This window comes from Zingiber officinale, chromosome 8B (genome assembly GCF_018446385.1).
Source record: "Zingiber officinale cultivar Zhangliang chromosome 8B, Zo_v1.1, whole genome shotgun sequence".
NCBI lineage: Eukaryota > Viridiplantae > Streptophyta > Magnoliopsida > Zingiberales > Zingiberaceae > Zingiber > Zingiber officinale.
In genome coordinates, this window is record NC_056001.1 from 111,706,251 (window position 1) to 111,778,339 (window position 72,089).

General features: G+C 37.5%; 3 protein-coding genes across 4 annotated transcripts in view; 2 read left to right on the forward strand and 1 right to left on the reverse strand.

Moving 5' to 3' along the window:
- Positions 1-2,555: 2,555 nt before the first annotated feature.
- On the forward strand, positions 2,556-17,160 carry LOC122016910. The gene is made up of 5 exons (XM_042574346.1): positions 2,556-3,072; positions 4,313-4,363; positions 10,946-11,079; positions 16,573-16,673; positions 16,765-17,160. Exons 1-5 carry the CDS (start codon positions 2,698-2,700, stop codon positions 16,944-16,946), a joined length of 843 nt encoding a protein of 280 aa, XP_042430280.1. The 5' UTR covers positions 2,556-2,697; the 3' UTR covers positions 16,947-17,160.
- Positions 17,161-23,846: 6,686 nt separating this feature from the next.
- LOC122016911 (exocyst complex component EXO70B1-like) lies at positions 23,847-27,554 on the forward strand. 2 transcript variants are annotated; one of them, XM_042574348.1, is made up of 2 exons: positions 23,847-26,021; positions 26,785-27,554. In XM_042574348.1, exon 1 carries the CDS (start codon positions 24,032-24,034, stop codon positions 26,003-26,005), a length of 1,974 nt encoding a protein of 657 aa, XP_042430282.1. In that variant the 5' UTR covers positions 23,847-24,031; the 3' UTR covers positions 26,006-26,021; positions 26,785-27,554. The 2 variants fall into 2 exon arrangements, with proteins under 2 accessions (XP_042430282.1, XP_042430281.1); XM_042574347.1 differs by lacking the exon at positions 26,785-27,554 and adding an exon at positions 26,121-26,152.
- Positions 27,555-55,915: 28,361 nt separating this feature from the next.
- Positions 55,916-72,089, reverse strand: part of LOC122016916 (uridine kinase-like protein 3) — a 22,978-nt gene continuing 6,804 nt past the window's right edge. Inside the window, exons 4-9 of the mRNA XM_042574351.1 lie at positions 62,604-62,664; positions 57,338-57,431; positions 57,192-57,264; positions 56,803-56,885; positions 56,457-56,640; positions 55,916-56,076 (exon numbers count right to left, since the gene is read on the reverse strand). Coding sequence (XP_042430285.1) covers positions 56,479-56,640; positions 56,803-56,885; positions 57,192-57,264; positions 57,338-57,431; positions 62,604-62,664 — 473 coding nt within the window. The 3' untranslated portion in view covers positions 55,916-56,076; positions 56,457-56,478. The remainder of the gene's footprint in view (positions 56,077-56,456; positions 56,641-56,802; positions 56,886-57,191; positions 57,265-57,337; positions 57,432-62,603; positions 62,665-72,089) is intronic.

The window sequence follows — 72,089 nt, forward strand, 5'->3', positions numbered from 1 at the left end:
GGGAAGTTGAATGTTGCTCGAGTGGATTGTTGAGTGTTGAATTGGGATGCCAAATGCTCCCGAGTGGAATGTCGAGTGCTCCCGCCAAGTGTCGAGTTGGGAAATAGCGTGTCAAGTTGGAACGCCAAGTTCCGAGTTGGGAGGTCAAGAGTCGAGTCAGCCAAGTTGTCGATTTCGAATACTGAGCTCGTCGAGTGTTGGACCGAAAGCGCTAGAGGGGGGGGGGGGTTGGATAGTGCTTGTGACTTTCATATTTTTGGAAAATACTCGCGTAAAAAGTAAGTGTAGCAGAATAAAGAAAGAGACGAAAAGATAATGCTAACATGACCAAGATTTATTTTGTTCGGAGTTTGTGGCGACTCTTACTCTAAGGCTCGCATGTGAGAGTATTTACCGGAGCAGCACACAGAAGCGGAAGATACTTTGAATGATATGTTCAAGCTGTTGATCGAAGCCTGCTTTTATAGCCCCATCCGGGTGCCTGGACTGTGCTGATGTGGCAAGTTCTCGTCGAAACTTCATCCTTAAAGTTTATCCATGTCCGCCTGTGGACCGATGTGGGTTGGCTAGTCGTCGCGCTCCAGCTCAGCATGTCAATGAAATTTTGGCCGTCCGGGCGCTTGGCTAGAGACCTGTCTGGGTGCTTCATATAAAAAGCATAATAAGTTTTGACAACCTTCGAACTGTTCGATCTCGATTTTGAATTTCGCTAAAACTCTAGATCGGATTAACACAACTTTTACTCAGTGTTTGAGACATCAGGACTTCATGCCAAGACTTTGCCCAGTCACCTGGATCAAGACTTCATTGCCTAATCGAAACTAGGTGAACTGAGTCAGCTAAGTTCAATGCAATCCTGGCGTTGAATTTACATTCCTCTTAAGGGCTCATATGTGAAAGAGAATCTCTCCTATACATGTTCACAACTTAAATGGTTGCGATTCAATATAAACCATCTTTCAAACAATTCATTCCTCAATGTGGGACTAAATTTTCATACACATGGGAGACCCTTCTTCCATCCACCTTTTTTTTTCATTCAAATTTCCAACACATGTTTACCACAAATAAAATATTATGTCTACTTGAGTAGACTCCTTGACACTCCTTATAGAACTTAGGGTTTGCTTCTTTGCCCTCTTAAGTCATGATCTATTCTTACTACTAGTAGTCATTGAAGTTGACAACTCCTAAGCGTTATTCATCCTAAACTTCTTAATGATTTCTTTTGTGTATTTGGTTAAAAAAAACAAAAAAATCTATTTGTCATCTTCTAAAATCTTTGGAAGTGAGAAAGGTTGAGTCTTTTATACCAAACCTGAAGATCTTATTTCAAATTTTACAATATTTCTTCAGCTTGTATACATGATTTAGAAAGCTGATATTTTTACACTCGGTGATTACTTTATATTAGAGGTGTCAATTTAGGTGGATCAGATGAGTTCAAGTTTGATTAAAGCAAGAAATTATAAAAAGATTTCAACCCGAACTTGATCCGAATTCAAACTCAATCCGAAAATCCTAAATTGAACTCGGATAATCCGACCAATTTGAATAACCCATCCAACCTAAAATTTTTATCTCAATATTTTATTATTGTTATATTAACATTCTGCTATTGATGTACACAAAATATTTTAATTTTTAAAATAAAATTTGAGTTAATCTCTAAAAGTCCCTAAATCCTAAATTCAAGTCAATTCGGGTAACCCGAATCCAACTTGAATTCAATCTGAACCTAAATCAACCCAAAACCTCCCAACCTGAATCTGAAAACCCTGAATCCGAACCTGATATTCTTCGGGTCGACTCAGGCCGGATTGATGGGTCAGGTCCATTTTTGACATCCCTATTTTACATAAAACTCTTCCTTAATAAACTCATTTAAAAAAATATTAATTTTACATCCACTTAAAATAATTAGAATCTTGGGTGAGCAATATTAGTAGCATACAAATGGATTCAAACGAGCTAGACGTGCATAAGTCTTATGATAATTCAATCTCACAACTTGGTTAAATTCTTAGTTATAAGTTTATCCTTCTATATTAATTTATAATTGAATATATTACATCTGGAGAGTTTGAAAATTTTATGATGCTAGGTCGTTCGTTAATGTTCATCTGTACTTTCTGATTTATCTTGATGGTTAATGAGAAATTTTTATGGGACTGGACTGGTAACTTCTAAGATTAATCGGATGGTAATAACTGAATACTTGAATTATAAAAAAAAAATAGATCTGAGTTCTATCGAATTAAGTCAACTCACTTATTGTTGCCTAAGCGTCCAAGTATTTTTACCTGATTTTCCATCAGCCACCGCTCCGAAAAGCACATATGAGCTATGAGGAACGACTCTATACTACAAGTGGTTCTAATGTCGCAAACATTTATTTATGTTCATTGTTTTCATCCATCCGTTTACCATTGCACCACGCTTGGGGCAACTCAACTCGCTCATAGACCAAGAAGCCGAGTCAAGCAGCCCTAAATGATTTATGCTGTGGGCCAACTCGAAAAACTTTCAAATATTATTTTACGGCTGAATAGTCTTTCTTCCCTAGTTAGGATAACGGACGGCCATTGCATTTTGAGTAGCGTATGGTCCCGGCCTCCTGTCCATTTATAGTTTCTTCGGAGACGGTGGGGAAAACACGACGCCGTGGCGACGCCTGCTTCTCGGCAGCAATTCCAGATGCCCCTCCGGCAATCGCCTCTTATTTCTCCCGCTGCCCTCGCCCAAAACCCTCGAAGCCCTAATCTTCTTCCCCTTATCCTTCTCTCCAGAGGACATGCTCCCCGCCGTTTGTCTCTCAGCGCCCGCCTCCCTCGCCTCCTGACTTCTCGCTGCTCGCTCAAGCGGACCGATGCAGTGGATGCGGAGGCGGAGTCGTTTGTGGCGGAGCTCAATGTGGCGGGAGGGGGAGCGGACAACCGCCAGAAAGAGGGATCGGAACCGGCTGGACTCAGTGTCGGGATCGGCGTGCCTGCTATTCTTGGAAAACTGAGATCGCATCGGATGAGCTTAGGGGATCAGGCCTTCTTCCTCTTGGCCTTCATTGCTTGCACGGTAATTCTTTATTTGCCTCAAGCACCACCAGGGTTCAACCGCTTTCTGATAGAGCTGTTACGATGAATTCATTTTTATTTATTTCTGCAGTCTGCTACTGTGTGATCGTCTTTGGGGTTGGAAACACTAGTAACATTAGAAGATAGAGTGTAATTATGTTTGGTGAGCATCCGTTGATATGTTATTATCAATCAAATAATCAAATGCCCATTTGGATTGGTACTTGGAATTATTAAATGTTTGCATCATGCATGTGAACTTAGATTGTTCATTTCTGGTAATGGGATTTATTTGGTTTATTTTTATGCTGAAAATTCTATTGGGGATGATGGCAAGATGTGGTATTGCAATAGTTTAGATTATTATTTTTGTTATGATAACTATCATGCAAATATCACTGTTTACTTCTGTTTGTTGTCATGCTTTTGCAAGATTTGTATATCACCATACCCAATTGTATGCTCATGTCAATGATAGTCATAACAATAGATTAGCATGGTTTCTTATGTCCTTCATGTGTTTCATCATCATCAATTGTGCTTGTTCTAACTATTTTTGGTGGGTTATTTGAATCTGATGCCCTTGTTGAGTTCTATGCAAGACTATATCACTAGTAATATTTAAATTATCAATTTTTTTAATTACATTTATTAGTGTATTCTTTGGTACTCCTTCTGCTTTAATAGATTCATATGTGCTCCATATGCTTGCTAAATTTCAATTTGATGGTATATGGTGATACTCCCTTGCTTATAGCAGATGGATAGTTATTGTCTCAAACTAGAATTCAGGAAACATGAAATAAAACTGATGTTATAATTTCTATTATAAATATGATAATATAATTTTTAAAGTTGACCTTCTATTCTACAAGTGCTTCTAGTTTACTTCTTTTAATGTGGGTTTCTGGGTGAGATGAACATTCTTATTGTGCTCATGTACAGCTATTCAACGAACTTTTTTTTTTTGGAAAGCTATATAACAAACCTATCTGCAGAGGTGTATGATACATAAACAAAGCCACAATTTCTGTCAGTTTACATTTCTTACTGCTTTTGTGTTTCATTTGCATGCTCAAATTTACTGATTGTGTCTCCTTTTGAATCCAGTATTGAATGACCTAATGAATTGTTAAATAGGCTAACTTAAAAACTGATATTATGCTGCTTTACTGATCATTGTATAATTCAGTTTTGTACTGAAGATTTTATTTAATTTTATTCTTTATCTTTTGGTGCAGACCTCGGTAGCATTTGCTAGCTTTGTAATTGCAGCCATCCCAACTCTTATTGTAAGTGTTTAAGTTACCCTGTCCAAGGTTGTTTAATATGAAACATAATGCATATTGTATGATATCTGGAGCCATGTTATTATGTCTTAGTAAACTTTTATCATGCCATTTCTTGTACGACCTTTCATCTTCAACTTGTGCTATTAGTGGGATTTAATAAGGGTTATCAAAGTTGCATTGGTGGCCCAACCAAGTATTAAAGAACTAGGCAGGTGGTATGCAAATTGTTAGAGTACAATCATCAAATGCGACTTACCATAGGAACTCATTTGATATTTACTAGTGACTATGGGGTCTATATAGAATGGGTGCAAGTGGTCCTTAGAGTTACAATCATCTCATTTGGAGATTACATATCTTGATATGTGTGGGTTGGAACTAAGGGTGACAAAAGTTGACATGACCCATTTACATGACACAACTTAGCCGGCAATTTTGCATGTTATAAACTAATTAAGCTACATTTGGCTGTGACATAAATATATAGATATTTAATTAATTATTTAGTAGTAATTTATATGCTATCAATTTACAATCTAATAAATAAATTATGAATATATAATATAATAACATATATGTTATAATATAGTATATTTTTAGTTTTTTGTATAATTAAAAATAATCGCTATGATGTTTATATTTAAAGTTAATTTGAGTTGTGAAACAACTTGTGTTATTCAACTCATTTATTACTTGTTTAATTATACGGGGCGTGTCACATGACCTATTTAACCTGTTTAATTAAATGAGTCATACACACTTTATAAACAAGTCATACTATTTATAAATGAGTTGTTTTGAGGTTATAGATTTTAATTAATATATTAAACAGGTTTGGTTTAAGTTGGGACTAAACGGTCACAAGTCAATGACACTCAACCAGTCTATAACCAAGCTAACGTGAATGACCACCTCTAGTTACACCCTTAGAAGATTTATATATACACTTGCTATTGCTATGTTGCTAGCCTTTTGGAGGTAGGCTCCTAGTAAGAGAAAAGTGAAGATTTTGAAAGATTCTTTTAGGCAGTAGGTGATCAACCAATTATACAACGATTAGGCAATAAAAATTAAAATAATATTAAAATAAAAATTGTTGTTAATATCAAAAAGGATTAAATCATATATTTAAGAAAGTGCATTAATCAATCAAAATAAATTTATAATCAGAAGTCATAATTAACAACGTTAAAAGACTTTGTTTAGATTGTATTGAAGAAAACATATAACACAACAAAATGTATGACATAATGATGTATATCCTATCAAACAATTTGTAATTATAATTCAAATTGGCACATTATAAGAAAACACTTCACATTAGTGTGGTGCAATAATATCAAAATATGAATAAGTTGTGGTATGTTACAATCATGGTTTTCAATTTCCTGCCATGCCCATCGGCATGGGCGGAATGTACTCTTTCGCTCATTGTACCGGCACCGCGAGGCCATCATGACCTTGCGAGATCGTGGAGGGTGTTGAACCCCTGCGGCCGCCTTCGCACGGGTGCATAGGGTGTTGTGAACACCGTGGGGGTGCGGAGGGTGCTATGACCCTGCGGCGGCCTCTGCACACCACCTCCACGGTGGCGGGGCACTCGTCACAGCAATAAAGATTTTTTATTTTGTATTTTTTTTAAATTTAATTAATTATTTTTAATTTTTAATTTTAAAGGTTTTAATTTTTATTTTTTAACAAGTATTTCCTGGACCCTATTAAATTTTACCTTCTTATTTTTTTCTCTTTTATCCATTAATTTTTTTCTTCCTTTTAATTTTTTCCTCTTTCATTCATTATTTTTTTCTCCATCAAAATAAATAAAGAGAAAAAAATACCTCTTAAGGTAAATAGAGGAAAAAATAAAATCTCTTAATCTCTTTAAAAATGACCATCCTTTTCCTTTCTTAGATAAAAAAAATTAAATATAATATAATTTCTAACTTTACTACTAATAAACTAAATTTTTCTATATATAAATTGAATTTAATTTTAAATTGATCAAAATATATCTAAATTAAATATAGTTTAAACATTGTTAATGAACTTCAATTAACCTATATCAATTTTTACTCAATAAGAATCAAATATTTCACAAGATAATATCAAAACTTAAACTCAACATTCAACATCTCAAATATAACTTAATAATGGCATCTATAATGATCAAATATTAATTAAAAATATTTTTAATTAATATATTTTATATTAAAAAAAGTATTGAAATTGTATCGGCATGATACGGTACCAAAATCATATAGTTCTAGTCATATACCGCAACTCCGGCACGGGTTGAAATTTTAAACCTAGGTTACAATCATATTTATAACCATGAAGTCTTTTCCTCTCTAAGAGGAGAAAAAAAAGAAGTTAAGTAAATGGTCGAAGCCACCTTACCCCCTAATGAAGCAAAAAGGTAATTTCGCTCATCGACAACGCCTCTTATCACCGACCCCACAGTGGGATGAAGGGACGTAAATCACGGTACTGAGCGGCCTCCTAGGTGGGAGAGCCCGTGGAATCCTTGTGGAAATCAATCCTTACCCAATGAAGCAACTCTGCTACCCGAGTACCAACTCGGCTATGCCCGTGGGAGCAGCTACCTTACCCCTTAAGCAGCATGCTTAGATTGCTTTTTAAAATAGCCACCTAAAGGGGGGCCTCTTATTCACTAAGCGAAGGAGCCCCCTTTTATTTCCACCTAAGTAACTACCTAGTTTGCATTTTAGAACCATCATTAATAAGTTTATTTAGGATACTGGATTTAGTCTCACATTAATATTTTAGGTTTAGGATTTATATATTGAGTCCTATATATAGATGCAATTATCTATTCAAGAGGAATACCATATTTTCCTTAAACATAAAACGATAAAGTTGGTCCCTTAACTATAGTGATGTTAGGCCTGAGCAGGCATATTAAAGTACATAGTAAAAAGGAGTGAGAAGTGAGAAGAGGATGAGGTCCTTATCACAAATCCCTCTAACCCCATATTACTAAGTGAGACATATTAAAGCATGCTTAAATATTAAGAGGTTTCACTTAAGTGTCTTGTCATTTTAGATTAGAATGAACTCCCTCTTGGGCTTTTAACAACCACGATCAATTTTCCAATTCTATGAAGAGCATGAGATAGTTCATTAGATAGACATTCCCTATTCCCCACAACCTAATGGAGGTGTTGAGATTAAAATAAATAAATAAACCACACATAGATATGGAACTCTTTTAGGAGGGAGAGAGAACAACTAAACAAAACTCACAACTTGAGATTTTTTGAGCAAGGGGAGAAGGGATTAATACATAGGGTTAAGAAGCGTTTCTTCTAAGGGATGAAAAAGCATAAAATTAAAGGAAGTCTCTTTCTAAAAATTTTAATTAATTAATTAATTAATGGACGTATGCACAATATTTATTGTTTCAACTGTTACAGGAAAATGTTGTTCAGTGTTTTTCCACGCCAATTCTGCTTTTCCAGTGTTTCCATTTGCTAGAAATGTTGTCTGGTGTTTTGGGTGCACACAACATCAAGTGCAAACACTGTGCATCACAGAAACTGAGACGCATTTTGAGTTGCTCTACATTCTGACATTTCCTGTTCTGATATGCTGTCATTCAACACCTCCATTGGCTGAACGAGATGTCTCATGTTATGAGTATTGGAGCAATCTAGGTGCCCTAGGTTTTGATGTTTGGGCAAAGGTTTAAGTTAGGTTTATTGTTGTATTTGATATGTATTGTGAGTGTACAGGATACAGGTATAATAAGGAAAGTCTAAGTGTGATCTTGGCAAAGGAGGAAAATCCAAGTGTGAATCTTGGCGGTGTAAGTCCAAGCATGTAGTATTGACAACGTAAGTCCAAGTGTGACTTGACAATGGATGAAGTCCTGGAGGTGCGACCTCTTGGCGGTGAAGACCTGACAACGATGACAAGGCTGATGGAAGCTGCAGAAGGCAAGAAGTGAAGGATGGGGAGGCATCCGAGAGGCATGAGGCTGGTGGAGGAGGCTAGAAGGCTAGGTCTAGGTTGTGCGAGCAAGGACGAGTGCATGAGAGATTATACTCAAGATAAAATCCTAGGTTTAGGGTTTACTGTAGCAGTTGACTAGTTACTGTAGCACTATAGCAGTTGACTGGTAGTCGACCGTTGGGGTGCAACGGTCGACTTCACTTAAAGGACTAGTCGACTGGTGTACACCAGTCGACTGATGGCGGGAAACACAACTTGTGTTTTCTCCCGAGCTCTATTTAAGAGAGTTCGGGGTGCTTGGCCATGGTTGACGAAATAAACTTGGTTAAAGTCTATTAGAAGTCTCCTAAGTGCTCCAAGCTTCTCTAGTTATCTAAGGGTGTTTGGATCAAGCTTGTGGTGAAGTTTCTCGACCGAGAAGGAGGTTTAAGCTAGCCGGAGTTTTCCGAGGAGTCATCCACCGACGGATCATGATTGTCCACCTTACGGACAGACTTGGAGTAGGAGCTTTATCTCCGAACTATGTAAACAAATGTGTCAGTGGGTTTGTCTTTCTATTTGTTAGTTGTTTTGTATTCCACTGTGTACTAACAATTGCAGGAAGTGAACGATTTGAGTGAGACGCTATTTACCCCTCTCTAGTGGACGTCAAGATCCCAACAATGAGCACAACAAGAATCACGTCCTTCAATGCAGCCGCTATCTCCTTGCAAAACGAGGCGATACATTTTCTACATAACTGTAGAAAATACATCTTAGCACATGTGAAATGCGGGAAATGGATGCAATGATTTACTATCTCGGTGCACTTTCAATGCATCATTTTGACTCCGTCAAAGATTAATTAATTAAGTTAGTTCTTTCAATGGTAACCTAATCTTAGGAAGTTTTCCTATATTCTCAAGCAATTTTTATCCTTTATAATCCCACAAGAATCAACATTTACGCATACTTGAGTTAGTATTCATGTGTTTGTGTCGATGAACCTCACTTGTGGATGGGCCATTGTTTTTGCCCGATTTAATTAACCCAAGACTTCATAACTCGAATAGTCTTGGATATTAATTTTTTATTCACTCAAGAAATTGATTTACGATGCTCTACTTATGAAATAGTCGCCCATGCCCCTATTGGATCAATTGGTTATGAAAAACCGATTTCAAATGTGCATAATAGAAATACTAGAACAATATAAAAATAAAATAATACGCTAACTCATATATTTAACGTGGTTTATACCCTAGATCCTACTCCACCCTTAGTAATCCATTCGGTGGATCATGTTTGGATTTCTTACTATGTAAAATAAGTCCTTTGAAAGAGGTAGATAAACCCTGTATTTTTGTACAAATATGAATATTTAAGCACAAAGAAGATATGACCACTTGTGAGTACTAGAATCCTTTAGAGTGAGTACAAAAGGTTGAATACTTGTTGTGAATAAGTTTTTATTTGAGGTCCCCTTGCCCCTTATTTATAGTAATAGGGGTGCATTTAAAGAGCGGATAAGACTACTCATTCGGTTAGCTTTAGGCCAATTGACTCAACTATCAAGCTGTTGATTGAAATCTTAATAAGAAAATCTTATTAGCCAACCACTAGTATTCAGGTGACTAAGTCTAGATTTAGTTGACTCAAATCATTTCCAATCAACTCAATTGCATTAGTCTATTGAGTTGGATAAGATCACAAGCTTATCCGTAACGATTTTTTCAATTTTAGTTTTTAGTTGACTCCATGAGGATCTAGTTGATTTGAACCATCTTTAGTTGATTGAGACCTATTCTAATCGACTTGACTAGTCGATATAGCGACTTTATCTTTCTAATGGTCTCATAAGTCAATGCAATTGACATTCCAATCGACTCAATTAAAACAGAGAGCAACTATTTGTTTGAGCACGAGATTCTAGTGTTGACTAGATAGTTGACTAAGTTGACCTGATCATCAATTTTGCTCGTCTTACACTTTGTATGCCCTCACATACCTCTGAGATCAAGCTCTTGCTTAGACTATGACCAAGAACTCGGGGATTAAGTCACACAATCTCTCTTTGCTTACCGTCTTCCGGTTGTCACAACAACTTTACATTGTCCAAGAATCCACCTTCCATCAGGTTTTCAACCCCTCGGATGCACCAAATCCACAACACACACACACACACACACACATGTCAATCCTTCAATATCACCTATGAAATCCATCGATTGCACTGCTGTCAAAGTTGTCAATCAGTTCTCTTCTCATTCTATTGTCCCTCGGATGTCTCATACCATTTTTCTCTAAACTCAATCAACCTCTTAGTCGAACTAATTTGGTTGACCAACACAACTTAACCATGTTGAGTCACAAGTTCCGCAAGCTCAAAATAACAGAACATCTTGGTTGAATATGACCACTTAGGGCATAATTGTACCAACCACCTAGACATGCTGCAGTCGAAATGCCACTCTTACTTGACTATTAGTTTGTGGAGTTTTGATTATACCCAAATAAGGTTATTAGAGGACCAATGTTTTAAATTATAGTAATTGGTTCTTTAGAACATAGTGAATTTACCATTGATGTTGCATGTTATGAAGTGATGCATATCTGTTCCTTCTTCTGTAGGCAATGAAGCGAGTTGCAATATCTCTTACAAGACTAGCAGATACTGCACAAGAGGAGCTTCCTAGTACCATGGCTGCAATAAGACTGTCAGGCATGGAGATCAGTGATCTTACTTTGGAATTGAGTGATTTAAGGTACATACTTGTACTTACGGTTCCAAGCATGAGACATGTTGATATCAATATTTCTTGTTTTCAACAAATGGCTTCCATGCATTGTCTCATGACTTTTGATTTTAGTTCCAAGTATTCCTAGAAACACAACCAACTAAAAGTGCATCTATTGCTGATAATAGAACCAAGGCACATCTTTTCCAGACACATTTGCTAGAAATGTTTAGTGGATTTCTGCTTTTGGCACATATATTGTAAGGATTGATTAAAATTGAATGTGTAAGAGATAGAGAGAAATATAGCTTTGGTCTTCCATCAACGGAGGGATAAAATTCACGTAGTTGAGTCCAAACAGTTGGGCACAAACGCTACTTGATGCTGAAGACGATGTGGTCTTACTTGTATACTGGGTTGTTACCTAAATTTCAGGTGCAAATAAAAAAAATTCAAAGAGGTTTTTCTGGCCATGGCACTCTTAAGCAATGCAACACATTGTCATATTTTTCTGAGTACTGCAAATACATTTTGTTTCTTTTCTAAGCCAGTTCATCTAAATGCATTACCAGACACTGCAATAACCAAATGTACTTTGCAGGTTTAGAGATTGATACAGTTAGAAATAATTGATAGGAATCAAATGAATGAATGATGATCAGTACTCTTATGCATGGTTTGAGGTTCTGATCTGACTAGGATTGGCTTGTTATCCTACCAAATGGTATGTACTGGTTGGTGTATCATCCTATTTCTTTCGACCAATACTGGGTAGTACTTTCATCACATTTACCTGTTGTGATTGGTACTAAAATCCTTCCCTTTATACGTTAGCCTCACATTAGAGTTCATAAATATTAGTGACCTTGCCCCAAGATAATTGCTAATCGAGAAACCTTTGGATAAATGTATTACAACTTGAACTTGTTTTTTCATAATTTTTCTAGATATGTTTGGATAATTTTGGTAAAATCTTTGGTCCTATTGCACAAGGTCTTTGGACGAATTCCAACCTATGCATGATTAGGGTTTATCCCTTTCTACTAAAAAGTGTTCATGTTTGTTCTTTGTATTCCAACTGTCAACCTTGATTTTAGAGCTGTCAACCTATGACGGGGTGGGTCTTTCCATGGCGGGCCAACCATTTGGTGGGGTTGGAAAATCTCCAACCCAATCCAAGGTAGGTTGTGGGTTAGGTGGGTCAACCCGCGGGCCCATCAAAATTTAAAAAAAAAATCAAAAAAGTTTTATATCTTCAACGTTTTACTTCGGAAAGGTTTCATCAATCAAATGTATCTAGAAACAGATATTTTAAATGTAAATACACAAATAAATACACATGTTTGATGAAAAGTACTGTTTTTATTTTAAAATTATAACAAAGAAAGATAACACATTGACATAAAATTTGGCTTATATTTATTTCTCAACCTGCGGGTCAACCCAAGGCCATTGCGAGCCTTTACAAGTTGGCCCGCCACGGGCTTGGATTGATAAAATTCTAACTCAACCCGCTTAAATTGTTTGGCGGGGCAACCCAACCCGACAAATCCAACCTAAATTGATGGCTCTACTTGATTTAGCAGAAAATCACATAATCTAGTGTCTAAAGAGGAAATCTTTCAGTTATCTTTTGTTATCAATATAAACCATAAAATGACAGACCATATAAAAATTTAAATTTTTGTTGGAGAATATAAATTTTTAAAAATTGAACAAACGTTAAATGGTATAGAAAACGGAAAAGTGATTGAACCAGATGATATTCTAATAAAAGTATGAAAGTGCCTAGGGAAGCATATTGAATGAATTATCAAGTTATTTAATCTGATATCGAAAACAAGGAAAAAACTTGATCAATGAAGGATAAATACTTTAATCCCTTGTGTAAACATTAAGAAAACGTATAAAATTGTGTGACTTAAGAGACATTAGGCTAATCATCTATATCACGAAGTTTTAAAAAAAAGTGATAGAAAAAAGATTAAGGAAAGAGATACCAAGATGACTGAAAATCAATTTACATTTATATCTTAAAGGTTGACGATAGAAACTATACATGTTTTTAGACAATTAATTAAAAAGTATCGAGAAAAGAAACAAGACTTGTTGGAGATTGGTGGTCGACTAGAAGGGGGTTGAATAGCTTGGTTATCCCAAATCGATCTTCTTTCTACAATGTTAGTTGCACAAGCGGAAATGAAACTAAACTAATAAGAAAACAAAGAATGAACACAAACTCTAACACGCTTAACGTGGTTCGGAGATTATTTTCTCTTACTCCATGGCTTGTCTTTGAGATGGACGATCCCTCAATCCGTCGATGGATTAGTCCCCGGCAATCTCCGGCTAAAGGTTACTCCTTTTCGATGGAGTGAAACTTCTCACAAATCTCTCTTCCTCTTTACAAGATGGAAACTTAGATTAGGAGGAAGAGAATTGGCTTAGAGCTTGAGGGAATGACTTAGGAGTATTCTAGCAAGAATCAGTAACCTCCTTCATCCCTCAAAGCTCCTTTAAATAGAGTGGAAAGAGTTTAATCACAAGAAAACTCATTTCTTGCACCAGTCTACTAACCCATGCACCTGTCGATTGGTGTAGCCGCTGGACACAACCAACGATACTTTGCAGAATCCGGGATTTTGCCAACGGTTGTCAACTACTTTCTACCAGTTGAGTGGTGTCACTAAGTCGACTGGTCTTCACAACCGTCGGGCACAGAACCATTCTGTGCTCTCGTGAATTTGGACCACTCGACTGGCCTTAGTACCAGTTGATTGATCCCTTACATTTACTCACACTCATCCTTTCCGGAGTCGCTCTTGAAGCCCTCTTCCTCGGTCTTCGTCCCTCAAATGCAATTGAGCCCGTGACTCCTCTCCGTGTCATCTTTCACGTTGCCTTGAAGTTTGCTTCCCTTGGCCCACTCCTTTGCTCCTTATCCGGTGGTCTCTCAGATGCACCATCCTTCACCGATCTCAAGGATCTGAGTTTTTGATGAGATTTTGCTCATGTGTTTCACTAAGTCCTGCTTGACTCAAACTCATATTAAAACAATATGAAAGACTAACTTAAACTCTTTGACATACACATTAAAACCATATCGTACCTGATCAAACTTAGGTTGATTGCACTCACAAGACTTACACATGATATTGATTGACCTAGAAAAATCTATAATAGTTCTAAGGAAAATTATGTGGAGAATTCTAAAAAAGAAAAGTGTGCAGCATATGTTGAGACAGTTAAGGATATGTATAAAGATGTAATGATAAGAGTGAAAACTCTAGGCGTTGTAAGCTTTAAGTTCATATCTTTTTACACTAGTTGTGGATGAACTCATTTGACATATGGTGCATGTTGTTTGTAGACTACAGTATTTTAGTCGATGAGACTCATGAAAAAGTAAATGTTAAGCTTAAATCTTGGCTGGAGATATTGGAAGTTAAAAGTTGTAGGCTTAGTAGAGTTAAGACAGAATATACAAAATTTAAGTTTAGTAGTAGTAATAGTAGATGTAGCAAGACAATTGTTAAGATAGAAGACAACGAGTTATCTATTACTAAAAGTTTTAATTTAGAATCTTTTTTTTTCAAAAGGATGGAGGAGTTAATAGAGATGTTAAATATAGGATACAAGTAGGATGGAGGACATGAGGTGTTCTTTGTCATTTTGTAAGGTATTTCTAAAAACTTGAGGAGAAGTTCTACAAAATAACGATACACGTTATGTTATATGAAGTTGAATGTTGGACTATAAAGCGAGCATGAGAGTCACAGAGATGAGAATGTTAAGATGGATATACGGAGATACGGAGATACGAGAATAAACATAAGAGACACATTTAAAATAATATGGATATGTACTTAAACGACCAATAAATGTCCTAGTTAGGTGATACTAGACTGTAACAAATATACAAATTAATCGAGGAAGAGAAAGACCAAAATTTTTTTTGTTAGCACAAAATAAAATTCATTTAATTATAGATGATGATATAATAGAGGATCGAGCCCAATTGTATAGGAGAAGGATAAAAGTTTTATTGTTGTTATTGGTTTACAGTCATATTATATTATTCATTTATTATGTACATGAATAATCATAATAATATTATGCAAATTGTGAAATGATCATAATAATATTATTTATTAGAAGTTAATATGCATGAGAAATTCTAAATTTATTTACAATTCATCATAAAAAATATTAAATTTTTTGGAATCTTACAATTCTTGTTCCTATGGTACCATTTGATCCCATGAACCTTTCATTGTTTCTGAAACAAAAGCAAACAAAAGACATGACCTATATATTGTTTGGGAAATTAACTGACAATACTTGTACGGAGATAGTTTTTATATGCATGGTCAAACTTACATTACATCACTGCGATTTGTCACTGACCTTACAAGATAGTTTACTCCTGTTATCAAGTATGGAGTCTAGTGTATAAATGTGGGCTGGATCCTTAATGATCAGATCATTTAACTACCAGGTCATTTGAACAGTAGATCAGTTTGACTGTCTACCAAATCATATCCGTGTAAGCACTAGGTTTGATGAAAATTGGGTCTCTTTGAGAGAGACATATAGACTAGCTCAGCTTTGTATGTTCAAAACCAGGCAAAAATTAAAAGAGCGTTCCTTTTATTAGAATTGTCAAAAGGACATTTCTTTTTCATTTATTATCAAAACAGTATCTCACCTTAGCCCATTTTTATTTTCTAAAACACCTTTGTTTTAGACATTGTTGTAGCAATTACAGGATCATAACTATTACATAGTTGTAGCAACTAGGATCTCGTGGTTGCTACATAATTAAAGCAACTACGATTTCGTAACTGTTATAATATGATATTGACCGGTGATGAAATGTCTATATTATAACAGCTATGAAAAAAGGCGCCCTTTTGATGATTCCAATAAAAAAGGGTGCCCTTTTGATTTTTGCCCTTCAAACTCCACTCCAACATTGAGAAAGACCATTTTCCCTTTTCACATCCTTATTGTGTCAGAAAATAATATTGATCATCTGTTCACGTCATTGTGCCAGTCCCAATATTTCTGATGCAATTGTATATGAACTTCTCTGGTTGTGTGGTAGCTCCTGTTGGTTAAAAGAATTTTGATTATGCCATTTGCATTCAATTGTTAATTTTCCAAGTCCAATAAATGGACAGATACAAATTCTACTGTTGCTGTTCTCTTAACATGTATGTTAGCCACTTATTATACTGCCAAGTTTTCTAGACATACACTTTATGACTAATCGCTTTCTTTGTGATCCATGTTACATCAGTATACGACAAACACCTAGAATAAAACAATTAAATTAAATTATCACCGGCGTGGGGGAATGATAGAGGAAGATTCTAATCGACTCCATTATACAATTCAAATTTTAAGAGTTGGGGTTTCTTCATCTTGATGGCAACGATCATGATATTTCTTTAGGACAAAGACTAAAGTTGGTGCTTTTACGGTCATTGACCACCTTACATGTTTCTAATTGACTAGCCAAGAAATAGCCGATGGCATCAACAAATCTTCACAAGCTGTCCAAGCTGCAGAAGCTGGAATCCGACAGATTGGTTCTATAGCTAAGCAACAGACAGTTTGTAAGTTTCTTCCAAATTGCTGATTCATATACTCGGTTGAGCTTGTCTTATCATCGCTGACAGTTGGAATTTCATTCCTATTTGGAAACAGCCTTGATACAAGAAAGAGCAAATTTACCAGACATTTCTTTGAAACCCATGGTAGCAGGTGCTGCAAAGAAAACTTCTCATGTCGTCGGCCAGGCAAAGAAAACTTTGATGAGCATTATATCTGGAGGGGAGAATAACTCAGAGGGTGAAAATGAAGATTTGTCTGATAAGGCGGAAATGTGACCTATTTTTGGAGGATGGAGAGGATACAATCTATTGGACGCTAGTAATAACACGGTATGATCGAAAATGGAAAATTTTGAATTTGCTACATTGGCTGAAAGTTTTGTACCAAGTTGTGTACTTGATAAACAAGATTTCAAATTAAGCAATGTAAACAAGTTAGGTTTGTTAGTATATAAATGCAAGATGTATGCATATAAGGCTTGCTGGCTTAGATTCCCTTGTATGGTCATGATTTCCTTTAGGGATGTAAACGAGTTAAGCCGAATCAAACTTTATAGTGTTTAAGTTTATTTGATAAGGTAATCGAGCTAAGTCAAGTCGATCTTAAAAAGAATCAAGCTATTGAAATGATTGTTCAAGTTTTGTTTGAGCTTGATTTGGTTAGTTGTTATTGAACTTTCAGTTCAAGTTTGTTTGATTGCGTAAAAATTTTATAATTTTAAGCTTGTTTGATTAATTATTAAACTTGATAATTTTGTTTGTTCATTTAAATTTTTTTTTTAATTGTTCATCGTTTTATCGATGAACATTGTTCACAAATTTTATTTGTGAACATTATTCATAAATATTAACGAGCTGAACACATGTGTTCAAACTTGTTTATTTAGTTTAATAAGCTGTTTAAATTTATTTATTTAATTATTTTTATGTGAATTAAGTGAATATAACAAACTCTTATTAAGTTGAATATCAAGTTTATTTATGAATGTTTAGTTTATTTACTATCTTAATTTCCTTTTATTATTATTATTATTATTATTATTATTGAAAGAAAAATAAGGTGGTAGAAAAGTAAGGTAGCGTTTGATTTAGGAGTTTGGGAATGAGGGAATGGATTCATTATCAAACCTTGTGTTTGGTTGATGGGAATGGAATCAAGATTTTAAAATGAAATCCAAAAACTTGGGTATGGATGAAACTCACCCCCTCCTTTGGGTTTTGATGAAATAGGAATGTGAATTAAATTTTGGACAAAAATATCTTTAATCTATTTGTTAAATTTTTTTTTCATTTCACACACTCTCTCCTTGTTCTCTCTCATAGTATTTTTTCTCTCCTTATTCTATCATTATACTTTCTCTCTCAACGTATTTTCTCTCTCTTCATTCTTTCTCATCACACATTCTCTACCATTTTCTCTCTATATTCTCTCCCATCACACACTCTCTCTCCTTATTTTCTCTCTCTTCACTCTCTTCCATCATACTTTCTCTCCCATTATGCATTCTTTTCTCATTTTTTCATCATATTTTCTCTCTCTGGCGGGGGCGAGCGTATTCGTCTTTTGCTACCATTCTCTTCTCATTTTCTCTCATCACACTTTCTCTCTCTTCATTCTCTCCCATCACATTCTCTCTCCTCATTTTTTCTAATCACACTTTCTCTCTCAGCATAGTTTCTCTCTCATCATGCTTTCTCTCTCCTCAATCTCTCATTTTCTCTCATCACATTTTCTCTCTCATCATACTTTCTCTCTCCTCATACTTTCTTTCTCTTCATTTTTTTCCATCACTCTTTCTCTCTCAACACATTTTCTCTATCATCATACTTTTTCTCTTCTCAATCTCTCCTATCATGCACTTTCTTCTCATTTTCTCTCATCATACTTTCCCTCTCTTCATTTTTTTCTATCACACTTTCTCTCTCATCATTCTCTCTCATCATATATTTTTCTTACATTCAACTTTCCCTCCCATCTAATTTTTCTCTCTTATTTTTCTTTAAGGGTAAAAAAGAAAATTAGGTTCATTCCGATTAAAAATATTCAACTAACCAAATATTATTTTTAAAAATGATACCCAAGTTTATATCTATTTTCGTTTCATAATATTATGATATTCATTTTCATTCCGATTCCTATGAGAGAATCAAACTTAGGTATCACCTACCGCATGACAACACAAGCAAGATAGACTCTAGTTGAGAAGATCATGAGCCAAAATAGCTACATCTGGGGTAGGTGCTTTTCATTGATGGAAAAACAATTCTTTTGTTATTGTTTTAATAATACAATTTAAGTAGGGTGTTATTCAACGTTTCTAGCACAAGGTGTGCTAGATGGACTTGGAGCTCAAGGATAGAGTAGCTCGGATCAAGCATGTCCTGTAAGTCCGATCAAAGAAATACTCGGATGATTGGAGGATACGTAAGCCATGGATCAAGGAGAGGCCCAAAGGCGTTGATGGCACTAGCCCATATCGAGAAGATGCTTAGGCAATTGAAGGGTAAATAGTTCCGATCGAATAGGAAGACTCAAGGATTATGAACTTGCAATGTTTTAGTCCTATGACTATTTAGATAAAGAAAGGTTATCTAGGATTTGGTTGTTGAAATACTAGAATTATGGGAGGTGTTGACTAATTTAAGCCCCAAACCTTACAAAGTGCTTATGATAGGTTGTAAGTAAAGGCATAAGAGTTTAATTGAATGGAGTGTTGTACTATCATGCCGGTGGTCATGTTTAACTAGCATGTTTTGATTTATTTGGCAAAGAGTTTTAAGTTGAATTTTGCCTATGTAATTAATTAATACGTGCTTGAAGTTCTCAAGGATCCATAATATGCATATGGAAAAAAGTAGATTCACTGTCTTAGCGGTCTCCTAGTGCCGACTCCATGGAATAGAGGGAGGTAAATACATATATATAGACGTTAGATGCATGTAGGATAAATTTTAGATCATCAGTTCCTAAGAATCAACCCCTGACTATTACGTTAGAAATGTCATGTGCCCACTATCTGTACTATACCTTGAGGGTTAATATTCACATGAAGCTTGTATAACTTGTGACTTGATATGCACATGAAGCTAAGGGTCAAAAGGTTCACTTGGGTATGGAGAAGGAGAGTGTGCGATAATATAAGGATCTTAGAATGAGAAGATTGAGGGTGGTTTGACAATTTTAATGGCAATCACAAAACGTGACCTTCGTAGGTATAGTGAAGGACAACATGTACATGTACAGTAGACCATGAGCTTGGTGCATTGTAGGTATTGAGTATTAGTGCAATCATGATAGTATATATGTAGTTTTGATATTTGTCGGTTTCAGTTAGATTATATTGTGATTATTAATATGGTACCTATTAAGTGTGCAAGTGCAAGTACTAGACAATATTATACGTGCAATCATATCCTAAGCATACAATAGACTTATGGGTTTCAATGTTTAAACAATATTAAGTTAGGGCGATATAACTGATCTCATGTGTGCATGTTAAGTGTGAGGTGCAAAAATATTGACATGTGTTGTATGTGCAATCGCAGTTGTTCAAGTCGATCAATAAATTTTGTATACATGTGAAAAGTCTAAATAGATCAAAGATCAAACTTGGTGATATGAAGTCCTAGTAGATCAGAAAGACTGGATGTTAGACAAGATATGAAATTCAGATTCAAAATGTTAAGCAAAGCATGAAGTCTTAATAGGTCAAGAAAATTGAGTGCTTAGCATAGTGATGTTCGGGAGGAAAGGAGTTTCTAAAAATTATGGAAATCTTGAGGCAAAGAGCTTCTACTAAGAAAGTCCGGGAGGTAAGGAGCTTCATTGGTACAGTGAAGTCTCCAAGGTTTGGAAGGTCTTTTGTGCCTCTGTGAAGAAAAGTTTAAGGATGAAGGGATTAAACTTAGGTACGGAGATCAGCTTTAGAAGTTGTTAAAGTATCAATCAACCAATTTAGATATTTAGTCGTCAAGTGTTTAGTTAATCTTAATCATCCAACTTCTCCATTGTCACATTGCTTGATAGTCAAACATTGATTAACATCTAAACTCAATCCATACCATGATACCTTGACTTGGGTTAGATTGTACCAATATGGATGAACCTTAAGACCATCTTAGAACAATTTAACATCAACTTGTTTGTGAAGACATATAGAAACAAGTGAAATCTTAAGATGATGAACTAAGTTGAAAAAAACGTGATACCACCATGTTAGCGGCCCTCTCATGAGAGCTCCTGAGATGATGAAATCCTCTACCGAGTTTCGACCCCCTGATTATTACAGTCATTATCTCATGCACTTACCAATTGAATCAATCATGGGAGCCATGATGAACTAAGTTGAAGATGCTTGATATGGTGCATCTAGATGAACTAAGTATTATTAACACACATATATCATGCTTTAGCTAATCACGGGAACTTATATACAAATGATGTGCATATAGACAAACGATCATGGCTAAAAATTAGTTTGAAAATACCATTTAAAATTTTTTTTTTTTTGAAAATTTTAGTATTACGTATCTATTAATAGATGTAACAAATGATGACATTGATACAAAGTTTAAGTGAAAATATTAAAGATTTTAATGGTCTCCAATTTTATGTCATTTGTAAAAAATAAAGTGTATTTTCATTAAAAAAAAACTAATTCTCTATATTAGATGTCGCCATGAATAATGTTTATACAAAATTTTATATTTTTTTTCTTAAACATAAAACTATTTATTGATTTCTAAAGAATTTAATTAAGTATTCAAAGTGTGGTTATTGATATAAATCAATATTATTTTTGGGAGATTTATTAGAAAATATTCCAAATGAAGGAAATGAAGGGAAGAGTTAGAATTTTCACCAAAGATTTGTGAAATTGATTTCTTAAGAGAAATGTGTAATTCTCTTGTTCATAGAAAATCACTTTCAAGATGAAACCTAAAATTAGGAAGGAAATCTTAATCAAAAGATAAAAGTATCAAGGCTGATACATATGGGCGTCGAGGGGGAGACAAAGTTCAAGGTTGAACTTTTAGCTTAGAAAAACTTGATAAGTGATAAACAAATTCAAAGTTAAGTTGTGTCTACATAAGTGGTACAAGTATTAGCATATGATTTCAGAGAAAAAAAAATCAAGGATGAAATTTTGATACATATGAGTGATTCTTGTCCCGAAATGGTTATTCCTAGTGTTAGGAATTTTGGGAATGATTGTTGATGCAGTATTCATTAACTAAGAGGAAACTCTAAGTTTTGGATAAGTGTTTTTAAGGGTGAGGTCTAGCTTGAAAGAACACAAATCACCCAAAGTTGGGGGAGATGTTTCCTAAAAGGGGAGAGGGACTTCCCTAAGAAGGAAAATGAAAGACACAAAGGATGAACATTGAGATGACCTTTGGAAAGAAGGAAATAGATACTTTCTATATTAAAAGATGGAGAAATTGAATTCATAAAGATTACATAAAAAGAGAATGTTAAAGGGACAGAAGTGAGAAAAATGCAAGTAAAGGATCTCTACTTAAACTTGTCACTAACATAAATATGCTGGACAAAATAATCTATCGTCATAAATATTAGGAAATTAGTTAAATTTAAATACATAGAATTAAATTCACTTATCTATTAAGATGATCTGAATAGATAATCTCAGACTACCAATAGATGTTGATTTTTCTACCTAGTACTGAAGGCAGACTGCACAATATCGAGTGGGCAGAGTGAGTGATCGACCAAGCAGACATGCCGAGCAGACTGAGCGAGCGGCCGGGTGAGTGACTGACCGGGCGAGTGAGCGGCCGAGCAAGCAAAGACGCCGAGTGAGTGATCGGCCGGGCAAGTGAGTCTTAGACCAAGTGACGGAGCGACTGAGCGAGCAAGCGAACGAGCGGCCGAGAGAACTGACCGAGCGAGCTGAGGCCGAACGGGCATGCAGCCGAGCGAAGAAGAGGCCGGGCGAACACAGAATTAGAGCAGGCAAATGGACCGAGGTATGCGAGAATCGTAATTTCCTTGAAACATATTCACTCCATCTCTGGCTGTGCTTCGAAGTTTCCTCGGGTCGTCTGTTTTCTAAGATACAATGGTGAACCGTGATTCCACGAAGCACCGGTGGTCACTGCCAACTGAGAGGTACCCGACTGCTATCATGGGTACTTCGTTGAATAAGAGATGCACGAAGAAGAGAAGAAGAACGTAGTTGGAGAGCTTCAAATTTTTAAGCGTGCAACCTTTTGCTATGATCGCAACCTCTTTATATAAGAGCTCAGACTAATGTGCAGCGTTAATGATCATTATTTGCTAGCTGTGAAACGTCAATGTTTCAATCCGTTACACCCTTAAATAAGCAACAAAAAGTTATGTGACAAAATATTAGTTGTTCCACTCGAACAAATTTTGCCCCGACCGGTTAGACATTCGGCATACACAGGTCGTGCTCGCACACGAGTCAACTTAGTTCAGTGCAATCCAAGACTTGGATTTGCACCCCTTGTACACACACATATGAAAAGAAACTTCTCCCAATGCATTTATTCACATAATTAATACATTTGAATTAATATAAACTAACTAATATGATTTGGAACTCTCAATATGAGACTAAAATCTTATTCACAATGGAGCTTCATGCCTTTTTTACTTTTTCTCCATTTACATGTATCCAACAAAATCTTCGAGTGATCTTTTCAATGTAGATCAAAGGGAAGGAAGTGAAGTGCTTAAATTAGAAAACTTTTCATTTAGTTTTTACGTAATAGATAACATTGGATTGATGGATAACTCTAATTTAAATATATTACCAAATATAAAAAAAATATTGATGATTCTAATCATCAAAGTTTATATTTTTGATATTTGAGCAATGGAATAGGCCAATCTAAAAGAATTTTAAAAAATAACAAATGGAGTGTCTTTTGATGTAAATTAAAAAGGAGTTTTTTTTTTAATTGTTGCATATAAAGAACACTACAAACTGGGTGAAAGAAACATGGTTTGTAATTTAAGAGTTAAGTCCATAAAACATTCAACAACTTTACTTAGGAACATTGTAATGATTGTTGTATTTTTTAGGACCAAATTGTTAATTTGTGGAAAGAAATTTATGAAGTCAAAAACACTGAAATTCAATGGAAGCATCGAGGAAATAATTAGAACAATTAATAAAATATAATTATTTAATAATAATAGCCGAGAGAGAGAGAGAAGAAGGGGAAAATTGGGGAAGAGGAAGACGAAACGGTAGCGCAGCGAAGGTTCGATCCATCGCCGTAGACGCATCGGCACCGCCGCCGCCGCATTTGTTTTTCTTCACCGCCCTGACCTAATCCTCCGTCCGCCGCCGCAGCAGCTCCGGCGAGCCTCGATGGCGTCGACTCCGAAGGCCGACGGATCGGACAATGTCATCGCCGCGGCGCGCCACATCGTGAGGAGCCTCGCCACCACCTCCGAGGCTGCCGACGACATGATGCGCATCCTCTCTGCCTTCGACCACCGCCTCTCCACCGTGCCTGGCCTCTTCTCGTCCTTCCCCTCCGGGGACGAGGAGGACGCATCTGGATCGCCCGTCAACGAGGTGGAGCCGCCCTCTTCCTGCGCTGAGCCTTCCGAGAAGGAGGCCCGACTTAAGGCCGCTGAGAGGGTTATTCTCCATTGGGACCCCTCGAGGCCGGACTCCCTTCTCTGGGACTCACCTGAAACCGCCGCCGATTACCTCGCCGCCGTTGACGAGGTCATCGCCCTCGCGGAGGGTGATTCTTTGGATGGCGCCGAGGAGACTCTCCAGATCGCAGTTGCCCGCCTGGGCGACGAGTTCCGTAACCTGATGATCCAGAACGCGGATGTCCTCGACTCAGAGAACCTCCAGGAGTCCATCAAAAGGCTCTCCATTTCCTTCAGATCCGCTTCCGCTAACTCTGCTCCAGAGGACGTAGGAGAGTCTCCTCCGCCGGATCAGCCCTTGGCGACGCGGGTCAACACGATGTACCTCTCGGACGAGCAGATCTCCAACTTGATCTGCCCTGAAGGCATCTCCGACCTTAAAGATATCGCGGACCGGATGATCAAGGCTGGGTACCGGAATGACCTTTGCCGGGTTTATACCAGCATCCGCTGTAATATCCTGGGTGATTGCCTTTCCCTTCTTGGAGCTGGCGCAGTCACCAACAAAGAGGTGTGGAGCATGGAGTGGACGGCTCTCGATCACAAGATGAAGATGTGGATCCAAGCCGTGAAACTATCAATTGGGGTCATGTCAGCTGAGAGGCAGCTATGCCAGCAGATCATTGCTGCCTCAGATGACCTGAGGGAAGAGTGCTTTGATGAGGTTGCAAAGTTCTGTGTCATGCAGTTGCTCAAATTTGGGGATGCAATAGCTGAAGGGCAGAGGTCCACGGAGAGGCTTTTCCGTATGCTCGACATGTATGAGGCTCTAGCTGGAGTGTTGCCGGATATCCAGGCCCTTTTCTTGGGTGATTCTAAGGATTATATCTGGGAGGAGATTCAAAGCGTTCTTAGTCGATTAGGGGAAACAATTAAGAACACCCTGGCAGAGTTTGGCAATATGATTCAGGGAGATATGTCAAAGAAAGCATTACCAGGTGGTGAGATCCATCCACTCAACAGGTATGTTATGAATTACGTCAGATTGCTTGCGGAATATAGCACCTTGCTCAATCAACTTCTTGAGGATGGTAGTTTCAATGGACAAGATAGCTCAGAAGGGGGTGAGAGCATGACTCCATTGGCTCACCGAGTGCTCTTGCTTATATCTTACCTGGAAGCAAATCTGGAGGAGAAATCCAAACTTTATGAGGATGCTGGAATGCAAAATGTGTTTCTGATGAACAATGTGCTTTACATTGTTAATAAGGTTAAGGAATCTGATCTGATGTCCCTTTTAGGTGATAATTGGGTCCGTAGGCGGAGGGGGCAGATCCGACGATACTCTACACAATACTTAAGAGCTTCTTGGACTAAAGTCTTGTCTTGTTTGAAGGAAGAGGGGTTGTCTGGGAGCTCCCATGGGTTCTCCAAGACAGTTCTCAGAGACAAATTTAAGAGCTTTAATCTGGCTTTTGAAGAAGTATATAAGATTCAATCAGAATGGAAAGTTTCAGATCCTCAGCTACGACAGGAATTGAGAATCTCAATATCGGAACAGGTCCTTCCAGCTTACCGTGCATTTCTTGGGAGGTTTGGCCCGCATTTACAAGGTGGATGGCATTCAGGAAAGTACATCAAATACACAGTGGAGGATCTGGAGAGGTGCTTGGAGGATTTCTTTGAAGGGCTGCCTCTGCCATCAAGTTATTTTAGGAGAAAGCTTAGCCTGCCTTAGTGGATTCTGTACAGTGGTGAGCTTTAACTTCATATTCAATGTGCCCCTTACTCCATTGTAATATTTCATTCAAGTTCCTTTCCCTTTGACAATTATTTTGTTGATTGTGCTACAGTGTTATCAGAAAGTTCAGCCTTGCATATTCAATGAACTTGTATGTGTACAAAATCTCTCAGTTTTGTTCTGTTACTAGATATGGGGTGTTAAATGTTTTTAAGGATAAATTACAGAAAAAAAATAATTCTTAGCTGTAGGTTTTAGCAAATTTAATAGTAACCTATTTAATTTTAGAAGAAATCTATACAAAATTCTTTTCCTATCCAGTTGCTGTTAAATAAATCACTTAGCTCCCCAAATATTCATTTCAAATCCAACAATTAGTCTGTCATCACAAAATTTAACATGTTCAAAGCAAATTAAACCCTAATGATAAAGAGTATAACATTAACCAGAGTGTACTACTAGTTGATAAAAGGTACAATGATGAGATGACATTTTAGTGGCGTTCTTTGGGATGCCATTTCATCCGTCTATCCATAGTTTGTTAAGAAAAATGATGGTTGATTTGTTATAAACTCAAATAGGTTTTGGTTATGATAGATATATATCAAATCAAACAAGCTGATATTAATTATACATTGTAATTCAAAGACTGGAATAAATTTGTTATAATTTGTACTGTACAGGGTATCTTTTGTAACTTACCGATAGTTTTATACTTGGTCTTCAAAACTCATCTCATATTGGACAGAACATTTAACTTTTTATCTTGTTTGAAGGTTTTGATGAGCATTGTTGAACTAGAATAGTGAGTGAATAGAGAGTTGCAATGGAAAGGTAACTCTCTATCCCCTTTTATTTCATTTGTTTGCCATTCATCCTTCCTTGGTCTACCTGCCTCCTCTTTCAGCTGGAAAATTGTCAAGTAATTCTTTCTTTCTTATGGTTTATGCTTATCTCTGTTTCCTTATTGGACTTTTGTGACTGAATCTGCTATTACATAAATGAACAACATACCTTTATTTATGATGTATGCTACAGGTTGCAAAAATTAAATGACTTAACAAAATTTTGATGAACATAATATTTGCTTCTTAATTGTATGTTAATTACATTTTTCAGCAATGATGACTGGCTTTTTAGTTGCACATAATTGCATCATTTGATTAACATTTAGGTTGTGTCTAAAATGTGCTTATCAATTCAATGATAAGTAACCTGTTTTAAAATGTGCTAATGGAAACGTAAGGGTCTTTCAGAGTTTGTTGCATGCTGTTGGCAAAAGAACTGACACTAGCAGTCTTAAATGACCCACTTATTGTGATCCAATGAATTATTCATGGTCGTTTCTGCAAGCATTTCTATACTATCTTTCAGTCTTATCTTGGTGTTGGCTAGTGCAAATATATACCTAGTTATGCTGACCTGTTATTCTTTTTATGAATTGGTGCTCCGTGCACATATTGTTGGTTGCTACTCGGAAAACCTATAGGTTCCACTGTACACAAATTTTGTACAAAGGTCTGAACCTTTTCCTAGCTACCATGTGTTCTTTTTAAATTAAATTTTGGATCGCCTGCGGAACTTAACACGTTTGATCCAAAACTTAATCTATTTGTTCTTTTAGGTTTTGACTTGGATCTCCTGCGGAATTTAACACGTTCGACCCAAGTCTCCTTAAGTTATTAATTCCATTAAATATTAATTTCCATAAAAGGTTCCCAGTACTGACGTGGCGAGGCACATGACCTTCTTGGATATGGGAGCAACCACCACCGACTAGACAAAACCTTTAATAGAAAGCTAATATTTAATTTCCTAAAATAACTTTAGGTTAACCAAAGAGAACAATCAAATCACAAGGAAAAGAAAGAAACAAAAGAACACAACTTCGAAAAAACATATTCGAAATTCTAGAACGTAAGCCTCTTGTATTTGGTATTATTTCCATAAATAACTAGCATGATGCGGAAATAGAAATTACTAGTTATACCTTGTAGAAAAACCTCTTGATCTTCTACCGTATTCCTCTTCTAACCTCGGACGTTGTGTGGGCAACGATCTTCCGAGACGAGAAACCACCAATCACCTTCTTCTCCTCCTAGCTAGGTTCGGCCAACAAAGAGGAAGCTTCACCAAGGAGGAAAAACAAAATACTAACCAAGCTCCAAGAGATGCTAGCTTTCTCTCCTTCTTCTTCTTCTTCTCCGAGTAGTATCCGGCCACCACAAGAGCTCCAATAGAAGGGTAGGGTTCGGCCACCACAAGAGGAAGAGAGGGAGAGGTTGGCCGGCCACACCAAGGAACAAAAGAGGGAGAGGAATAATAGATGTTGTGTCTTGTGAAGGCACCCTCACCCCTTCTTTTATATTCCTTGGTCTAGGTAAATTAGGAAATTTAATTACAATAAATTTTCCTTAATTTCCTTGACATGATTTAATTAAGAGAAATAAAATAAAATTTCCCCAATTAATTTCAAGTGGCCGACCATCATTGGATAACAAAAGAGGACAAGTTTTAATCAACAATTAAAACTTCCTAATTTGTTTCCGGAAATTTTAAAAAATAAAATTTCTCTTTAAAATCTCTTCATGGTTGATAAAAGGAAATTTCTATAATTTTAACTTTATCAACATGTGAATAATTTTTAAAGAAAAAATAAAACATCTCTCCAATCTACAAATAAGGAAAGAGATCTAATCTCTTTCTTTAATCTTTTGTAGATCTTTTACAAGAGAGATATTTTAATTTTAATTCTCTTTAAAATATATCTTCCACATAATAATAAAATTTAAAATTAAATTTCTTTTTTAATTTATTTTGGCCGGCCCTACTAGCTTGGGTTCAAGCTAGGGCCGGCCACCCAATCTCATACCTAGGCCGGCCCTAGCTTGATCCCAAGCTAGCTTGGCCGGCCCCTATTAGGTGGGTATAGGTGGGTATAACTCATAAATAAGAGGCTACGATAGGGACCGAGAGGAGGAATTGGTTTTGGTCTCCGATAAAATTAAGCATCCCGTGTTCGCCCAACACACAACTTAATTTTATCAATGATAATTCATTCCACTAGAGAACTATCATTGAACTACCGCACCAATCCCAAATTACATTTTTGGGCTCCTTCTTATTATGAGTGTGTTAGTCTCCTGTGTTTAAGATATCGAATGTCCACTAATTAAGTGAGTTATCGACAACTCATTTAATTAATGTCTAAGTCCAAGAGTAGTACCACTCATCGTCATGTCGAACTAAGTCCACCCGCAGGGTTTAACATGACAATCCTTATGAGCTCCTCTTGGGGACATTATCAACCTAGTATCTCTAGGACACGCTTCCTTCTATAATCAACAACACACACTATAAGTGATATCATTTCCCAATTTATCGGGCTTATTGATTCATCGAACTAAATCTCACCCATTGATAAATTAAAGAAATAAATATCAAATATATGTGCTTGTTATTATATTAGGATTAAGAGCACACACTTCCATAATAACCGAGGTCTTTGTTCCTTTATAAAGTCAGCATAAAGAAACGACCTCAAATGGTCCTACTCAATACACTCTGAGTGTACTAGTGTAATTATATAGTCAAGATAAACTAATACCTAATTACACTACGACCTTCTAATGGTTTGTTCCTTTCCATTCTGGTCGTGAGCTACTGTTTATAATTTATAAGGTACTGATAACATCATCTTCTGTATGTGACACCACATACTATGTTATCTACAATATAAATTAAATGAACAACTACAAACAAATGTAGATAATTAGACCAAATGTGATTCTTTATTCATAATGAATGTTTACAAAGCTTAGGCTTTCAGTATACACTCCAACACATATTTCTAGCAAGAATACCACATGCTGAGTATATGCTTCCACTAAATTGGCAGTATAGATCATTTGTTGTTTCTTAGTTTGTTCTACTTGATTTTACTTTGTCTTTTCTATAGTACAGGAAAAGGAAAGGTGATAATCTATATGATTTTTTTCCCCTTAAATTTCTGTGAACAGGCTACATTTTTCTTGTCTATTGGAATCATTAATAGTAATTTACTTCCTTGGTTTTTTATCAAACAAAAAGTATTCCATGAAAAGGATTTAACATGGGTCACATTTGGTTACTAGGAATTAGTGGATGCTTATGTTTGTCCTAGATTAGTTGATGTTTGTGTTTGTCCTAGATTTTTCCTGAGTTTATTTATTTTAGTCTAGTGTTGTTGATGAGTACATGTAAGATAATCATATGATTTAATTTTTTTTCCTTATAAGTGGTTAAGTAGAGTTAAGTCAGCTGAACCTAACCAAAGTTGATGGATAATTGATATAGCAAGTGTAGATAGCAAGCTTATTGGTAAATCATTAATGCAATATCAAAATGGAAACCATTGGACCACCTAGAAATTTGAGGCAAAATTGATGAAGCATAGGGGACGAATAACTCAAGAGAATAAAATTCCACCTAGACTAGAGAGACTCACCGAGAAGAAGTTCTAACCAAGAGAATTAAAAAGGAATTTTATTAACTTGTTTAGTACATGGTATTCTAGCTCCTTTTAATAGATTAATCATAAAGACTTAGTTAGAACTTCATTGTCATTCGCCACTGCTTCTGACTCAGGGCCTACATTCTACACAAAAAAAAGAACTGAATTTCTCTTTCTAAATGTTAGATATGGTTAAGAAGGATGTTAGAGTAACACGAAGAGACATTTGAATCACTTAGCATTGTTATTCTTTATTTTGCTCTCTTCTTTAGCCTCGTGTAGAAACATTGCTACCTTCTTTACTTCATTGTTTTTAATTTGTCCTAAATGTATGATTTAAGATAAGATTATTATGTATTGATTTTAACATCTGTCTTCCCTTGAAATCAGTTTTTTTTCTTCTAATGTTGTTATCTCTGGGAGTACAGTGACGGGAAACTCTAATCTCCTGTCATATCTCTTCTGCTTAAGAGTAGATGTTGGAGCCCTAATGTTATTGTTTGTTCGCAACACATTATCAGTTTCTTTCTCTGCCGCATTCTCAAAATATTGATTTATTGATTGCCTTTCTTTAGTATCTTACTTTTATAAGTTGATATTGGAACATTACTCTGCTCTCTTTGGCATCTTCTTGTCAATTGAAATTTTAACTTTGTTTCTCTGTCGATTTTAATTCCTTGCTAGAAGAGTGAGTCATCTCCTTTTCTCCACATACCCCACTAGTTGCGAATTCATTATTCACTAAGTTTAGAATCATACTGTTAACTTCAGTTTAGGAGTTATGAAAGATGTTATTCATTTTAAAGATGAGATGGACGCATCACATCCAATTTACTGTTTTGAAAATCAGTTCACAGGTCTACGCAGTTAAGTCTTTTAATGGCTGCACTAGGACTATATCTGCCATCTTGATTAAATCTTTTAACTTCTATTTTTATTTGACATTTTCTATTTTGTTTAACATTCTGAACTCATGATGTTAAAGATGTTAGAATTAATATTTAAATATGTTATGGCTTTAGGTTCATGAGGTATTTAGTTATTTGGGTAATCCTGTTGGAGTCTTCTGTTATATATATAATATGATGCCTTTTATACATATATATATATAATATGTTGTAATTGTTCTCTTAGTACAATTAGCACCTGCTCTCAAATAAAGATAATCCTCTAAACTAAAAGATAAAGAGAAATTAGTGATCTACTGCTAAAACAATTGCAAAATAATTCTGGAAATGGCTCCATGTACAAGAAGCGAAGTAAACACATGTCATACAAAACTGCAAACTATTTAAAAATATTTTCCAGGACTAGTAAGAAACAAGATATTCCTAGGGATTTTCTAAAGGACCTTTCTATGAAATGAAATACAAGAAATAGATACATACATGATCCATACATAATATTTGCTTTTGTTTGACATTGGCGGGCAGATCAGCCATGACGGAGTTATTCACCATGGGCGGAGTTAACTAGATGATAATGAAAAATTCTGTTATGAAGATAAAATATGTCTTTCCTCATGAGGGATACAGTCATAAGAAGAAAAGAAGATGCCAAGCTGATATAGAAATAAGTATTTACAACAGGGTCATGAACTGTATACCTATGTACACCATCCCACCTTATAGAATTTGTCTTTCATGCATTCTCTGCTAGCTTGAAACCCTCCTGAACAGTGGAAATATATATAGTCTGCATCTTTCTTATCTATATGCTATCTTCACTAGAAATATCTCCTCTCTTTATGACTGAAGCTTTTGTTAGCTTGATGGTAAGCTTATGCAACTCTTCATTCTTTGCGATAAAACTCATTGAGGTAGTTGGTGAAGAAGTGATCTTTGTTTTGCTGCTAAATTGGATACAACAGGCTTTGTTGATCTGTCGAAAGACATCAGAAGTTTTCCTTTAAGACCTCTGTGCTGATGAGTTGCTTCCATTTGTTTGGGATGTGTGAACTTGTGTTTTTTTTTAAGTATTGTTGCCCTTTTATAGAGGGCTTTGTGGTACCTATCACCATCTCCACCCAGGAGAGGAGCATATCTATATTTCATACATTTTACTGATACTGGAGAACATTTATGAAGTGTGGTTGGCAAGGATCCATCCAATCACCATTAATACTCCATTCCATGTTGTGAAATCTTCTTTTGTATCTTCATAAATGCTAATGGAAGCAGATTTAAGTTCTTATAGACAACGTTATTACCTGGTGAAAGTAAAACTACCACTTTTTCCTCTAATGTGAAATTGGATTATTTGCTCTGGATGTGCTTGACTTGATTAGGTGGCTCAAGGAGAAAAAAAAACAGCAGTGGAAATATGAGCTTGAGTTGATTAGGGTGGCACAAGATAAAAAGGCAAAAAAAAAAGGTTTGTTGTTGATTGAGCTACAACTTTTTTTTCCTGCCAAGGGATGATGCACTTATGATTGAGCTACAACTTGGAGAACTAGTGTGGTCTTAAGGAGGCATTTCCCCCTCCTATTTTGATAATCTAGGTGTTTGGAATTTACCTAACTAATCCTGAAAACTTACAATTTTCTCTGTGGTTTACCTATCCGATAAATCCAGTAGACTTTTTTTTTTTCCTACCAAAGGATGGTGCACTTATGATTGAACAACTTGGAGAAGTGTGGTCTTAAGGAGGCATCTTTTTTTCTTTCTCTTCTTGTGTTCTTGGTAATCTATATGCTTCACCTGACTAATCTTGAAGGTCTTCTTCTCTGTCCCCAGGGCGTAGCACAGATGGGGAGTGCATGGTTTTGTGGCTGAAAGGTCCAGGGGTCGATCCTCGGGGTGTCACTGTCTGGGGTTAATGTCTCCGCCATGCACTTTTCACCTGTATATCTGCATTTACCTCCCTCTATATTCGTGGGACCGGTTCTAGGGGGGCCGCTGATGTGACGGTTCCACATTTTTTTTTTAAGGTCTTCTTCTCTGGTTTATCTAGTTGATGAAATCAGAGTACAATTTATTTTATGCACACGCTCAGAAGTCAATCTTTAGTATATTTGTTCCATTTGAAATTCAAACTCTATTCCTCTTATTGTTTCTCGTAAGTGTTTTATCATTGCATCACACTCGTAGCGACAGAGATACTTCTTTTCTGCCAAGAGATGGTATGTTGTCGATTGAGCTACAACTTAGAGAAGTGGAGTTTTTGTTTCTTTTTCAATGAAATGAAAGAAGAAAAGAAAAGCTTGCTCGTTGAAGTCGTCTCATGTATGAGAATAGCAAGAAAGAAAACAAAGATCAGTTCAAAATCAAAACCAGGATTTTAACTAGCTTACCAACTAAACAAATCAATTTCTCATTGACATCACAGCACATTTAAATTGAGCCAGTTTTTAGTCGAGTGTGTGACTAAGTTTTCAGTGGTTGATCGATTATTTCGCCGAATTGAGTACTTTTGTAAGCGGAGGAGGTTGTTTTAAAAATTTCAAGTGATGATGAATTAACTTATCAATGGACTTTGTGTTTTCACAATTGTAACAAAAGTGATTATGTTCATCTTGAGCGTTTCTTACAGGAGTTATGTTAAGAGAGATAAATTACAGGGTTAGTTATAGTTGACCATCAAGTAGTTAGTGTTGGTGCAGCGGGTCCGACAAAAGGGGGTGAATTGTCTATTTAAAACAAAACAAAATTTTTCTTGATCTTTCAACTCAGATTAGTAGCATATTTATAAAAATGAAATTGAACAATTAATCAAATAAAAGAGACTAAGAAATTATTTGATTATAACCTAGGTGGTTGTTAATCAAAAATAAAAAAAATCATTAAAAAGATCTCCTTCGTGTAGGCAGAGAAGTCTGTTATACTCGTTGAATGCTCATAAATGTGCTAAAAAATGAATACAAGAGTTATTCAATATTTTCTAGGTTTAGAGGTCTTTTTATAACCTTTGGAAAATGCTATCCGCAACTTGAAAGTGCTTTCAAAGAGGTCCAAGACGCCTTTTATAGGATAAGTTTGTTTTATCTCCCAAGGATAAAATTTTATCCTTAGGTAACGGCTATAGAAGGTGCCTTCGATGGGTTGTAACATGCCTTCGCATTGTTGATTGAAGGCGTCTTCCAAGTCATGGAAGACGCCTTCCAACATAAGGCAGATCAGCTCCCATGTTTATCTCTTCTTGGGTGATGCTTCGGCTATCCGGAGTTGAGCTCACTTGAATCCAACTCCGACTTTCTCATCAAATAGGCTTCCTCCCCAGCTATTTGTCCCTCAAACGTCGCACACGTCCTTCTCGTCCACTGATGTACTCTTCCGCAGCATCTCGTTTCTTGAATGCATTGAGTCTTTGGGCTCCTTTTTCTGTGTCATCATTCTCGCTAGCTACGTCTTCTGCTCAACTTCTTGCGTTTCTAAGTTCCTGCACATTTAGACACAATGATCAAATACATAAAATCTAACTTAACTTGGTTGACCACATTAAAGTTATCACAGGGTACTTACAATCTCTTCCCTTTTGATATATATCAACTCAAGTTAAAGTTTAGGTTAAAAAAATAATGATTATGTAAAGAAATAAAGAAATTGTAATTAGAATAAAATATTACAATGCAATAAATTATGCGGTTAATAAAATTGCAAAAGACGAAAAAAAATGTCCTTACTCCTTAAATTGTACCTATTTCTCCTTCTCTGATCATATAAAAAAATAAAATAAATTATTAGAAAAAATTTGAAATAATTTTCGAAGGGTACATAACAACAAAGTAAGTTAATATTTTTTCAAAAATAATTTTTAAAAATATTTTATTTTTACTAATTAATATTCTGTTTTGATAAAAAGAATTTAGAAATTAATTATCTATTTTAAAAAATTTGTCAAACTTAAACAAAATATTCTTTATCAGTATAAAACTATTGAGAGAGAAAAAATAATTTATCAAACAGAAATAATTTATTTTATCAGAGCAACTAATTTTACGAAGATAAATCTTAAAAATATATTTCAATTCTGAAAATTCTTCTAAAATTTTTTGGATATGAAAAATAGACTGTAGAATACTAGAAAAATTAAAGATCCCAAATATTTATTTACCTAAATTTTTAATATTAAAAATTAACTTTTTAAAAAATAATTCGTAATAATTCAGATAAAATAAAAAAATGTCAAAAATTTTATTATGCTAGAAAATATTATGTTTTAGCACATAAAGATAAAATTTTTCAAAAATCAATCTAAAGAGTATTTGTAATTTTCAAAATATCGTTTTTTAAAAAAAAATCATAGAAAATATTTTAATGGAAAAAAATTTCAAAAATTTTCTTTTGGCGGAGATCATCAAATAGCATAGAAAAAAAATTCCAACTTAAAATATGAATAGTAGATATTTAAATAATTTATTTAAACACTATAGAAGATAAAATATATTAAAATTTAAAGCAGGCATGAGATTAACTTTAAATTATACTAGACATGATTTGAGAATCCAATATAAATTATTTCCTATTCGATTAGTAATCAGAAATTTTGGTGGAACATAATTTTTAGAGAATTTTCTAATTTGACCCCTATGGTTCTTGAATATACCAGTTTAGCCATTTATAATTTTTAAAATTTAAATTTCATACATTTTTCGGAGTTAAACATGTAGAGTCATTTTTCAAGAATTTTATTTGTTCTTTTAATTTATTATTCTCATTTTTGAGTTTATCAAATAATTCTAGTGGACATGCATTTACTATTTTTTTTTTTAAATTAATATTTTTGATGTGCGTAGATTATATATATGTTATTTTGTAGGGTTTAACACACATCTTCTTGCATTCATTATCTATGATCTATTCTTTTGCACCCTGTATCATATTAATTTCAGCATAATTACTATCTTGCGTTTAGAGATCTGCTCGTAGTCTGTTTTCATTTTTAGGAGCAGTTTAGAGTGAAAAAGGATTCAAAGCATACAAAAGAAGATCATTCGAAGAAATACTAAGACCTAACCATGCCCTAAGCCATGGCCATGTCTCCCTCATGGATGAACTTTGGGATGAAAAGAATGCCTTTCAGAGCGAAAACAAATGAAGAGTACACTTTGGAGCAACTCTGGAAGAGAAAACAAGCAATAATGTCCAGCGACGTTGTCGTGTTCCTCGGAGCATATCGGGGTCTAAATAAAGTCAAAATGTGCTCAAATTTCACCCACACGACCATGACTTGATGAGGAACACGACCATGGGAAGTTTCAGGGCAAAATCACACAAAAAAAAGGCACAGCTGTGCTTGAAGGCACGATCGTGCCTTCAAGCACGGGCGTGCCTTCAAGCACGGGCGTGCCAGATTTTAGACTAATGCGCGGACACAAAGTAAAACGATCATAACTTTCTACTTGGTTGGAGTTATGAGTTGTTCCAAGTGTCAAAGTGAAGATAACTTCGAGATCTACAACTTTGATTCATACTTAACTTTGAGATTTCGCATGGGTGTGCCCCTAACCATGCCTCAAATACACGGCCATATCCCAAGGTGAACATCCAAGTAGCAGCAAGCAAGGGGTGGCCATGCTATGCGGTTGTGCCTCTTGTTCTAGCCCATTTTTAAAGGAGGTCATGCCTTGAGGCATGGCCAGTAGGAGCCCCAGAAGGTGGTCGTGCCTTGAGGCACGACCAAGGAAGCAGTGAAGGTAAGAGGTCGTGCCATTTGCAGTGAAGGTAAGAGGTTGTGCCAAATGGCACGGCCAAGAAGAAAAGCCAGAGAAGAAATGGGCATGGTCGTGCTAAATGGCACGACCAAGAATCTACCCATGCCTTTTTCAGAGCAGAATTGAACTTGACCATTCCTTGAGACATAGTCATGCCTCTAGAAATGTAGGTTTGAAGATCAGGTTGTGACAAATGACACGGCCCAGAAGGGCTAAACAGAGAAGACTCTATTTTGGCCGTGTTATTTGGCACGACCAGAAGCCAGAGAAAGCTTTGGCCGTGCCAAATGGCACAGCCAAGTGCCCAGAGCCATGTTCAGCCCGTGCTTAGAGGCACGACCACCCCGTTCCTTACCTCTATTTAAGAGGCACTTTGTCCCCTCCCTAGAGAGGAAGCTTGGTGGACGGGAGGAGACCATCTAAGTTGAATCCTTGCATCCGGAGTCGTTATCTGGACAATCTGAGGTCATTCTGATGCTCCATCCTTGTTGGTATTCCAAGACTACATCCAAGCACTTCACTTGACGTTAAAGAATAGGTTTCTACTCCCTTTCCTTAGGGTTTTGGAAATTTCTATGTTTTTTAGTGTTTGGATTGTATTTCTTCCTATTATGGAGTATATTTATATTGTTCTAGGACGTATGATGTAATTATAATGTGTGGATGTTATAAACTCAATTGAATTGCCGATTCCTTAGTTTGATGAAGCTTGTATGCACTTGTTCTGTTTGATGAAATGCTTGCATAGAGGCTTTCCCTTATGATCATGAATTTATCTATCTAGATTGCATTTTTGTTTGCATAGATCTTATTCTAAGTAGATACATTGTTGTGTGTCTAAATTGGGACTGTGCGTGAACCTGAATTTTCATTGATCAGATGCATAAATCGTCGTCTCTTTTGAGTGTACATTCCGATATAGCTCGGCATGACCTTAGGATACTTGTTTGAAGTTGAGTATCTAAGATAATTATTCTTCTATATGGAATATAACCTCCTAAGGGAGGACGATTTTATGTATGGATAAATCTATCACTTGACCTAATGGGCTTCCCCTAATCATACGCTATGCAAGTGACCTACGTAATCTAGAGACGTATATCCGGGGGAAGCCTTGTGTCAAGAGATACTCTACTGAAAACCTGGACTTTCTAAATTACTTCTTCACTTGATGATATACTTGGTTACTAACAGGGGAAGTACTCCGATACACCGTCGTCGGGTGAAATTCGGTAAATGTTTAGATTGTCCTACAAACATATAAGCAGAGAACTAGGAATGAGTTAATTTGTAGCACAACATCCACCATTACAATGAAACCTTCGACCTAGAACATCTTCTGAATTAAGGACTTCCTCAATTTTCCTTCTTTTACTTCTGCATTTGATCGAAAATCTCAAAACAACCTGTTATCGATTTTGTCTAGTTAGATTCGAAGTGTAGGACCAATTAGCATTTAAACTTCAATCCTGTGGGAACGACTTTTATAAATTTTATTACTTGACGACAAGCGTGCGCTTGTGGTTTTTGCACATCAATTTTTCTTCTTTAAATTATTATTTTTAGATTTTGGTTTACATAAAGATCTAGTCATTAAGGTTAATATAGTTGATCAAGGGGTAAGATGCATACCTCACTTACCATATCATGTTTGAAGTTGGATGCTCCCCCTTCGCTACTGCTTTCTTCAGATGTAGTTTCCCCTTCATCGATGCTCTCCTCTTGATGACTCGCCATGAGTGCTAGTCCAGCATACTCCTCAAGTTCGGACTCCGATGATGACTCGTCTCACGTTGCCTTCAGATTTTTATGCTTCGGTTTGCTTGGCCCTTTGTTTTTCTCCTTCTACTTCAGTTTTGGGCAGTCATCCTTGATATGCCCTTCTTCTTTACAATTGTAGCATCTTACTTTCCGTTTTCCTAGAATAAATTTCTTGGTCGGCGACTTTTTAAATTTATTAGTTTAAAAAAATTTAGTAAATTTTCATACCATGAAGGTTGCTTTGTCTTCGTCAATCGATGAGTCTGAATCTGGTCTGCTCTTCTGGGGTTGTAGTGCTAGGTTCTGACTTGGACTCTTTCTTTGTCATGCACATCGAGACTCATGTAATTCGAAAGAGGAAAAAAGGTTTTCTAGTGTACTTACTTCAAGATCTTTGGAGATATAGTAGGAATCTACTATTGATGTCTATTCTGATGTTCTCGGGAACGCATTTAAAGCATACTTTTACGCGTCCCGATTAGTTACCGTTTCTTCGAGGTTTTTTTAATCTAGTGATTAACTCCTTGATTCTTCTGAGTAGATGAGCAATAACTTTGCATTCTTCCATTCGGAGGCTGCTGATTTGGTTTCGGAGCAGGTCCCGTCTCACAAGCTTTACTTCGGACATTCCTTCGTGTAACTCCAGGAACTTCTCCTAAAGATCTTTTGCTAATTTGTAGGTTCTGATTTGACTGACTTCCTAGGGTAGAAGTATGCTCAACAGGTAGAACTCGACTCATTCGTTAGCTACGAAGTCAGCTTGTTCTTTCTTGGTTCACCGGTATTCCTCCTTTTCAGCTCCTTGTTGATCCTTAAGGTCTACAAAATCATATTTTATTATTAACAATAATTTAAAATCAATTTTAAAGAATAACTTCATGCGTTTCTTTCATATCACGAACTCCCCCTCAAACTTAAGCGGATAGATGCTAGGTCTGACCATCGTCTTTATGCTTTAGTCGATGGTTAGTCTTTTTGAAGCAGTTGGACTCTGATACTACTTGTTGGTGCAGCAGAGCCGGTAAGAGGGGGTGAATTGGATGTACAAAATAAAATTAAACTCTTTTCGATCTTTCAACTTAGATTAGTAGCACACTTATAAAAAGAAAATTGAACAATTAATCAAATAAAAGAGACTAAGAAATTACTTAGTTATAACCTAAGTGATTATTAATCTAGGACAAAAGAAAATATTAAAAAAATCTTTTTCATGCAGACAGAGAAATTTATTATACTAGTTGAACGCTATGAAATATATTAGAAAATGAATATAAGAATTGTTTAATATTTCTTAAATTCAATGATCTTTTTATACCCTCGTAGGGACAACACTTTGTGCTTTCAAAAGCCTTATAATTATGTTCCTCGTGATGGCATATCGATGTAGACGTCCGAACTTCGTTTGTTTGTTAGTGCAAATTTATTTTTTTTTTTTGTAAATTTTGTTAATATTATATATATCACATACCGAAACACACAACTAGGATGTGAGAAAACAAAAATAAAACAAAAAGGATTAATTTATCAATAGGACAAATAGAAACCAAATCACATCTTCTATCTCCCAATAATTAATTTGTATTTGCAGTAGTTCATTTTCTATAATACTAATTATGCTAAATTGTCATCTCCTCTCTCTCTCAAAGAAGAGAATGAATTGTACATACATACTGTAGAATTAAGGCAAAGGAAAATGATATGAATTCAAAAGATGTCCCTTATTATCATTATCATTAAAAAAACACTCTAACAAAAAATAAAGCACAACCTCTCTATAATTTATTTACCTAAAATATCCTTTTATTCTTAGTCGATCTAATCCCAAAAATATGAACGGTCAAGTTGATCATCTTAAAGCAACTTTAAAAAATAAAAAAAATAATAATTTCAGTTAATCTTGTTGATTATTTCTGGTGTAATTGATTCGGTCCTACGAAAATTTTTCATCGATCATCAGGATAAATCAAAAAGTACACACGGTGACCAATCCAGAAGTCCAACATTCTTTGATTGTGCCTCCCATTTGATCTTAAAGCAACTTTAAGAAACTTATGAATGCAAAGAATTAAATTTTCTCAATTTCATTTTCAATTTTCTTAGAAACTGATGAATGCAAATTATAATAATTATTTTGCACTATAATATAATTATAATAATTATAAAAGTATTTTCTCATCCTTTTAATTTTTGTAGTTACAATATTTAGAGAAAATAATCAAATTAGGAATTATTAATAGAGGCAATTAAAATTATGGCTTGACATTGAAGAGATTCACACTTAGTGGTTATGGAAATAATCCTTTGGGTAACAAGTCACCAAAATATCATCCATATCACTATTCATATCTATCAACTTGAAGTAATCACATACCTTGTAGTATAATTTAAATTTTATTTATTCTCGAAGTATCATAAACAAGTGTTGGTGTAATGATGTTTCCAAGTGATTGAGTTCACCCTTGATGTTTTGATATATTTGAAAAAGGATTTAAGTTAGGTATAACCTATATTGCTCACATGTGTATCGAGTCTCTAGGAGTTTAGAAGAGTGCACATAAGAAATTAGAGAGCTTAGGAATTTGACATAGTTGAGTTGTAATTGGTTGTAGATGGTTCGATGACTCAATGACCTAACGGGGATTGAACCTAGAAGTGGAGGGGACAAGAATGCCCTATGTTGATAACATGTACATCAACTTCATAAGAATTTAGAATAGTGCACATAAGAACTTAGAGAGCTTAGGAATTTGACGTAGTTGAGTTGTTTGGTTGTGCATGGTTTGATGACTCAATGACCTAATAGGAGATGGATTTAGAAGTGTAGGGGAGAAGGATGGCATACCAATAGTTGATTGGAGGCTACTTAGTCTAATGTAGGATAAATAGTTGTTTGACAAGATCTCCAATTGATTGCTCAGATAGTCATCAAATTACTCAATGGTTACATTTGATTAAGCATTTGACTAGAGCCATTTCCAATTGGCTTGAGATGGCTAAAATAGAGTTATTGGAGTATCACTTATATAAGTCTTGGAGGTTTTTTGCGTGAACAAAGGTGCACAAAAATGCTTAAGATTTTGCTATGACCAAATGCTCGAGATCTAATGACTCTTCAAGGGCTTGAGTGCTATGACCAAATGCTCGAGATCTAATGACTCTTCAAGGGCTTGAGATTCAAGTTGAACAAGTCCTTGGTAATCTCTCCTTAAGCTTAGCATTTCATTTCTATTTGAGAAGAGAGACTTGTAATCATCTCGAAGGATTGGAGAGTAAGCGGCTTGTTTCATTGTTTCTTATAAATGAGCCGTTGTAGTGGATTGATCAAGGGTGACTTATCGTATGCAAGGGTGATATAGAATCACAAATTGGATATAGCAATTGTGGAGTTGAACCCAAATGTCATTTTTCCTAAGGAAGGGGAACTTTCATGAGTGTCATGCAAAACAAAGAAGAGCCACGAATCAATAACGAGACTCTTCTCCGCTGAAGAAAAGTGAATCAAAGCAATGGAAGAAGAGATGCTGTCGATGAGATCAACCGATGTTTGGGAATTATTCAATCTTTGTAAGGTATGTCAAGTGATTAGGTACAAATGTGTTTTCAAAATCAAGCATAAAAAGAATAATTCAATTGAAGGATACAAGGCCTCCCTTGTGGCTAAGGGATTATCTCTATTGTAAGATTTACCTCTTTATATTTGATTCTAGCTATAGTTGCATGTTTGAATTTAGCACTACACAAATGGACGTAAAAACTAGTTTTTTTTAAAAAAATATGGAGAACTAGAAGAAGAAATCTATATATAACAATTGTATACTTTGTTGCAAAGGTCAAGAATTGTGTGTAATATTAAGATCAATTTATGATCTTAAATACTCTTTTAAACACTTGTATTTGAGATTGATTGAGACAAGTAGTACTATTAAGAATGATTGTTTTAAGAAGAGAAGGTATCATACAATATACATTCATATTCAAATCTTAGATTTTAATATAATTGTGATATAATTGGTGAAAATAATTTGAGATTAATTTTCCTTTTACTTTTATACGTGCTTCATTATTTCATATTGACGCTTGAATCAAATTTAGCATTTAATCTATCTCAAAACATACACACATTAATATTAAATACATAAAAATATATTTGAGATTAACCTTCTCACATAGGCAATCACCTTAACACAATTTTAAACTTAATTATCTAGGTGATAATTGAATGCATAAGCTTAAAATATTAATATAATTACTATGTTTGGTATTCTTAATGATGAAAATAGTCAATTTTGACTAGAAATGATTGTAAATATATCATTTAATCCTCTTCAAGCCAACTAAAAACTTGATGAAAGAGTGTATAAAATCAAATTAGACATTTCGTATATCTAAGTTATAATTAGTATTATAAAACTCTACTTAAGCGCTAAATCTAACAATTATCTGAGGACCCTAAATAATCTCATTTTTTTTACCTTTATGTCCATGTGGCAGGGGGGATAAATATCATAACTCCTCTAAAGTGTTAATGTTCTATAGAAAATAGTGCACAATGAAAATAATGAACACTACTATAAAATCAAACCAAAAAGACACTTTTGATTTTCTTGGTTCACAATCCCTGATTGCTACATCTAAACATTATCTTGGATCCCTTTAGTTAATTATTGGAGGTGAAGAAACATCTTACAATAGGTCAAAAATAAATAAGAAAATACAAACAGAATGAAAACAAGTGAAAGGTTAAAAGAGACTAAGCGTGGGTGTGATTTTGAGATCAAGGCGCGTGCTTCTCGCAACTCCTCAAGTCTTATTTATAACCTTCGACTTGAATTTTGTCATTGGTTGATTTGGCAACCATCAGTCTGACTCCTCATTGCACAATTGATAATCTTCAAATCTTATTTGTATCATGTTGATCTTTCCATCTTCCGCTTCATTTAAATTGGTCATGGTAGCATTAGTTGATTGATCTAAGCTATCAATCGACTGGTCTATATTCATTCGACTGACCAATCGGCTTTTGGGCATTCTGTGCTTTTCCTATAGACTCTAATCGAGCAGTTGATATTGATTGATCTTTATTCATTGCAGACTAGTACAACCCCAATACGCCAAACAAGATGTCAATATTTGGAACACCAATCAACTGAATTTTACCTATCAGTCAACTAATGTCCTAACTTTGACCCGTTCTAAGGTTGAACCTACTTAAATCACTTGTATACCCTTCGTCCCCCTATACAAGTCACTCCACTCAACTTTCTAGAGTATTTTCAAGTCTTGAGGTCTTCTATTGTGTACCTCAAATGCTCTAAGCCCGGAGCTCCTTAGCTATCATTCTCACCTTTGCTTAGATGTCCTCCTCAACTTGTCATGGTCCGATGCTCCTCATCTTGTAGTCTCTCAGATGCACCATCCTTCTCCAAATCTTGTAGTCTCTCAGATGCACCATCCTTCTTCGATCTTACTGATCTTGAACCAACAAACCCTCATAACACTTGACCTCACCAAGTCATCCTGTATGTATACTTGATAGACTATACATAACTTAGCGCACATATTAGATAACTACAAACTTAACTTAAATCCATTGTTAATATCAGCAAATCATCAAGATCGAAAATAAGAGTCCTAACACTTAAGACTCTTATCTATTTTTTAAATTTTTACTTAATGCCCAGAAAGTTATCATATGTTTATCTATAATTCAATTTATTAGGACATTTTAGAAAAATTAAATTTAATAAAAATATAAGAATCCAAAAAGAGGAAGATCATAAGGTGTGATTATTAGAGCGGTCAGATTGATATGTAGCAGGGATGGCCAACCCATAGCAGGCAACCATTTAGCAGGGAGGGATGATCCGCTCCGTCATCTTGGCAAATTAAGAAATCCCTAATCCAACTCAACCCAAGGCGAGTTGCTGATTAAGCATGCCAACCCACGAGCCCACTAAAATCCATAGAATCCCATCGTCATTGCATTACTCTCCTTGTGCTTCTCGGGGTGTTATTCACAAGCCACTGTGAGGCCCAGTCTCCAGATTCATCTACAAGTGATGCAAGATCCTTAGATACTCTCAAGGACTATGCTTATCGTGCTCTTGTTCATCCCTGCATTAGATTTGTATATGATGGCATTGTTCCTTCCAACTCACCGGCATTAGGATTGCAGCAATAAGCCATAGAAGTGGAAGCCTTAGAAGGAGAGGAGTTGATAGCTACAAGGAATTTGACATCCCATCTGACATTGTTGTTCAGCCTTATGTAAAAAAGTTGGTACTGGTTTAACAGAATTTGAGCAACTGGTCTTCATTCTACTACCCTCTTTCTGGTGATACCTACTTGACTCCTGTGCTTGGTTTACTTGCCCATGATGCCACAAATCTCTCTGTTACCAACTTGCCTAAATTAGATTTTGCAACTATAAAATTACCCATTATCTATTAATTTCTCAAATGTTGTTGTTCCAGTGCCTAGTGTAATTGCTAGATGTGTGTGGTTTGGTCTAAATGGCTCGCCAAATTTCAGAGATTTAGAGTCAGGTAGTATATGCACCATGTTCGGCCAAGGTCACTTCCCCATTGTGGTCAATTCTAGTGAGATTGTTTCTGGGAGTAACAAGTCCAAGCTATGGAAGATAATTGTCTCTGTGATTGGAGGAATTGCATTAGTTCTCTTGGCTTTTCTCAACCTATGGGCCAACCCAAACCCGTCGAGGCCAACCTGCATGAGTCGTAGGCCAAGACGGGTCAGTCCGCCTTGACATATTTTTAATTCAATAAGTTTAACCTAAATTAACGACTCTAGTGATTATCATATTATATTGTATTCATTGGTGGACCAATCATTTTTTTTTTCTGACAAGGCATAACTCAAATACAAATAATTCAATGAATGAGATTTTAGGAGATACTAAAAATACTCTAAATAACTTATATACTTCTAACAAATATATAGCTATGGTCCTCTCAAAATCCATTAGCAAAATTGATGGATTTATATGAATTATGCAGTGATTGAAATATGACTGATCCCATCACATGGTAATGGAAGATAAAAAAAAAATGGTTCAAGTTCACTTATAATGGATCAACCTTGATAGAACAAAGAGTGATAATAATAACTACATGGTAGTTGAGTAGTGATTGTAATAAAGAGTGAGTTTCATAATACTATTTGATCATGTCCGAGTGCTGAGACGATGGTCGCTGGGGACGTGGCGCTCCCTGCTGGCTTCACGTAAACTCCGGGATGGCGTAGACCTCCGTCGAGAACCTGCAAGCACAAAATCGAGCCGGGAAGGGGTTCCCGGCGACGTCCCTCCGACGCTCAAGTCAGCTTCCGGCGGAGAGAGATCGAAGTAGAGTAACGAGAACTGTAGCTATAGTATTGAATAGTGCATACTTCCGTTGAAGTCTGGGGGTCCTTATATAGGACTCCCTGAAGGCGCGTGTACGCTTATCAAGGTGTGCACGCTTCTCAAAGTATACCTGTAATAAATGTATCAGAAAAGCATGTCTGGCGTCATTCCTTAACAGACCGGGCATATCCCTGATGTGACAGCGGAAACTTCCATCGTACGATTCTTCGCCTGACCATGCCGCCAACCATGTCCATCCTGCTCCTCTTGTCATCTACCAGACTGAGCGGGAGGTCCGCTCGGCTGCGCCCCTACACTGCTGAGTGACCGAGCCAAGCGGGAGGCCCGCTCGTCCCCTAGTCCTACTTCCGCTTCGCCACGCGTAGTCAGGCAGTGTCCCCCATCCAGTCGAGCGAGGACTCCGCTCGGCCTCTGAGCGTCAGAAACCCAGCGTCGAGCTAGGCTGTTGCGTCATGGCCCGAGCCGCATGCCGACCGCTCGGCCAGACCCGTGATGTTGACCGTGCTAACTGATCCCCACGTGTCAATGGCTGACTCTGATCCCGTCCGGGTTCCTCTTTACCTCCGGATCACATGCCTCCCTTTCAAGTCTAGTCGAAGGAGGTTGTAAGCCCGACTGACTGGACTGCTAGCCTGGTGGCTCACCGGCCGCTCGGCCATGACGCGGGAGATCTTCCGCTAAGCCCCTCTGCGGATTATCCATGTAACTCTATGGCACCGCTAGGCGTTGTTCATGCTGGTACTTGTGATAATTCATTGTCATCGGCGTGTGCCCTGGCCCACCGAAGGTCAAAGCTGACGTCGCCTAAGACCTCTTGGAATTCGTGCAAATCCGTGTTATTAAAGCCAAGCATGCGGCCATGCCAAGTAATGGCTTTCATTTAATGCCTCCCTCTGAGTGGATGCCACGTGGTGCTGCCGTCGTCACCATACGGTGGGGGCGTCAGCTCCGATGGGACATGCGGCAGTTCAAATTCTACGGCCGGATGCGAGCTCCGATCCCCGCGACCTAGATCGGACGGCTATGGTTGGTCGAGCCTGATCTTTATAAAGCCTCATCATCGACCTCCGTTCCGCTGCTGCTGCCTCCGTGTGCTTTAGTGAACTCCTTTGCTCTCAGCGCTTCGGCGAACATTCCATCGTCCCGGCGATCTCCGCCTTTCCTCTATGTTTTCCTTCCTGTAAGCTCTTTGATCCTCCCCCATCTTTACATTTGCTTTGCTTCGCTTTCCTTAGCACCCTTTTTTGCTTCTGTCGGTGCTTTCTGTAGGCCTTTTCTTTTCATTTCATAAAGCATTCATACTTGAGCATTTTACATATCATAGGAGACATTTTCATGCATGATTCATAAGCATACATAAGTGAGCATTTAACACATCATGGAAAAAAACATAAAATGCATGGAACATAAGTTGGCATCTCCCAATTCATATCATGGCAAAGTGAAGCACATAAAGAGTCATAATTGGGTCTCAACATTAACTTGCTAAGGGTGGCCGAAACATACAAGGGTCCACCTAGGTTACAAGAAATCATAATAGCATATAAACCCTAAATCAATTTCATAACATTTATCCTAAGGAGCATCATAAGCATATTAATTTTTTTTTGTTCCAATCTTCCTAAGTCTAAATTTCATAAGGTGGCCGAAACATATAGGGCCTAGGTCTAGGTTACAAATAGCATACAAACATGTGAACCCTAAACAATTTTCATAACATTTATTCTAAGCAATAACATGAGCATATTGAGTTTAGGTTTCAAGCTTCTTAGGTCCACAACTATAAGTGGCCGAATGTCCTAAATGTGAAGCTAGGTTCTCAACCAAATTCAAGCATGAGAATATCATGTTAATTTCATATCATATCATGAGGAAAAACATGAGCATGTTAGAGTTTAGTTTAAGCTTGTCTAAGCCTTAAATTTCATCTTAGCCGAAAGTTAAAAAGTGTGAAGATCTAGTTCTAAACAACATGAAATCTTAAGTACATCAAGTTATTTTCATATCATATCATGAGGAAGATCTTAAGCAAGTTAGATTTGAGATTGAGCCTCACTAGGGTTTTAATTTCTTTCAAGGCCGAAACCCTAAGGTAAGGTTCTCCTAGTTCCAAGCAACATACAAGCATGAAACAATCCCCGGGGTGTCACTGCCTGGGGTTAACGTCTCCGCCATGCACTTTCCACCTGTGTACCTGCATTTACCTCCCTCCATATCCGTGGGACCGGCTCTAGGGGGGCCGCTGATGTGGCGGTTCCACATTTTTATGAAACAATCAAGGAACATTCATAACATATCATAAGAGAAATCCTAAGCATGCTAGTTTTGAGTTTGAGCTTCTCTAGGGTTTGTAATCCCTTCATGGACGAAACCCTAAGGTGGAGTTCACCTAGGTTTAAGCAACAAACAAACATGAAATATCAAGGAACATTCATAACATATCATAAGAGAAATCCTAAGCATGCTAGTTTTGAGTTTGATCTTCTCTAGGGTTTGTAATCCCTTCATGGCCGAAACCCTAAGGTGGAGTTCACCTAGTTTTAAGCAACAAACAAACATGAAATATCAAGGAACATTCATAACATATCATAAGAGAAATCCTAAGCATGTTGGTTTTGGGTTTAAGCTTTCATAAGTCTTACAACTCATCATGGCCGAAAGTTTCAAGGAAAAACTCTAGGTTTTTAAGTTATCTAATTTGAAGAAAATCACATAACCATTTGTACCACAGGTGAGGGGATACTTACATTCTCTTGCTTGGTCTTTTTCTTAAGAAATATACCCTTGTGAAGAAGAAAAGAGCTCCTCCTTCTAGTATTTCCTTCGCTTCTTTTGCTTGTAAGAAGTAGGTCTTGAGGCTTTCTTCTTAGGGTTTAGTTTTCTTAGGAAGAGAGCTTGGTTGAATCTCGAAAACTTGGGAGAGGGATGGCTCAAGGTCTCGGCAATGGTGAGGAAAGAAAGGAGGAAAATGAAACTCTTTTTTTTCTATTTTCCTTCTTATGCCAAGTGGGAGGAAGAATACAAGATGAATTTTGCCTTCCCTTTCTCATTCACTCCTTCCTAATTATCCTTAATGAGGCAAGGTGTCCCCATTCATCCCCTTAGTTCCTCTTATCTCATTCTCTCATGTATCTCCACGAAAATGGAAGAGAAGGAAGAAGGAAAAGACAACTTGTCTTTTGCTAGCTTTCTTCTTAATCATGAGAAGGAGGGAGAAAGCTACCTGATGTTTTCTTGCTTCCTTCTCTTAATCATTCATTTTACCTTTATCTACAATTTCCATCCTTTATTCAACAATAACTTATGATGGTCTAGTGGTCAATCCATAATCCTTAAAGATTAAAAAGGATCAAGGTTCAATCCTTGACCAATTCCTTTTTATATATTTTTGGTTCTATCTTATCTTTTTATTCTAAAAGAGAATCTTCACATACTTAGCTCAAGAAATTCGAGGGTGTTACAGCCAACTTGGAATGCCCTGGAGATCACTCGTCTGTTGTAATTCTGCTTCATTCTCTGTCGGTATGCCATTAGCTGAACGACTGCTTTGGCTCACATCTCGTCTATCAAGTCCAGCTCTAGCTGCCTCCACTCGGGGTTATCGTCGTCGTACTGCTGCACCCGATCAGACTCTATCCCGACCTCCACGAGAAAAATAGCCTCACCTCCATACACCAAGTGGAAAGGCGTAACTCTCGTTCCCTCCTTAGGGGTTGTGCGGATCGCCCATAGTACACCTGGGAGCTCCTCCACCCAGCTACCTCCAACACGGTCGAGCCGAACCCGAAGAATAAGTAGGATTTCCCGATTGGTGACTTCCACTTGTCCGTTGCTCTGTGGGTAGGCCACGGAGGTGAAGTGCTGCTGAATGTCGTACCCCTCACACTATTCTCTGAACTGCTGACCGACGAATTGCCGACCATTGTCGGACACGATACGCCGTGGGATGCCAAACCAACATATTATATGCTGTCAAATGAACTTCTTGACCATCTGCTCGGTTATTTTTGCCAGTGGCTCGACCTCGAGGCATTTGGAGAAATAGTCCACCGCTACGAGTAAAAACTTCCGCTGCCCGGTCGCCATAGGGAAAGGTCCCACAATATCCATGCTCCATTGGTCGAACGGGCAGGATACCATGGACGCCCTCATCTCCTCCGTTGGCCGATGGGTGAAGCTGTGGTATTTCTGATAGGAAAGACATGTGGCGACGGTCCGAGCGGCATCTCCCTGGAGGGTCGGCCAAAAGTACCTGGCTAGCAGAATCTTCCTTGTCAACGAGCGGCTGCCCGGGTGTCCTCCACAAGACCCCTGATGCACTTCTTTTAGTATATATTCCGCGTCCTCCGAGCTGACGCACTTTAGCAATGGACGGGAAAAAGCTTTTTTGTAGAGCTGGTCCCCGATGAGGGTGAACCAACCATCTCTCTTTCTTAGCAGCCGGGCCTCCTCCTGATCAGACGGCATGACTCCCGATCGCAAAAATTCCATTATCGCCATCCTCCAGTCGCCTGGGAACACGAGGCCTTCCAACCTGTCAATGTGAGCCACTAAGGCCACCTGCTCGACCAGTTGTTGGATGATGATCGGCGATATTGAACTTGCAAGTTTAGCCAATTCATCTGTTGCCTGGTTTTCCGCTCGGGGGATCTTCTATATAACGACTTCGCAAAAGTTGACTTTGAGTTTTTCAAATGCCTCCGCGTAAAGCTTGAGTCTTGCGTTGTTTATCTTGAAAGCTCCTGAGAGTTGTTGAGCGACAAGCTGAGAGTCTAAATAGATTACCACTCGGCCCACTCCCACATGCCGAGCGGCCTGCAAGCCCGCTATGAGGGCTTCATATTCGGCTTCGTTATTAGTTGTCTGGTAATCCAGCCGGACAGACAGGTACATCCGTTCTTCTTGAGGAGAAAGCAGTAGGATACCTATACCACTCCCGAGTCGGGTGGATGACCCGTCCACATATACTCTCCATAAAGCTTCGGGCTCGGGATTCTGCACTTCGGTGATGAAATCTGCCAAGGACTGTGCCTTAATCACCGCGCGGGACTGATACTGGATGTCGAATTCACTGAGTTCAGTGGCCCACTTAATCAGCTGCCTGGATGCCTTCGGGTTGAGGAGGACTCTCCCTAGATGGTTGTTCGTCATGACGATTATCGTGTGTGTGAGGAAATAAGGTCGGAGTCTCCGAGCAGCGAGGACTAGCGCGAAGGCAAGCTTTTCTAGACCAGTGTAGCGGGACTCGACATCCTTTAGAATGTGACTCAGAAAATACACAGGCTGCTCTTCGCCGTCCTGCCGCACTAATGCCGAGCTAATAGCATGCTCGGTTGAGGATAAGTAGATGCGGAGCGGCTCGCTGACAGTTGGCTTAGCTAATACAGGTAAAGAGTTTAGATAAACCTTTAATTCTTCAAACGCTTGGTCACAATCTCTGTCCCACTGGAATTTGGTAGCTCGGCGCAGAATCTTGAAAAACGGTAGGCTCCGATCGGCAGACTTTGAAATAAACCTGGATAAAGCTGTTATCCGGCCGGTAAGACGCTGCGCTTCCCTTAGGTTTCTTGGTGGCAGCATGTCTTGTAACACCTTAACCTTGCTGGGATTATCCTCTATGCTCCGCTCGGTCACAATGTATCCCAGGAAACGTCCACTCCTAGCGCCGAATAGATATTTCTGGGGGTTGAGCTTGATTCCGTATGTCCGTAGCGTATGGCAGGTCTCCTGTATATCTGCACAGAGGTCGGCCGCCCGGAGCGATTTAATCAATATATCGTCCACATATACCTCCATATTGCGCCCAATCTGCCGCCTGAATATTTGTTCATAAGACACTGGTAAGTGGCCCCGACATTCTTCAAGCCGAATGGCATCACGTTGTAGCAGTAGGTGTCGTCCGCCGTGATGAAGCTAACCTTCTCCTGGTCCCCACGGGCGAGTGGCACTTGGTGATATCCCTGGTATGCATCCAGCATACATATTAGCTCGCACCCAGCGGTTGAATCTACCATCTGATCGATTCGGGGTAGAGGATAAAAGTCCTTGGGCATGCTTTGTTCAGATCCCGGAAATCGATGCAGACTCTCCATTTGTTGTTTGGCTTGGAGACGAGCACTACGTTTGCGAGCCAACTCGAAAATTGTACCTCGCGTATGTGGCCGGCCTCCAGGAGCTTCTCAACCTCCGTTCGGATTATTTGATTTTGTTTGGCACTGAAGTATCTCTTCCGTTGCTTTACTGGCCGGACGTCCGGTCGGACATGGAGCTCGTGCTGAGCTATGCTTGGGGAAATGTCGGGCAGTTCGTGCGTCGACCAGGCGAACACATCATGATTTTGTTGAAGGCATTTGATGAGCTCTTCTCTCTGTTCTCCTTCCAGGTCCGATGCTATGAAGGTGGCGGCCTCCGGTCGGCAAGGATGAATCTGCACTTCCTCCTTTTCCTCATAAACTAAAGTAGGAGGTTTCTCGATTATAGCGTTTACCTTGATCCGGGGTGTCTTTCGTGCGGATCTAGCTTCAGAGCGGACCATTTCCACGTAGCAGCGTCGAGCTGCTAGCTGGTCTCCTCGGACCTCTCCGACCTGGTCCTCAACAGGGAATTTTATCTTCTGACAAAAAGTCGAGATGACCGCTCGAAACTCGTTGAGGGCGGGGAGCCCCAGGATCACATTGTAGGCGGAGGGGGCTTCTACCACAATGAAGTTAGTGGCTCGCGTCCTCCGGAGCGGCTCCTCTCCCAGTGATATGGCTAGCCTGGCCTGTCCGACCGGCAGAAGCTCGTTTCCCGTGAACCCGTATAATGGGGTCGTCATGGGCAACAGCTCGACTCTGTCGATTTGGAGTTAGTCGAATGCCTTCTTGAAGATGATGTTGACCGAGATGCCTTTATCAATAAAGATGCGGTGGATAGTGTAATTAGCTATTACTGCTCTGATGATGAGGGCGTCGTCGTGCGGGACTTCCACTCCCTCCAGGTCCCTTGGGCCGAAGCTGATCTCATATCCGTTCGCCCTTTCTTGGCTGTAGCCTACGACGTGGATCCTTAGCTGCCGAGCATGCGACTTTCGGGCCCGATTAGAATCCCCGTCGGTGGGTCCTCCTGCTATGATATTGATCTCCTCCCGAGCGGCGTTGCTTCTGTTTTCTTCCTCCCGTGCGGATGGTTTGGCTCGCTCGTGAGGAGTCCAGGGCTGATCACCGTGATGTGGCCGCTCGGATGACCGCCTAGCTTCTCGTCGCCCGGCGTCCTAGTGCCGATGTCGCTGGTTGGGTGAAGGCGATTAGCGACAATAGTTTCTTGGTGTCGGCGGGACAACTGGGGTGAATCCTCGACAATCGCGAGTATTGTGGCTAGCCGACCGGTGTAGGGAACAAAACATGGGAGTACATACCTTCCCCCTTGCCTTTGGCCGTTCGGACGCCACATGCTGAACGACGCGTGGTCTAGCTTCTTGGTATGACCTCATCCCCTCGGCTCGCGACCCTCTTGGTGGTTGGCCGGCCGACTGCCTCCACTCGGTTGATGCTGGTGGTTCCGCAGGCATATCTTTCCTTCTGGCCGCCTGGGCCTCCTCCACGTTGATGTACTCACTTGCCTTCTTTAGCATATGGTCGTAATCGCGAGACGGCTTATGGATGAATGAGCGGAAGAAATCCCCATTGATCAGTCCTTGTGTAAAGGCGTGCATCATGGTCTCGGACGAAACTGTCGGGATATCCATGGCCGCCTGGTTGAATCGTTGAATGTAGACTCAGAGAGTCTCTCTAGGCCCCTGCTTCATGGAGAATAGGCTAATGCTCGTCTTCTGATATCGTCTATTACTTGTAAAGTGATGGAGAAACGTCGTTCGGAAGTCCTTAAAACTCTGAATCGATCCGTCCCGCAACCTACGGAACCACCGTTGCGCCGAGCCGGACAGTGTAGTGAGGAAGACCCGGCACTTAACTCCGTCAGTATATTGATGGAGAGTAGCTGCGTTATCGAACTTACCGAGGTGATCATTCGAGTCAATCGTGCCGCTATACTCTCCAATTGCCAGGGGGCATAGTGCTTCGGGAGCGGGTCCTGCAGAATCGCCTCGGAGAACTGGCAATTGATCCGTTCGGGGGATGTCTCAGTCCAAGGCGCTTTGCCCTTTTTTGCGTCTCGAGCGGGGGCCTCATGGGATGACCCTTGGTTGGCTTGGGCGAGATCGGAGGGTGTCTGAAACAGGGCCCGATGAAACGGGATCGGGGCCGGCGGCGCATCTCCTGGCACGTCGATCTGCCCTCTATTCTGTTCCCAGGTAGAAAATTGCTCAGGTCGGTCGTCCGCCACCGCTCGGCCACCTGATGCTGAGCTGGCTTGCTGCACCAGCCGCTCGGCTTGCGCCTTCTGCTGCTCGCACCTGGATGAGCGTGTCAAGTTCTTCTGGAGAGAGTGTCACGGTGTGTGAGTGTCCAGCTTCTTCCATCTCCTCGACTCGAATTCAGGTGCTTTCCCACAGACGGTGCCAATTTGATCCTGTCCGAGTGCTGAGACGATGGTCGCTGGGGACGTGGTGCTCCCTGCTGGCTTCATGTAAACTCCGGGATGGCGTAGACCTCCGTCGAGAACGTGCAAGCACAAAATCGAGCCAGGAAGGGGTTCCCGACGACGTCCCTCCGACGCTCAAGTCAGCTTCCGGCGGAGAGAGATCGAAGTAGAGTAACGAGAACTGTAGCTATAGTATTGAATAGTGCATACTTCCGTTGAAGTCTGGGGGTCCTTATATAGGACTCCCTGAAGGCACGTGCACGCTTACCAAGGTGTGCACGCTTCTCAAAGTATACCTGTAATAAATGTGTCAGAAAAGCATGTCTGGCGTCATACCTTAACAGACCGGGCATATCCCTGATGTGACAGCGAAAACTTCCATCGTACGATTCTTCGCCTGACCATGCCGCCAACCATGTCGTTTGTCGGTGACACTTTCTCTGAAGAAGATATTCCATCCTGCTCCTCTTGTCGTCTACCAGACTGAGCGGGAGGTCCGCTCGGCTGCGCCCCTACACTGCTGAGTGACCGAGCCGAGCGGGAGGCCCACTCGTCCCCTAGTCCTACTTCCGCTTCGCCACGCGTAGTCAGGCAGTGTCCCCCATCCAGCCGAGCGAGGACTCCGCTCGGCCTCTGAGCGTCAGAAACCCAGCGTCGAGCTGGGCTATTGCGTCGCCGCCCGGGCCGTATGCCGGCCGCTCGGCCAAGCCCGGGATGTTGACTGTGTTGACTGATCCCCACGTGTCAATGGCTGACTCTGATCCCGTCCGGGTCCCTCTTTACCTCCGGATCACTATTCATGACTACTTCCTCTCCTCCCCATTCCTTCTTCAATCATCCACATTTACGCATGAACAAGAGGATTTTCCCATAGACCAGTGATAGTATTGACAATCTGTCTTCCGCAAGTGCACCAGTATTCAGTAATTCATCCTGGATTTCTTTCATGTATGAATTCCTACACATGGAGTTCAACTCCAGTCTCTTCTGGGAACAACTTGCTGTACTCAGGTCAGAGAGCACACAATACTGAACACAATAAAGATATGGAATGGATAACTGAAAATAAATATTCAAAAATGAAATTATGAACCCATCTCACATTTTCTCAAAAACACAGTGCATCAATGGGGCTCTCCAAAAATGCAAGTAGAAGAACAGAAAATTACCAAAAAGAATAAAACAAAAAATCATGGATGATATCGTGTGGCATCTTGACGTTCTCCTTGACATTCGAACGGTGAAAATATTGCAAATATCTGCAATGATTATCAGAGAATTATTATATACAACATAGTGTTAGAATCTTTTTTAAGAAAAAACACTAATTTATAGATCATAATGAATTAGCAGAAATGCTACAATGTAACTAGTAAGATGATAATGTTGCAAAAGTTTTCATTTCAAATCCAAATGCACAATGGTTTTACATCTAAGTTCATGTATCAGAGTAACAACAGATTTACTAGTAGAAAGCCTCCTTAGAAAAAACATATTTACTAAACGTAAGATGATTGTAGACATCTAAGATATAGTTTGCAGGCAAAAGGAGAATAGATCTTTATACAGGGATTAAGCTTAGGAGCACATAACTTATACTACTTGTACATATCTACCTGTTTGTATCAGAAAAACTTACAGAATTTAGATGGAGTCTCTTATCAAGAGATCGCCTCATTATCATCTGTTCCAAAATATCTATCTCCAAATTCGCCCATTCCAGGGATGACGCGAAATTCTTCATTCAAACCGAACTCTATCTCAGATGTTACTATCTTGATTCTTGGGAATCTTTTGCAAACAACATGCACTCCTTGAGGAGCCTAATCACAGATAGAGAAGGTAGATATTAAGTTGTAACACATGCAGCTGAACCGGGAAAAATCATTTAGTCGGAATAAATAAAAGGTAGTTTGCTCAGATCATAGATCACAGTGCAACCATATTCTGTTTGAGTGATTCATTTACAAAAGGATTCGACTTACTGAAATGAGATTGAGAAATATTATATTGCTTTCTTGTACCCCTTTTTGCAAGAGCAAGGAAATAGCTTGAACAGCCGAGTTGCCTGTAATGGTAAAGAATATGTAATTAAGAGATTCAGCTGAAGAGAAAGTAAGTAGATACTTCTAGGTCAGAACATATACAATTCAATAAACATCTGGAAAATTTTGGGATGACAATACAGCTCATAGAAAACAAAACGACACAGTTTAGCTATCAGAGTGAAATCAGAAGATGAAACACAGATGCCTTGAATTAACAGTCTTTCGGATACATCTAGCATCTACTAAGAAATTTCCAAGTTGGGGACATAAAATAAGCATTCCACTGCAATTCACTAAAAGAAAATGTTTCCTTTTGTCGAACCAACCTGTGCCTAGTATAGGATCCAAAAGTAATACATTTCTATCAGCAATGTCCATCGGGAGATTGTGATAAACTAACTGGAGAATGACACATTGTTAGAGCAACAGTCAGAACATATTTGAGCATATTCATGATAAGTATTTGTCAAACCTGTTGGCCATTATCACCTTCCCTATGTATAAGGATCTTCCCAATCTTGATGCTTTTACAACATGCCCGCAGAGCATTCTCCATGCTTTCGCCACTATTACAAAATCCAATCAACTTAACTTTCAGAACTCAGACAAGTCACAGAGATGCAATGAACATGGAGAAAAGGGTTTCCAAGATAACAAATTCTAGAATATTAAGCAAAATGAAAGTGTCAGGGATTCACTGAATATTCCTTTTTAAGTAAGGGAGTTGAAGACTGTTATTATGTGTCGAAATATTATTATGCCTAATAGGAGATTACAGAGTTATTTGGTAGATGCATTAACTAACTAGTATTCATGCTGATTTTGAGAGATTTGATTCAATTAAGGAAAGTGTTAAATTGATCATTTAATGGCTTTACTGGGTGGATTTTATTCTGGAAATGCTTGAGCCCAAATCAAATTCAATTCAGGCTCGATTTGGCTGAATTTTGGCTGAACTAGAATTTAACTGATTTAGTTCAAGTTGTTTAAAGTAGATCAGCCTAGTTGTCCCCCTCAGTCACAGCGGCCAGCTAGAGTCACTCACCCCAATGCTGTTGTTCACCTAGTCACTGCCTGTCATCAGCCACCATGCAATTGTGTCTCTGCTACAGCAGTCATAATTGCAATAATGCCATTGTCATCATAGTTGCAGCTGTACACATCCGTGCCTCCGATGTTTGCCATCACCATAGTGCAGCCAGCTGCTCCAACTACATTGTGTGCAGCAGCAGCAGAACCAGTTTGCTTTTACCCCTTGTTTGAGCACTTTAGATTCCCCCTTCACTCAGATAGTGAAGGGAAGCAGCCCCCTTTTCCTCTTTGTGCAGTAATCAAATGACAGAAGCCCCTTAGTCCTCTCTTCTTGAAGCATAAGCAGCAATCTTGCTTTTCCTTGTGCGGTGATCAAGCAAGTTTAGCGTGTTGCTGAAATTTTGGGAACTTTCCGTCATTTTGTATAATTAGATATACTTCTGAAAATTTGGGGATTCTTTCGCTTCGTATTATGTTTTCTTGTGGACCATTTGTAGCAGCAAGGAGTTCTTCCTCTGCATAGATGCATTTAGTGTTTTATTGATGAATCACAATATAGATACTCCTTCCCTATGAAACTATAAGAGGAGTAGTGGTGGATTGGACAAGTAAGATCATGGATTGAAATGTCATTCCGTGCCGAGCGGCACGCCTAGCCAAAATCGGCACCTTAAGATTCCCCGTCTCAATGCATCGCAGGTGGCGCTAGAGGAGTCGTAGGACGCCTTCGGCGGCACCGGAAGCATCGCCGAAGGCGCCAGAAATGTCCCACGACGCCTTTGGTGCCGAAGGCGTCGCGCTCCCGCGACGGCACCGAAGGCGTCGCGTTTAAAAATTCTAAAAAAACTTTAAAAATTCTAAAAAAAAATCTTTAAAAATTCTAATAAATTAAATTTATATTCTGATAATTTTTTTATTATGTTATATATTTTTTACTATTTTACTGTTTAATTGATATTTTTTTACTATTTAAAATTTATATTATTTATCTAAGCAGAATGTTGCAAGAATCAATGTTTCCTTTCCATTTGATTCACGTCACTCCTTTTAGTATTAGTAAGGTAATATATTATGATATATCAATTTTAATTCAAGTTATTGATAGATTAATTTTCTTTAAAGAAAACTATATTTAATTATTTTTTATAACCATATTACATTGTCCAATAATTAAGAATTTATATAAAATCAATATACAGTTTATTTTTAAATTATACACCATAAAACATATTTATCAAATAATTACTATATATAAATAAAAAAAATAGCGAAATCGTATCTGCATGACACCATATAATACCGAAACTGTATCGTTCTGGTCTGAGACAAAAACCTCGGCACAGGTCAAGATTTTAAACCTTGAGTAAGATATCATAAAATTTCACGTGTAGATTATCAACTAGAAAGATACTTGATGTATAAGTTTGGATAGGAAGTATGCTAGTGTGATGATGGTGGTTTTTGAGAGGATGTTACTCAGGCTAAAAAGAAGACAACTTGTGATAAGTAGCGGCCATTGAGAGTGGAGAGTTGAGAATAGAGTGATAATAAGTAGGGGGTACTAAGAGTGAAGAGTTGAGATGGAGGATATGTGTTGTATGAGGTTATGAGATTTTTCTAGTGTGAAGGTTGTAGCATGGGTGTTAAGCCGTGAGGGTGGATTGAGTTGGTTATAAGATAAGTGAGGTTAGGGTGAATTCAATGGGTTGATTTTTATAAGAAATGTTCAATATTATCCTGCAACCTCTTTGCCTGTTTTGCTCGAATTTCCTAGTTGATGTTTAGTGAATTCCTTGTACATACACAATATAAGTTGATATAAATGAGGAATGTTTATGCTAATATATAAGTTGGTTAACTTAATGTTTTACATGCTATATTTTTGTTGTGATATTCATATGCACACATGATAGTTTGATTATTTTATTATACACCATTAGTTTTATATTACAGTTGATTTTAATGTTCATTGAAGACAACAAATTAGGTAGATCCTTTACCCTATATAAGGGTTTGATGAACATTACACATAATATAGCATAACACTAGCAGACTACATTGGATGTTGAATCACTTGTTGTAAATGTATTGCTTACAAGTGTTATATGGTGGATGAAGACTTTTATAATGGTCAAGACTTTTGGCTTAATAGATAACGTGGAGCATTAGTAGTTATGTATATTGATTTCTCTTCTCAACCATTCATTGACTACAACAGCAAGGATGAGCTCAAGATGCTTTTGGTTGTCACATCCATGTAGAGAGTGCCTACTCCTTATTGCAGTATAGCTGAGTGCGAGTAACACTCATTAGTAGATCCAAACTATGGTTGATTGATTGCAATATTTTAGCAAATATCAGTTGGATGATTTTATTGGAAAGTGGCACTTATGCAAACAATACGATATTTTCATGTGGAGTTTATTATTTTATTAGCAATTGACCAAAGGGCACATTTAAAGTTGTGAAATTCCCAAAAGATGTCCTTAACTTTCAGATTTCTCAAAAGGTGCTTGTTTTCCATTTTACCCCTCTCGTCAACCACTGTGGTACTGCATTTAAAGAGTAACACCATTGTGCTACTGGATTTCAAAGAACAACACCATTGTGGTAATAAATTTCAAAGATTAGCATCCCTATGGTATTGATTTTCAAAATACAGCACCACAGTGGTGCTGGTTTTAAGGTCTATGCAACACCAAAGTGGTGTTGTGCTTTGAAATCCAACACGACAGTGATGTTGTTCTTTGAATGTTGTATCACAGTGGTTGATGGAATCAGTAAAATGGGAAAAAGTGCTCCCTTTGAAAAATCTGAAAGTTAGGTGCGCCTTTTGGGAATTCAGCAACTTTAAGTGCACCCTTTGGTAAATTATCATACTTTGCCTTATGCATTCATTTATGCTTTCACTAATTAATCTGACCCCTTTCTCTTGCTATTCTAGGGTGACAGACAAAGGTACCTAGTCCCTTGGTTAGTTGGAATCAAATTCACTAGGACTATTATGGCAAACTTTGCTTTTGTGACATTTGGGATTTTGCTTGCAGTTCTTTCATCTTATTTTTCTGTGTCAAAGAACTTGATGCTTATATTTTGTGGGACTTATGGTTTCATTTAACTGATGTTTTGGAGTACATGAAAAAACTTTCATGTGTTTTGCAGTTTAAAGTTTGCATAATTACTTTTTGTATTGTGGTTGCATAATTATTGCAAGCTACATATTTTAGTTGTATGGATGATTCTGTTCATCATTGTCATGAGCTTCATATCATGTCTTTGGTCATGGAGACTCACTTGGTGTGTGACAATTGCTGCAGTGTACTATGAACATGCCAAAAAAAAGTAGAAGAATCAGTATGTGATTATAAAAAAATCAAGTTTGGCATAGGCAATCTTTTTCAATTTCTTCATCAGTAAAAGATAATTTGATATCTGTTAGTGCAATCGACCTAGAATTGATTGGGTACGATCATTGTTTTGATGTGTGTGTCAAAGAGTTTAAGTTAGGTTTTATATTGGTTTTAATATATATATTTAAGTCATGCAGGACTTGGTGAAACACACAAATTTGGAAAGTCTCATCTTATGGCTCAGGTCCTTGAAGATTGGTGAAGGATGGTGCATCCGAGGAACCGCGGACAAGGAGCAACGGAGTGAAGCCGAGGGAAGAGGACTTCAAGGCAACGTGAAGGATGACACGAAGAAGAGCTGCAGGCTTGAGTGCATCTGAGGGACGAAGGCTGAGGAGGAAGGCTTCAAGGGCAACTCCGGAGAGGATGAGTGGGAGTGTGTAATTAGGACCAGTCGACTGATGATTATGACAGTCGACTGGTCCAGTCAACTAGTCCAGTCAACTGATCAGTCAACTGGGAGCGAACAGAGATATTCTGTTCACTCAGCCCACGACTACCAATCGACTGGTACTTTTACCAGTCAACTGGTATAATCCCCGCATATTTGGTGGAATAGTAGCCGTTACATGCTACCAGTCGGCTGATGGATTCATCAGTCGACTGGTGTCGGGGTTTTCAACAACATGTATATAAGGCTTGAGAGCTTGGAGAGAACATATTATCCGATACAAAAAATACTGTTAAGCTCTCCAAGTGATCTCTAAGTCTCTAGACTCTCAATCTCTTCTTCCTAAGCTCATCTTTAATCTTGTGAGAGGAAAAGATCATCTTGTAAAGGTTTCTCCACCTTCGTTCTTGGATCGAAAAGGAGAAGATCATAGTGAAGCTTGATTGGATGTGTGTGCGCCTTGGATTAGTCACCTCAAGGAGGTGGAGACCAAGTAAATCGAGGAGTTAGCCTTGCCTTTTTATTGCTTTTCTATTTTATTACTTTTTGTGCTTCCGCTAACAAATTGTAGATCACAAATTGAAGAAAGGCTATTCCCCCCCCCCCCCCCCCCCCCTTTCTCTAGCGGTACACAAAGGTCCTATCAATATCTTCATCATAAAATCTTCACAAGTTTGGTTCACTGAATTTTCCTTAGAGAGTAAGGAGCTAAACATTGTTCCTAGTACTATTAGCACGAAGTAGAAAAAACTGTATGGTATACATAAAAACAAATCAAGTTTGTTTAGGCAATCTTTTTCCAAATTCTTCAACAAGACAATTTGATATCTTCATCATAAATTCTTCAGAAGTTTGTCATTTTGTTCGTTGATCCTACAATTTATTTTGAGAAAGAGAAGTGATACCTTCTGATGATGGAAATGCCACATAATCTTTTACAGAACTCTACGCCGGTATAAACAGACCCTGTAGATTGCAAAGTTGTAGAAATGCATCATGCAATTTATGGCAAAAGAAAGAAATTTAAAAATGGCAAAGAAAAAAAAAACTATTTATTTTTTTAGTGTCTATATAGAACATATATTTAGCAACATTATTGTAGTTTAGGAATATAGGGCATAGTAGTTATAGAACATAACCAAGGATAGTAGATCTTGCAAATGATGAATCATTACTATAAAATACATTTTGGTAGATGATGGCTATTAAAGATGATGCTTTTAGTAGATGATGATGCTATTGTGGATCAAACCTATGGCCATGTCAACAAGTATGAGTGTTCGATGCAACACAATCTAGCTACCTTAGATACTCGTGCACTGCTTGGAGGTATAAAGGCACCACTCTCTAGAGCAGAATGAGTGTAAGAATTCAAACTTAGAAGATAGATTGAACAACAACACACGTCAATTTGTGATTAATAGCTAGTGGACATTACACTGACAGTGGTGTAATTCCTTTAGCAGATATGGAATTCTTAGAGTGAGTTGTTGCACTGTGCATTTTGTGCAGTGTGTTGATGTATGGTATTCACGACAGATGATCATTGCAAGTTTACCTAGTTTCTCTTAATCATTGGCATTGATGATCATGATGTATTATTGGTACACTAAGCCTGAATTTTATACCTATATTCATGTTGTTCTTTATGTCTATTTTGCACATTTTATGCTCATGTTCCTTATGTTGCCTCCAGCTTCAAGTTGTTTATTGAGTGGCTTATGCTGGATTCTCATGGCCAAACGTTGCTTCTCAATGGAGGTATATTTCTGGCTCTTACATTGTTCAATATCACATTAACCAAGCTTCAGTTTGGCAAATCAACCTTATGCAAGATGTGACAAGTGCTCACACTATCTAATGCTCATCTATTATTTTACCGAACACTTGTACTCTTACTCCGTTGATTCAGGTCTTGAACATACATTTTCAATAGATCTATATCTAAAGAAAGAGCTTCTTCAACTGATTCTATCCTTCCTTTAGATCCTAAGTTCTCATTTCATCAACCACCCAATTCCAATTTTGGTTCTCTTTCCAACACAATTGTTTTTTTAATCAAGTCTCACAGTTACTACTCATCAAGTCTTCTTTGCTTAGTAATGAAGAGTTGCCTTCAATTCAAGATGCCACATTCTTTGGTCTTCCATCTTACAATCTTACAAAAGTTCCAACTCTTTCAAATTTCATGATTATCACCACAAAAAGTTGGATGTGAAGAACTTAAACAGCTACAAATTAAAGAATGGTTACAAATCAAGGGCCACTAGAACACTAAAGAATAAGTGAGATAGAGCCTCTTCAAGGGCAACTAGAACACTTAGGATGAGGTTCAAAATTTGAGATGTGTCGGCCTTTCAATGTTACTCAAATATGGTATTTTTGATACTGTACTAACATTTGGCATATGATGTTGGTGGCAAATTGGAAGTGTAAGGAGGAAGGAGAAAAAGAAAAAGAAGAATAAGAAAAGATAGCTACATGCCTAACTTCAGACTTCACATCTTGTTTAAAATGCTATAATTTTGACAATGTGTCTTACAGGCATAAGATTAAAAAAAAAAGTTCAATTCAATTTTAAACATGTTTTTTTAGCTAGCACTAGGTATCTGACCCTCAGGCCGACTAATCTTGGGGATAATCGATCCGGACCCACGGAAATTTTCCACCGACCATTAAGGTAAATTTAGAAGTGTTTGCAACATGCTGTACAACCCAACATCCTAGGTTTGTCATCCCACTGGAGAAAAATGTTCTGCAGTGCACCGTAGTTGAGAATCGAACCGTGGGTGCTTGGAGACTACATGATCGCCCTACCGTTGCACCATAGCTCAAGGGCGCTTTAAACATGTTGTAACATGTCAAGGTTGTTAAATGTCGACATAATATGCTATTTATTGATATTCATTGAAAAGATTAACACAACAACATATGATAGATTCATATGTTCAGTAGTATTAAGTTTCAAGAATTTATCGGAACAATATTTTGACCATGTCACCTAGGATGGTATGAGATTTCAAATCATATTTCGAATAAATGAGATAGAGCCTCTTCAAGAAAGGGTTGATGCTCAATTTTTAGCCCTCCTTTGATATGCTATTGATCCTAATCTTATGAACATCATTCAACGTTCCTTCTCATGGTTACAAGAAGAAGATCTCTACACCAATCATATCTCTAATGTTTATGAAGTGATTGGATATACCTAGTTGTGCCCATTTAACACAAAGAACTACTTCCATTGAAGAATTTCAGAGCATTCACTATAGAATTAAAAGACTTGCTTTAGGTCTCATTGGACGTTTGAGTTATGTGTGATCGCATTGACAAGCTATTCACCAACATATTTCTTCAAAGTGTGTGCCCTCAACTTGAATTAGTGAAGATTCAAATTTTTGAGGAGCATTCATCACCTCATTCTGAAAATTACATGAGTTTGTTACATGCTTTTACCTGTACCCTCTAAACCTATGTTGGATCACTCTGTTTTTATGGTTCAACAATAGTCAAAGGGTTTCATGGAGGTGGAGAAGGTCATCAATGAGAAAGTGGAGATTGTGGAGAGGGACAAGGAAGACCCACGTACCCCTATTGAGGAAATTTTTTACATATGTCAATGAGTTACAAGGATTTTCATTGCCCCTCACCATAATATTGCTCATATGATTTAATATGAACCGCCTTCACAAGATGGACCCCTTGCCAATAAGAAAGCCATATCTAGCTCCACCATTATTGCCCATTAAGTACTCCTGTTTTCATCAACTTCAAGGTTCCAACAAATGCCTCCTATACAACTATTACTTTTGTGGCTTATGGTGATGATTCTACTACTTGACACACACCTCTGAATCATCTTCTTGGATCTTAGATTCAAGTAACATCACTTCCTTTCCTAACATTGAATCAATATCATATGCTGCCAATGCCAATGCCAATGCCAATGCCAATGCCAATGCCAATGCCAATGTCAATGCCAATAGATGTCTCCTAGTATTAAAAGGCATCAAGTAGGTTTCTGTTACACTTTTCTCCATGTTTTACATACTGAACCTTCCTTTCAATTTATTAATGCAATCATCTCACCGATCATTAAATTGTCCAATAACAATTTTTTATAACCAATAACATTTCTAGCAATGTTATTTCCATTTAGGATTTAGGATTTAGGATTTAGGATTCAGGATAAAAATTTGATTAGCAGGGCATGAGTTTGAAGATTCTGCTAGTGTACTATGGCCCCTATAGTATGGTCAAATCATCTCCACCCAAATATATAGTCACTTGTAATGATTGAAATATCAATTCGTGTCGAGAGGCACGGACGGTTTTTACCATTCCGCCGCAGGGGGAGTGAAACCGGCACCATCTGTGCCGCCATTTTGAGTGCATCACGTGTGCATGTCGTGAGCAGGTGGGTCGGAGGCGTCCTAGGACGCTTCTAGCAGTACTGGAGGCGTTGCGGGAAGCTTTCAACAATGTCAGAGGTGTCGAGTAGACGGGTATGCACGATGTTGTGGGACACTTCCAGCACCACCAGAAGCGTCACATGGCGCCGAAGGTGTCACAGGGCGCCAGTGGCATCACAGGGCACCAGAGGCATCACGCAGAAAGATCTTGTTCAAAATTAATATTCTGATTTAATTAATTCAAACAATTCCCAACTTAAGAGTGATATTTCAAAGAAATTTTCATAAATCCTAATTAAATAATTCCAATAAATATAAAAATATATATTTTAATATTTTTAAAAAATAATAAATTTTATTAATTGATATTCTGAAATTATTTTTACTGTTTTGAATTTTATTTTTTTTAATTTAAAAATTCTAAAAAAAATTTAAAAAATTTAAAAAATTCTAATAAATCATATTTATATTATGATATTTTTTAAAAAATTTATTTTGTATTCCTTTACTATTTTAATGTTTAATTGATATTCTAATTATTTTTTTACTATTTTAAATATATATTATTTAAATTAATAAATAAATATTTATTTTATATAATTATTATGTATATAATACACATATTTGTATTAATTTATATAATTATGATTATTTAATATGGGCATTGGAGGAATATAGAATTGACTTAAGCAAAATATTACAAGAATCAATGCTTCCATCTAATCCACGTCACTCCTTTTAGTATTAATAAGGTAACATATTATGATATAGCAATTTTAATTTGAGTTATTAAAAGATCAATTTTCTTTAAAGAAAACTTTATTTAATTATTTTTTCTAACAATATTAAGTTGTTTAATAATGGAGAACTTATATAAAATCAATATACAACTTATTTTTAAATTATACACAATAAACATATTTATCTAATAGTTATTATACATAAATAGAAAACTACTGAAACTGTATCGGTATGCACGATACGATACCGAACTGTATCGGCACAGACAATACAATATCGAAACCGTATCGTTCCGGTCTGGGACCAAAACCTTGGCATGAGTCGAGATTTAAACCTTAGTCACTTGGATCATTCAAGTTCAAAAGATGATCCATTGTTTGAATATTCTTCGAAATCTTGTGAATCATGTCAATTACAGAAATATGTTTGATCCTCTTTCTTTGGAAGGATCCACAAAAATGCTTTTGCACTTTTTTCTTAATTGAATGACTTGATAAAATGACATTGCTTTTCTTAATTTACATGGGGAAATTAATTCTCATAGAAGTCTACAGTCTCCCTCTCCATATGCATATAGAGATTTAATTATGGAAGTAGAATATTACAAATGAACCCTAGATTTTATATATTTATGCATGGTCCTAATTAATATATAACACTCTCCCTCAAATCTCCCTTAAGTTGCTTCAGATTTATTATAAAATCTTAGCTTAATATAAACCTATTCAACCCTATGCTCTATTAGAGATTTGGTCAGCAAATCAACTAAATGATTATTAGAACTAACTGAAAAGGTGGTAATCCCATGAAATCAACTCTCTCTCTCTCTCTCTCTCTCTCTCTCTAAAGAAGTGGTAATTGATCTCTGTATATTTATCCTGTCATAAAAAAATGGGATTCAAGTCTATATGTATAGCAGTTTAATTGTCACAATAAAGATTCAATGGTTCTATAAGCATGCATCCAACCTCAACCATCAAATGCTTAGGCCAAATGAGCTTAATGTAATTAGAGTCATAGCCCTATATTCACACTTAACTTTGCCACCACGATTTTCTTCCTACCCTTATGAGGAATAAGCTTACCTCCTAATAATGTAGATTATATATAGGGGAACCTGTTCAATCATAGTATCCCACCGATCTGGAGTCTGGATATGACCTCCATCATAAAAGAAGATATTTTTACCTGAAGCACCCTCAGGAAACATAGGATCCTCATAATCGTTATCCAACAATCATGACACAAAGCCTATAAAAAGTGGTTGATCACATTAAACAAACAAGATAATCCCGTCATTATGACATAATTCAGTTTTTCTAGCCTTGAATATTTCTTTGGATTAGTTTGTCGGCTCACCTGTTATAGTAGGATCTATGGAAATATGTATAAGTTTAGTCACTAGCACATGAGCCTACTTGAGGTATCCAGTATGTAAGAGATAAAAATACACTCTTCAAGTACGAAACTTTTATTCCAATAAAGTATTGAGGTTAACCAAGTCCTTATTCTGAAACTATTGAGGCAGAACATAACTGAACTATAATTCTCCTATTCAGCAGCACTATAGAAGAGTAGATGAATTTATCAAAATAAGCTCTTGGATATTATTTTAATTCATACAGAAACTTCTTCACTTTACGCACCAAACAAATCTTCATTTGAGCAACAAATTTCAAGGGGTGCTCCATATAGAATTCCTCTGAAAGAGTATTATCAAGGAAGGTATTTTTAATGTCAAGATGATAAAAGAGGCACTAAAAAATTGCAACTAGAGAAAGAAAAAGGTGTACTTTAAGGAACTTGCCACTAGATAGAAGATATGAAGGTAGGTAACACCATAAATTAAAGTATAACCATTGACCACCATGTAAGCTTTAAGTCAATCATAGTAGCATTTAGTGAACACATAGCTAAGAAAATTTATTTGCAACCCACGATGGACTTTTCTAAAAGAAAAGGAATTAGTTATCAAACACATAGGTAAGAAAATTTATTTGCAACCCACGATGGACTTTCTAAAAGAAAAGGAATTAGTTATCAAGTGTCATTAGAATATAGAGCATCTATCTTGTCAATCATAACTTTACATCACCCTAATTCTGAGAGAGACTCTGAAGTATTTTTAGCAACTGATAAAGAAGAGACAGAGGTAGAGAATATTTGGGTGAGAATAAAGACAACATAAAGGTAGAGGTAGAGTTTTTAGGCGACAAAGATAAAATGACAAATTGAAGTAAAAACATTTCCAAGTATATTTATGAAAGCAATAAAAAATGTCCAACTCAGATAGGAGATTCAGGACAGTGAATGGAAATTGGAAATCAAGTCTTGGGTAAGTGCTGGAATCTGCACAATGAATTGTCAACTATATACTCGAGAAGGTGCCTTAAGTGGTGGGGTTAGAGTAGTAGAGGGTGGGGGGAGGTCCACCAATGTGGTTAGCAATAGAGTAGCAACAGGAAGAGCTTCCTAGATGGTTTAGAAGGAAAAAACAAGGTGCAGTAGAAAACAAATCACACATCACAAGAGATAAAGACACAATATATCTCATGAGAGTAATAATGGTAATGTTTTAGAGACAATAATAACTAAGAAAAATACACTTGATGAACAGTGAAAATAGTTTATAATGACCAGAAGATAGTGAACAAAGGAAGTGCATCCAAAAAGCCATGGTGTAAGAGAATATACATAAAGCAATTTGACTGAGAAGAGTGGGATACCTTTATTGAGTCATAGTGTTTAGCATTGTAGGTGCGAATTTTTTGGAGTCTACTCCTTTATTAACTACACTATATATTTATGAGTTTGTAGCAGTCTGTTTTACCATCTTACCCTTACAAATTAATTAGCACTACAGCCTCAGCTACTGCAAGGCCTACAACAAAAGGCCAAGATCTTCTGGGTTAAATCTCAAATTGGTTGTAAGTGGGTGTTTATTGAGGAGATTTACCTTATAAAAAGGTAGATCCGCTAGTGCTACTAGGCCTAAGATTGCTTCAACTTGACTTTTACTCACCTTTGTAGCAACGCTCCAATGGTCATTTTATCAACTGAACATCAAGAATGTCTTTATCATTGTAAGCTTACAAATTAAGTATACAAAGAGCAACCTCCTGAACTTGTTAGAGGGAGTTTAGTATTATGTGTAAACTAAAAAAATCTTTTTATAAATTGAAGCGATCTCCTATAACACATTTTTATAAAGTTAGCTTGAAACAATCTCCTAGGAATATAAATTAAACTTTCTCAATTTAGGATGATCAAAAGTGCACAACATTATAAGTGTTTTGTTAGGAATAAACTTGACAACATACCTTATAAACACTTTCAAAATAAAGGCCGAATAATCTAAAGTATTTCCTAGGCGCAACAATCAGGTAGAGGCATTCATATCAACAAAAATATGTGTTTCATATGCTTAGGAAGCAAGAATCCTAAAAGTAAACAGCTAAGTATATTAATATTCATGGATCCAAATCTCAAATTGATTCTAAAAAAAGTTATTATCTAATCTAAAAAGTATATGAGAACGATTGAAAAATTAAACAACCTTACTATCCAGTGTTTAAAATTTCGTTCCATGCCGGTGAAAAGACGAAACTTACCATCTTCCCACACATTGAAACTGGCACCGGCGCTCCGTAGGTTCCGAAGCCCACGGCCGGCCTTAGAGCCATCGCGCAAGCTCTGCGACAATGGAGGAGGCATCGTGCAGTCCCGCGGACACAACAGACTCGTCGCGCAAGCCCTGTGGCCGCGACGGAATCATCGCACGAGCACCGCTATCGCAACGGACTCGTCGCGCGAACACCTTGGTAGACTCGTCACGCGAGCACCGTGGCGGACTCGTCGCGTGATAGGAACCCGGGGGCCTATCACGTGAAAAATCGAAAGAGAAAGGGAAAAGGGATAGGGTGATCGCCGAGGATCGACCTCCAATAATCAAACGAAATTGATTGATTAAAAGGGAAATTACTTATTTTCAAAGTTACATAACGTCTCTTTAAATAGAGACCTAAACTACCTTTTCAAAAGAAAAGGTCTAAAAGAAAAATAAAATAAAACTACCTTTTCAAAAGAAAAGGTGTAAAATAAAAATACATTTTCATGAGAAAATATCGATTAAAACTTATCTAAAATAAAAAGGAAAAAGTCTAAAACTTATTTTAAAAAGGAAATAAAGTTAATGGATTTATTTGAAAAGATCCATTAAAGGATCTTATCATTCCACCGCCCTTCAAACCAACCTTGTCCTCAAGGTTGTTTATCAATAAACTCTGGAAATTTTTCTTGAATGGTATCATATAATTCCCATGTTGCATCATCGATAGATAAATTGTCCCATTGAATTAATAGCTCAACCGTTGCTTGATTGTTCTTCTTCACAAGTCTCCTTTCTAAAATAGCATAAGGTTGAAATTTAACTTCACCATCTGAATTCACTTCAGGAAGATGTTGTTGAGGAGTAAATTTATCGCCTAGTTTCTTCTTTAAACAAGACACGTGAAATACAGGGTGTATTTTAGAATCTTGTGGAAGCTCCAAGCGATAAGCAACAGGTCCAATACGTTCCATCACTTTATAAGGGCCATAAAATTTCGGTGACAACTTCATAGAGTTTGAACTACGAATTGAAACTTGTTTGTATGGTTGTAGTTTTAGAAAAACCCAATCTCCTATTGCAAATTCTCTTTCCGAACGATGCATGTCGGCCAATTGCTTCATTCTTGCTTGTGCATTGCATAAGTTGTTTTTCAAAAGTTGCAATATTTGGTCCCTTGTGCGTAGATTTTGGTCGACTTGATGCACATTTGTTGATCCACATGTGTATGAGCTAACTGAGGGTGGTATACATCCATAAATGGCCTCAAATGGGGTAATCTTAGTAGCTGAGTGGTAGGTCGTATTGTACCACCATTCTGCCCATGGAAGCCAACGAACCCACTCCTTGGGTCTATCACCAGTTAAGCAACATAAATAATTCTCTAAACATCGATTAACAACCTTTGTTTGTCCATCAGACTGTGGGTGGTAGGATGTGCTAAAATTAAGTTTAGTACCTTGCAATTGGAATAATTCTCTCCAAAATTTACTTGTGAAAACCGGATCTCTATCAATGACAATAGATCTTGGTAGACCATGTAGTTTGATTATATGGTCAACAAATGCTTGAGCAACACGGGCAGCAGTATAAGGATGCGATAATGTACAAAAATGGGCATACTTTGTCAG

Excerpts from the sequence above, each read along its gene's own strand:
- LOC122016910 (XM_042574346.1), top strand. The coding sequence starts at position 2,698 with ATGCCCCTCCGGCAATCGCCTCTTATTTCTCCCGCTGCCCTCGCCCAA. Across the intron at positions 3,073-4,312 it reads TGGCCTTCATTGCTTGCACG|ACCTCGGTAGCATTTGCTAG; the intron begins GTAATTCTTTAT and ends CTTTTGGTGCAG. Across the intron at positions 11,080-16,572 it reads TTGGAATTGAGTGATTTAAG|CCAAGAAATAGCCGATGGCA; the intron begins GTACATACTTGT and ends CTAATTGACTAG.
- LOC122016911 (XM_042574348.1), top strand. The coding sequence starts at position 24,032 with ATGGCGTCGACTCCGAAGGCCGACGGATCGGACAATGTCATCGCCGCG.